This window comes from Salvelinus namaycush, chromosome 27 (genome assembly GCF_016432855.1).
Source record: "Salvelinus namaycush isolate Seneca chromosome 27, SaNama_1.0, whole genome shotgun sequence".
Taxonomy (NCBI): domain Eukaryota; kingdom Metazoa; phylum Chordata; class Actinopteri; order Salmoniformes; family Salmonidae; genus Salvelinus; species Salvelinus namaycush.
The window spans coordinates 34,615,430-34,687,518 of record NC_052333.1 but is presented as its reverse complement, the minus strand read 5'-3'; the positions used below and the strand labels follow the sequence as shown (position 1 = coordinate 34,687,518).

The window sequence follows — 72,089 nt, the reverse complement described above, 5'->3', positions numbered from 1 at the left end:
TGCTCCCAAATTACTTGTGTGAGAATGAAAAAGACACAGAAAAGCCTTGTCTAGAATAATCGCCTGATCTGTCAAGAGTTTCAAGTTCCATGGTGTCCACATCAACAAATGATCATGGTCCAAACACACCAAGACAGTCGTGAAGAGGGCACGACAACACCTTTCCCCCTCAGGAGACTGAAAAGATTTGTCATGGGTCCCCAGATCCTTAAAAAGTTCTATAGCTGCACCATCGAGAGCATCCTGACCGGTTGCATCACTGCCTGGTGAGGGTAGTGCGAATGGCCTAGTACAGTTCCTGCCATCCAGGACCTATATACTAAGCGATGTCAGAGGAAGACACAAAAAATTGTCAAAGACTCCAGTCACCCAAGTCATAGACTGTTCTCTCTGCTACCACACGGCAAGCGGTACCAGAGCGCCAAGTCTAGGTCCAAAAGGCTCCTTAACTGCTTCTACCCCCAAGCCATAAGACTGCTGAACAATTAATCAAATGGTCACCCAGACTATTTACATTGACCCCCACCCCCTTTTGTTTTTACACTGCTGCCACTCACTGTTTATTATCTATGCATAGACACTTTACCCCCACCTACATTTATAAATTACCTTGACTAACCTGTATCCCCGCACATTGACTCGGTACCGGTACCCCCCGTACCCCCGGTACTCCCTCGTTATTGTTATATTTTTACTTTACTTTTTATTTTATTTTTACTTTTGTTTATTTAGTAAATATTTTGACTCTATTTCACAGTAATGTCTACACCTGTTTACGCTAAGCCTATGCAATGCTGTTGTGTGTTATTTAATGGTAATATAATTTCATAATTCGTTTTTATATCCGCGTGGGCTATTGTGGTAATGTAATGTAATGTCATGTAACCTAATGAATCACACTTTTTCCAGTATTTGGGAGCACGGACTGTAGACCTTGTATTAGGCATTTTGACTAGTGAATTGTATTAGTGAATTCCACTCTGTATGTAGGCTTGTTATAGCCATTTGCGTTGCACACCGTTATCACGCAGAGGCTATATCCATTTCAATAAATGAGACAAAAAAAATATTGATTGAGTCTTGGCTATAACCTGTCCTGGGTGAAATAGCCAAGGGGTCCCATATGGTCTAGACTATCTATAGCCTATTCTTATTGCCAGATCTGTTTTCCCTATCAGCCATTGCACATGCTTCTTCAACTATTTTGTTGAATACTTATTTAGAGGCTATATTTAGAGGCTTGTGACATAGTCTCTGTTTAAGGGGAGCCCTATAATAAAAATAGTTATAAAACACAAATATAATTCTAAAATGATTCTGCAAGACACCAGTACCCAAAATTATAGCCTAAATTACAATGACTACAAGTTGAAGGCCTATTTTTTTTATTTGGATAGGCCTACATAAAACATTGAATTATTAAAGTGATAAGATAAAGAACTTTGGGGAATTTAGATAATTTTGAATACACATGAATTTCAATAAACAAATGGCTGTTCTATTCTCATTGATTTAGTTCCTACTACAACTGACTGAACTGAACTGAATGAAGGATGAATTAAATGTTCTATTATGTTGGAATGACGAGTTGCACGCATCATGCATGCTCTGCACTTTATTTAGCTAGTAGGCAAATAGGCCTACATTAGGGTATAATGACTCTATGACTGCATGCCTCCAGAAGGAGTGCTTTTCCGAAGGCGCATGTGTAACAGTATAACTTTAGACCGTCCCCTTGCCCTGACACGGGCGCGAACCAGGGACCCTCTGCACACATCAACAACAGTCACCCACGAAGCGACGTTACCCATCGCTCCACAAAAGCCGCGGCCCTTGCAGAGCAAGGGGAAACCCTACTTCAAGTCTCAGAGCAAGTGACGTAACTGATTGAAACGCTATTAGCGCGTACCCGCTAACTAGCTAGCCATTTCACATCCGTTACACATGGTGCTGTGGTGCTGCATGGAGATCACAAACTCTTCAACTGGGCAGCAGTGTCGCGATGGAGGGAATAGCCTATAAGGAGACCTAAGACCACTGCAACATCATTATTGTAAAGTGTGGGAATAAGCTCATGCCAGAATTAGTCTATGTTTAACCTCTCCCTTGTTCATTTCAAAGTCCAAATGTTCATGACCCGATTCATATAAATCATGTCAAATTATTTTAAATTCATATTAACCCCTCCTACAGAATATGATTTGGCAAGAGTGATGAAAGAAATATCAAAATATTTTGAGTGGCAAACTGAATTCCTAGATTCACCAAACATCTATTATTCTATTATTCCTGGTATATAATACAGGTTATGATTGCAGACAGAGCCCAGAGAATGGGATGGTGCAATATTGAATTAGTCGTGCATGCATGGGGATATCCACGTCACCCAGAGATATGTCCATGCTGTAGAGATACACCTAGCGGACTGAAATTTCACTGTTGTAGGCATAATACAGCTAGTGCTATCTAGACTTGCGCTGGCAAACACATCCATTATATTAGCTACCTAAATGTGAGGTAAACTCAACAGGAGTAATATAGAATGGAGACTTTTAACTTGAAAATGTGAAGGATACCGCTTTCCGGTTTTCCTGACTTCCGTTTGTTTTATACTGCGTTATATTTATAATGCGTTATGTTTGTTTGAGTAGCACTCCTCACAAACCGTTTGGTGTATGTTTTTTTTGTTGGTGAGATGAAACTGCCAAAACTCTGAAAGGTATTATTGTACATCAGAATTGCAACACAAAATTTGCTCAAGTCTAAAATGTTGTCTGTAATCGTAACATGGTGTTTGTATGTTCACAGATGAAATTTAACGTTTACGTTCATGTTTCACGAATGGCTTTTCTTACAATCCAAACAATTTAGGTATGGCTTTTCGTACGTTCAACCTTTTGGCAGGTATCTGTTTCCATACTTTCCCAGTACGCATCCCTTTTACGAGTTTGGCAAACTGACTTGGAACTAGTTCAGTCAGCTCTGCCAATCAATGAACAAAGGGGCGGAGAATGGACGTTTACGCACACCACGTAAAATACGTCAAATTTTATTGGAAACATGTCGGTATCTGAGAAAACGTCCAAGGTAAAGAAATATTAGCTTTATTTAGCCAACTAGCTAGTTTAAAATGGCTATGGACATTGCATATTTGCCAGTTATTCAATACCTTGATGATGCATACCTGAAATGCAATCTTTACAAGCAATTTGTTGTTTTGATTGCAAAGTCTTGTTTCTTGCATTCTGCTAGCATAAAGGCAGCCCTCTTTGAACAATTAGCTAGCTAGCTAGCCACATAGCTAGAAAAGGGCTCTGAAAGATTAGGTAAAGGGTCACAATAAAACATTCATAGCAAATATTCCTACATTTTGCAATGCGTTTTGTGGAGATTGAGTGTCCAACATTTTCAGTGGTCCTAAAATGTTTCACATTCAACTTCAGTAGCCAGCTATTAGGCTCGTGAATACAATAGGAATAGTTTAATTTCTACGCGTGCGTGCATTTTCCAGTGTCACTCACTACAATGTCAACACAACCTCTGGAGGATATGGACAACACTTCTAACTATTATGGATATTAAAATCTGTCTTGTTACGGTTGCATTTATTCATTAATTCAGTATATGATTTGGAATGTGATCTGCAACTTTTGCACATCAAATAAATTCAAAATGCTCCTTCATCTGCTTGATATATGTGGTTCTGCTCTGGTATTTGGTTTTCCAAATGTTAGGAGTTGTCTGAAAGTGATGTATTGGAACCCGATCCTGAAGTGAGACTCTCAAGCCAGTCGGATGAAGGTATGGAAGTACATTGAGAATGTATAGATTTAGACATATCTGTCTATATTCATACATACAGACATATACACAGCTTTTATGGAAACCCTGTTTGTGTATATGCTGTGCATATTGATGCAGAGGCTTTGAATGTTTCCTAGGTGATGCAAGTACCAACACAGCAGTGGTTACCAAGGAGACCGAGCCCATGGGTGGGAGGCTGTCACAGTTGCTATTTCAGGAGATTCAGGGAGATGGTTCGAAAAACGGGGAGGAGAGCGAACGACTATCAACAACATCCTCTTCTGTGTCAGTCAGAACCCTCGCAGGTAAAGATTGATCTATCTATTATCCATGGTTACAAAAACATTGATTTCATGTTTATCTCTTTGTCAGTTCTCTCTCTTTCTCTCTCTTCCTTAGTTTTCATCATTTGGTTTAATCTATGATTCCTTCGTTTATCCCCCCCACAGGACATGCAGCGAAGAGCCTTCCATCCACATCTTCCTCTTCAATCTCCTCCTCCACTTCCTCTCCTTCTGACAGAGCAAAGATGAGTGTTTTTGGTCCTGGAAGTAAAGCTCTCCTGCCACCTCCCTCATCCTCCTCTCCGCCTCCTGTCCCTGGCCAGACAGTAAAGATACACCGTGCTCGCAAGACTATGAACAGACCTCCCCCAACACAGGTGAGTCTTCTAAGACGATGGCTGGTAGTAGCGCTATATTTTTTTAGAATAGCCACTTATACAGTGATGTCAATCAAAAAGGGCATATCTTATGTTTGAGTTAGTGTGTTGCAAATCAGAGTATTTTACCATTCGGAAGTAATTTTATTCCTGTCACATTGTCCCCTTCATGACCATCTGATCCATTGAGTTGTTGCCTTTCAGATGAGGTGCATCGAGTCACCAATCGTGCCAGTCAACCCCACAGACCCCACGACCAGCTTCGCGACAGACAGTGATACTGGTCAATGTTGAAATATTGCATACATTTAGATTGACTTGAATGAAAGATTTACCCATTTGAATGTTATATTGTATTTGAGCGATGTTCTATTGATTCCCAGGGTCATTTCATGTGTATCTGAGCTATTCACCGTTTAAGCAGGCAGAAATATAGCCGGAACGATGTGTTTTTCCCCGAGAATCAGAGATGCACAAATATAATAGAACATTTTAAAATGGGTGAATCTTTTTTTAAATGTTTGTATGTAAGATTACTTACTGTTGAGTTTGAATCCTGTCACTTTATTTTTGTCTCTTACTCGGCAGCAGCAAAAAGGAGAAGGTTGGTCCAGGCAGAGAGCGCTATAGTCACAGAACAGAAGGTAAAGACTGGGCAAGGGTGTGTCAGTGCTTTATTAGAGAATGAAGATAATAGTTGCTTATAATAGGTCTCATGCTGAGATATTAAGTAGTGACCCTGACCTAACGCTTTGTTTTTGTTACTTGAATTTCAGGCAGATCATGTACTCCGAGAGGCGGCGAGACGGCGTGACAGTTGGCTGGAAGATGCAGATGAGAACGAGTTTCTTCTCTATAACCCCTATGCAAGAGATGACACGGACCCAGCCTACTCCGACTGCAAGGTCAGAGGCTAATTAACCCTTTAACAGGCAGCTCAACCAGGCGAGGTCCTTTTGACAACCAATTTTAAACTAAGTGAAACATATTTATGTTGTTAGGCATATTTTATCATCTCAACCAATGCCATTTAGTAAAATCGTGTGGTTTTCATTATCGGACTGCCATGTTTTTTGAAACACGCTTTCAAAGATGGTTGAAAACCAGGATGTGAATGTGAGCAAAACTGAACCTCATTTACCATACTTTTTTGTTGTTGTACTAATTGTGTATAAAATGGGAAATTACAACATAAAATGTTACTGACCTCTAAAACATAAGTTAAGGATGAGTTAAGTCACTATGTTTTTTAGTTTTTTTAAACAATTTTAGGAACTCTTGAAAAATATGCTCTATTAGGCAGTTGAGTTGCCCATTTTAAAGGAATGATATTAAGTCAAAGCTTGTGACAATGGAAAGTGGAGAAATATTGTTATGGGATTTTTAGGCTGTGCAAATACAAAAACCCTTTCAAATCCATATCAGTATTCACTGTCTGCCTGTTATCTTCAATATGTTTCAGAATATCATTCAGTACATTTAATTTTACTGGTATTCTAAGCATATAAACTGTATATGCATACATTTACATGCATTCTAATATTCATATTTTGACACACAAATGTATTATTTTAATATTTGATATCAAGTCGTCATTTAACTAGGCCAATCTTCCATTTATAAGTAAATGAAGCAGACATAAATACATGTATCATTTTTGAGATTATTTAAAATTCTCTGCAAATTCCAATACAAAATTAGTATTGGGCAACCGGCTGGTTGAGATGTTTGCGATGCATTAATTATCGAAGAGTAAGTCATTCAAACACATTTTTCATATGGTCTATACTGAGGCTAAATACAGATACAGTATTTAGTAGAAAAAATGTTTTTCTGATATTTTTCTCTTGGTGTACCAGTTAAAGCGTTAATGCTGAATAGCCACCGTTTTGAATAGATACAAGGAAACGGTATGTTGCTCTTTTTCCATATGTGTACCTTCCATTTTCCTTTTGCAGTCTGAAGATGGTGGACTAGAGGAAAGGCTACATGAAAGAGATGCAGATGCATCTGGTAACATGTCAGATCATGTGAGTAGTTTTACTGGTCCTGTGTCAGAGTCGGAAGCTACAATCATTTACCAGGCAGTTTTAGGCAACATGTGTTTCATAAGATTCACTTGCTGGAACATAATTTTTATTTGGTCAAAGCATTGTTCTTCTGCCGGTCAACCAAACCCTCTGTCCTCAGAGCTCAGAATTGGACCCACAGAGGCAGGGCCAGAGGAACGAAGGGAGCAGTGATTCGCCATGGACTCGCCCCGGGCGAGGCAAAGGGAGAGAGAGAGCCGAAGGAGTAGAGGCAGGAAGAGGTGAGTGACAGGGAGATCTATTCGTTTGTATAAATAGTCTTATCGTCGCCACCATCGTTATCACCACAGTGGCTATTTGATTGTAAATGATTAATGTCTGTTGTAACTTCCAGCAGTGTTGGCAGCAGCTACTTTTGGTGGGTCCTGCGAGTACACAGAGGTTGCCTTGGGCTCCCTGGACATCGCGGCAACAGACAACCTAACACTCTCACCTCACCACGGTGGGTAGACTGTATTCACACACAATACACAATAAATACACACACAGTCTTTATCCGTGGTCTCTCAGGGTCAAATCCTAGCTTGACGTATGCGTCCTGTAACTTTGACACAAATCTCCTATTAATGTCTTGTGAACACATGATTTGCGTACATAACTAAAGCCACAATTTGGTTTTCAGTGAATAGCACTGATTATCTGCTACAGTGAATAGTACCATATGACACCGATGAGGGAATGTCATATCTGCATGTCTGTGTAGAAGGCAGTGACACTGGGGAGACGGAGCGTCTGGAGGAGCTGCCTCTGTGTAGCTGCAGGATGGAGGCACCACGCGTAGACAGCGCCAGCAGAAGGCCCAACAGACTCTGCATGGCCACAGAGAGCGTGAACGGAGAGGTTTGTGTGTGGCTGTGCACATGTAGTCTCTGTGAAGCTGTGTTTTCCCGAGGATTTTTATCAGCAGTGGTGGCAAAGTTAGTGTGGGGGGGGGGGGGGGGGGGGGCTCCGACTGCACATACAAAATGCTGCTGTTTTAAAGTTATTTTCCTACAATTCTGAACCTTTTACCATGGCTTATGCAGTGTTCTTATGCTATCTAAGTGACTGAAACGTTATAACAAAATCAATGTCATTACATTTTTTGGAATTTTAGATTCTCCCTGACTGTCTAGTTTTTATTCTGGTGATTGTTAGTTCTCAAATATGATATTATTGAAAAAAGATATAGCTCCATTATCTATTGTACTTATTTTAAAGATTTTTTTTGCATCATATCTTTGGGTGTGGCGGCCATTTTTTGCGAGTCGCTGCTAAATGAATATAGGGGCAACACGGTAAGCTTTTCCATCTCACATAGCTCATTTGGAATCAACATATGACTCACTATTTACTTCCCCTTTCAATTGTTCACTTTCCTCTCCCTCTTGTCTTTCGCAGCTGGTGGGCTGTACCAATATCATTCAGAAGGGGGAGACCATGCGGCCGTCCAGTCGGGTTTCCCTCATTGTGCTGTGCGAAAGCCATCGGTCACATATGGTCAAACATCACTGCTGCCCTGGATGTGGATACTTCTGTATCACAGTAAGGTTTTGTGCCACCCCCACAATCAAACATACTATCTGATGTCAAAGAACTTGATAGGTGAAAAGAAATTCCAAGTAGGCGTAGGGCTGTGGCAGTCATGAAATTTCTTCAGCTGGTGATTGTCAAGCAAATAACTGCCGGTTTCACGGTAATTGACTGTTAATTAACATAAACACATTTAGCATCTCCTGGCTTCCACACACAGCCTACAAAGCCATTTTTAAAAGTATAATAAATCCATGTAGTATGGCCTACACCTTCACAATGAATCCATAATTTATTTCAGACCCGTTTTAAAGAAGCATGATATGGAGAAAATGTAGTCTATTTCAGAAGAACAGAATAGCATTGTCCTTATGTTAGGTCCTGATGTGGCTATGCCATATGGCTGTGGGCTACACTAGTTAATTTAGCAGACAAGATTATCTTATAATTCCCAGGAATTATACACTGCTCAAAAAAATAAAGGGAACACTTAAACAACACAATGTAACTCCAAGTCAATCACACTTCTGTGAAATCAAACTGTCCACTTAGGAAGCAACACTGATTGACAATAAATTTCACATGCTGTTGTGCAAATGGAATAGACAAAAGGTGGAAATTATAGGTAATTAGCAAGACACCCCCAAAAAAGGAGTGATTCTGCAGGTGGTGACCACAGACCACTTCTCAGTTCCTATGCTTCCTGGCTGATGTTTTGGTCACTTTTGAATGCTGGCGGTGCTCTCACTCTAGTGGTAGCATGAGACGGAGTCTACAACCCACACAAGTGGCTCAGGTAGTGCAGTTCATCCAGGATGGCACATCAATGCGAGCTGTGGCAAAAAGGTTTGCTGTGTCTGTCAGCGTAGTGTCCAGAGTAATGGAGGCGCTACCAGGAGACAGGCCAGTACATCAGGAGACGTGGAGGAGGCCGTAGGAGGGCAACAACCCAGCAGCAGGACCGCTACCTCCGCCTTTGTGCAAGGAGGTGCACTGCCAGAACCCTGCAAAATGACCTCCAGCAGGCCACAAATGTGCATGCCATTTGTGGCCCGGCATGCTGCGTTGTGCCCTTTTCCCTGAGGGTGCTGTGCAATCCGAAGTGCCTCTCACTCACATGGCTCTCAGTCACTGATTGGGTCTTTCTCACAGGCTACAAGTAAAGACTGACACATCGGGGACGCAACAGCGTGCGTCCTTATCCAATTCCAAAGTGCAAATTGAAGATATTAACCTTTCGTCAGCCAACAAGATGAGTAGGCCTAACGAACAGCAAAAGCACTAGCCTATGTCAATCTACTATCCCCCATAGTACAAAAGTCAACCTATTCTGTGCGAGAAATAAATATTCCAAACATAGTCTGGGACAGTTGTGGGATGCGATAGATCCCAAATGAATACAACCACTAGCATCAAAAAACCTTTATGCAATGTGGCTTATGCAACAGATCAGAATGTTTAGCTTAAAATGTTGATAAACTATTATATAAGCGAGAATATTCCATTAGCGGAAAACGGCATAATCAAAAGTGACTGCAAATACAATTATGCATGTAATGCTTTTATTATAAGGGTGCATTTTTATGGTGAAAATTATCTTCCCCAAACTTGAAACTCACGCACTGCTTATGTATGCCAGTTAGGCTCTACACCCTTTGTAAAGCAGATTAATGTGCTTAATTTTATGAAGTTATTTGGCCATTTTAGTTGTGATACAAATCTTATTAAAACGAATAGGCATGTGGGCTAGGCTAAATGATGTGTGTGACAATGATTCGAAAAAGTCGCAAAAAAACGCATTGTTTCTTATACTAGGCATCATTCACAAGTGATAATATATCATTCACAAGTGATGGGCTATTACTGTCACCCATCAGACTGTTCTTGATTTAATCTTGGCTTTACATATACTAAATAATATATGTGATATTTTTTATTTATTTAGAATGGACCATTCTCATGCACCTGTATCGAAACAGGGGCAGCGGGAAAACATACATGTCATCTATGCACTTAAATGACCAATGGAGGATGCTTTTCCTCGTGGTTAATTTTTTTATGCCAGCCAGGTAGACTATACTTGTGCTTAATATGAGGAAAGTTGAGAACTAAACATAGTAGACCTAGCCTTTAGAAAACTGATGGGATCCTCCTCTTTTTAATAGAGGCCATCACTCTGTTTTCTCCCGCAGTTGCATAGCCTACAGAAATGTTGCGCAACATGAGCTCATGGCTGATGATTAGATTTTCGATTACATTTGCATCGATGTCAGAGTGATTAGAGGGACGATAGAGTGCGGAGTACCAGGCAGTCGGCAAGTTTGGTAGGCTACTAATGAACAGCAGCAGCATTAGAGCTTGGAGAAGCCTAATTACCATGACTAAGCGGTCATGTGGAATTTGACTGCCTTCATGACTCGTGACCGCCGGTGTGGCAGTCACCGCAACAGCCCTAAGTAGACAACCTCCATATTGTATTCACCTTAGACCTAGCTTGTGTTTTCTAATCTGTAAAGATGGAGAGGAGACACAGAGAGACCACTGCAGACACTTGAGATGCATTATAAGTTTGTGCGTGTACGGTATATGTTTGACGTGGCCTTACACCCCTCCCTCTCTCTGATTTCCCAGGGCACCTTCCTAGAGTGCTGTCCGGACCAGCGCATCGCCCACCGCTTCCACCGGGGCTGTGTGACAGTGCTGGGGGCTGGAAGGGGCAGGGGCATGGGCACAGGCATGCTCTTCTGCCCCCACTGTGGCGAGGATGCCTCGGAGGCCCAAGAGGTCACCATCCCCCCCTCAGCATCCGCGGCCACTGTGGTCACCACTTCCGCCTCGTCCACCACCACACTGTCCCTCCCACCCCCCATCCCCTCTGACCTCTCCCTGGCGGCCTCCACGTGGCCGCTGAAGAACGGGAAGGGGCCGGTGGGTCCTATCAGGTGAGGAGAAAGGGGGAGATAAAGATATGTGAAAAGACTAAGTGTAGGCTGGAGTGCAATAATTGGGTGATTTTGATCTGCTTGTTGTGTATTTGTGGATAATTGATTGATTTGAGCTTGTGCCTGTGAGTCTATTGTTTGATAACTCGTATGGAAATAATGGTTATTCACACCACCCTAGTCATCGCAGCCTTCTTTTACTCCCTCTTTGTCTTCTTGATCTGTCAGTGCGAGGATGCGTGGGGTGGTAAAGAGAGACCAGGATCAGCGGCCCCCCAAAGCCGCTCTGGCAGCAGGGACTGTCAACGCAGCCCCCCCAGGCGAGGGGGGAGTGGACAGTGTGGGACCCTCCCTCTGTCTTCCCAATGGGAAGCCAGTCTGTCCCAGTGCACTTCCCCCCGGGCCCAGTAGGGCGGCGCTGCAGAAAGCCATTCTCACCCAGGACACTGAGAAGTGAGACAAAATAATAAAATTGATTAATAATAGTCTAAGTCTTATAGAATAGAATTATCTGTTGCAAATCAATGATTGATGGGAATTGTTTACGGCTAGACTTGGGTCTTGTTTGAATGCTTTGAAAATACATCCATCTTTCCTCCCTTTGTTGAAATTCCAAATTTGCTGAACTGACTGAATTGTGCAAAGCTATGTAGGGGAAATGTATTTAATGGTGTTGGATCCAGTGATTAGTCCAAGGAATAGGAATGTGGGAGAGATGCATTTTACAGAGAGTTCTGATAGGAGCTGTTCTCACGTGGTGATTCTTGGTTGTGATTGGTCAGGAGGAAGAAGCTGAGGTTCCACCCCCGCCAGCTCTATCCAGCTGCCAAGCAGGGCGAGGTGCAGAGAGTTCTGCTCATGCTCAGTAAGTGTCATAAGGAGTCCTTTGTTTGTATTTTACTGTTAGATTAAATAGACATTCCTGATCTGATTGCATATTTTGTCTAAAGTGGCTTGCTCTCATCGCTCCTCCATCTGCTCTGGAAACTCTTGTTGTCCACTGTTCTTTCACATAAGTGAAGGAATGAGATGATATTGACCCCTACTGCTGCTAATAACCCCTCCACTCCACTTACTCTCTCTGTTTGGTTCAGTGGAGGGCATAGACCCAGCCTACCAGGCTGACTCCCAGAACAGACGCTGTGCTCTCCACGTTGCCGCCCAGAGAGGCCTGCTGGAGGTCTGCTACATGCTGGTGCAGGTGAACAACTTTTGCACTTCAATCATTACAACTGGGTAATATTCATTAGGCTCCAAACTGAAGAATACCGACTGAATCGGGAAGGGAATCGGGGAGGGACTACCTGAACTTGTCCAATAAGAAATGCTTGTTTACATTCTGTTGCGAATGTTTTGACATTCAACCCTACAACCCTGCTCTTTATTTTTATGTTCCTTTTACTCTTATTCCCCCCAAAATGGATCAGAGTGTCACTCATACAGTTATTATTCACCAGAGTGCTCAAATGCTTTTCTTGTCTATTTACAGGCAGGTGCTAAACTGGACATCCAAGACAAATCCATGAGGACCCCTCTCCTGGAGGCCATCGTCAACAACCATGTGGAGGTGACCAGGTACCTGGTCCAGAGTGGAGCCTGCGTCTATCACACTGTGAGTGCCTGGTAAACAGCCCCTATACCAAAGCTGGTCGGCTAACACTAGTAGCGGCTCTAGTAACATGAGCCGTAAAGGATTTAAACTTGAAAGAATTTGATCATCACCTTGAGTCACCTCAGAAGTCAACAGTAGGATATATTATAAAGTAACTGGAGCTAGGACCTGTAGGTGGCATGTTAATACAATCTTGATTGCAATCAAATTCTCACCTTCTGACAATATTAAAATGTGAAGATTATAATTTTTCTTCACCTCTCCTCCCTCTCTTCTCCCCCTTCTCTGCTCTCCAGGAAGAAGATGGCTACACTGGTCTCCACCACGCGGCCAAACTGGGCAGTCTGGACATTGTCACCCTTTTGTTGGAGACGGGACAGGTGGACATCAACGCACAGGTGGGGGAGAGCGAGAGAGGAACACTCTCGGGCTCTAGACAGGGTGGCAACAACCGACAAGTCGGTGTGTGTTTTATCAGTCTGCGACACTCTTTGTCGACTGCATACTTCACACTGCATCATGTCCGATGACCACATTGTCTGTTTTCTGAGAATTGCTTTAACGACTTTTTTTTTTGCTGCTAACTAAGCATCTTTATTTTGATTCAGACTATGCATGCACAGATGAAGATAATATAATTCTCTTTATTTGATGTTAAGTTGTAACCTTCTGTTTTTTTGTTTTTGTTTTACAAATCTATGCCTCTGTATATTATGTGGTTCTCTGCAGTGCGTAGCATGTGTAGCACTAACACCCTCCTTTGTAGGTATAGTAATCATTCAATGTACTCAATAACAGATACTGTATCATGTGTCACTTGGCAATGCTAGTTACCTGTAGTTCTTAATTAGTCAATAGACTGAGTTAACTATTACCACCAGAATAAACATGTATGTTTAATCTATCTTCCAGTCCCATGTACTGTATTGAACCATAGCACTTGTGTTAGGCTGTATTGGCTTGAGTACCACTGTATAGTCCAGTCCCCTAACCCTCTGAGTCAATGTGTTGTATTCCCCTCTCAGGATAGTGGAGGCTGGACTCCTATCATCTGGGCTGCAGAGCACAAGCACATCAAGGTCATCAGAGCACTGCTTAACAGGGGGGCTGACGTCACCCTCAAAGACAAGGTTAGGGCTTTCTGTCCTGGTTATAACAACGTATGGGCATACAATGGCCAAACTGCATTTTGAAGGAGGATGTGGAGGATTTATAGGCACGGCAAGTCACAAATCCTTGAAACGACAGCATTTGCTTCTTGATACTTGATTTATTGAAGGTCAATTTGGTTGTAGTACTCCAATCCATACCTTTTCTTTCTATCCATTAATTTATTGTGATGCAAGTCCCTCTGGGATGATAAAAATAATCTTCTCGCTCTCTCTATTAGGAGATGAACGCGTGTCTCCACTGGGCGTCCTTCGCAGGCTGTGTGACGATAGCAGAGATGGTGCTGAATGCCGGCTGCCCGCTGTCTTCTGTCAACATGCACGGGGACACTCCCCTGCACATCGCTTCCAGGGAGGGCTTCCTCGATTGTGTAACGTGAGTAGACCAATACCCTGTCAATCGCATCCATCGGTCACTCCTATGGCTGTTACGGTGACTGTATTACTGCCACACTGGCGGTCACGAGTCATGATGCCAGTCAAAATCCATGTGACCGTTTAGTCACGGTAATTAAGCTTCTCCAAGCTCTGATGCTGCTGATGGTCATTAGTAGCCTACCAAACTTGCTTAACTGCCGGGTACTCAGCACTCTATTGTCGCTCTAATCACTCTGACATCAATGCAAATGTGATCGGAAATCTAATCAAACACTTCATGAGAGCCCATGAGCTCATGTTGTGGAACATTTCTATAGGCTATGCAATTGCGTAAGAAAACAGTGATGGCCTCTACTAAAAAGAGGAGGATCCCATCAGCTTTCTATAGGCTAGACCTACTATATTTATTTATCAACCTTCCTAATAATAAGCACATTGCTTGACTTTAAAACATAAGTATAGCCTACGTGGCTGGCATGAAAATGAACCACATGAAAAGTGTCCTCCATTTGCTATTTAAGTGCATGGATGTATTTTTTTCCCTCTGCCCCTGTTTTTTTATAATGGTCCATTCTAAATAAAATAACGTCACATTATTTAGTATATGTAAAGACAAAATTAAATCAAGAATAGTGTGATGGGTGACAATATTAGCCTATCAGTTGTGAATGATATAGTGCATTCAAAAATTATTCAGACCCCTTGACTTTTTCCACATTTTATTACGTTACAGCCTGATTCTAAAATTGATTAAATCCTTTTTTAACACACAATAACCAATAATGACAAAGTATTAAAAATAAACACTGAAATATTACATTTACATAGGTATTCAGACTCTTTACTCAGTACTTTGTTGAAGCACCTTTGGCAGCAATTACAGCTTTGAGTCTTCTTGGCACACCTCTATTTAGGGAGATTCTCCCATTCTTCTCTGCAGATCCTCTCAAGCTCATTCAGGTTGGATGGGGAGTGTTGCTGCACAGCTATTTTCAGTTCTCTCCAGAGTTGTTCGATTGAGTTCAAGTCCGGGCTCTGGCTGGGCCACTCAAGGACATTCAGAGACTTGTACTGAAGCCACTCCTGCGTTGTCTTGGCTGTGTGCTTAGGGTCGTTGTCCTGTTGGAAGGTGAACCTTCGCCCCCAAGTCCTGAGCGCTCTGGAGCAGGTTTTCATCAAGGATCTCTCTGTACTTTGCTCTGTTCATCTTTCCCTCGATCCTGACTAGTCTCCCAGTCCCTGCTGCTGAAAACATCCCAACAGCATGATGCTGCCTCCAACATGCTTCACCGTAGGGATGGTGCCAGGTTTCTCTAGACGGGACACTTGGCATTCAGGCCAAAGAGTTCAATCTTGGTTTCATCAGATCAGAGAATCCTGTTTCTCATAGTTTGAGAGTCCTTGAGTTGCCTTTTGGCAAACTCCAAGCAGGCTGTCATGTGCCTTTTACTGAGGAGTGGCTTCTGTCTGGCCACTCTACTATAAAGGCCTGATTGGTGCTGCAGAGATGGTTGTCCTCCTGGAAGGTTCTCCCATCTCCACAGAGGAACTCTGGGGCTCTGGGTCATCTCCCTGACCAAGGCCCTTCTCCCCCGATTGCTCAGTTTGGCCGGGCGGCCAGCTCTAGGATGGGTCTTGGTGGTTCCTAACTACTTCCGTTTAAGAATGATGGAGGTAACCTTTACCAGATCTGTGCCTCGACACAATCCTGTCTCGGAGTTCTACGGACAATTCCTTCGACCTCATGACTTGGTTTTTTCTTTGACATGCACTGTCAACTGTGGGACCTTATATAGACAGGTGTGTGCCTTTCCAAATCATGTCCAATCAATTTAATTTAGCACAGGTGGACTCCAATCAAGTTGTAGAAACATCTCAAGGATGATCAATGGAAATAGGATGCACCTGAGCTCACCGAGTCTCATAGCAAAGGGTCAGAATACTTATATAAATAAGGTATTTCTGTTTTGTTTTTTTATAAAAATGTGTTTTTGCTTTTTCATTATGGGTTATTGTGTGTAGATTGATTATTTTTTTTTTTTGGATAAGGCTGTAATGTAACAAAATATGGAAAAAGTCAAGGGGTCTGAATACTTTCTGAATACACTATATATTATCCCTGGTGAATGATGCCCAGCTTCAAATCAAGAATAGGCTAATATTGCCACACATCACACTATCACTTGTGAATGAAGCCCAACTTAAGGCAAACAGCTCATGCTTTTTTGGTAACTTTTTCAAATCATAGTTGCATACCTCATGTAGCCTAGCCCATAGGCCTATATTTTTTTGTAAAGTTTATCACAACTAAAGGTTTACATGCTTAATTGCCTTTTGCAGTCACTTTTGATAATGGTGGTTTCCTGCTAATGGAACATTTGTGCTTATAGCCAACTTATAATGTGATAAACTATTAGGCTATCAATTTATTTATTTTTTGTGTGTATTTTTCACCCCAATTTCATGGTATCCAATTGGTAGTAGTTACAGTCTTGTCTCATCGCTGCAACTCCCGTACGGACTCGGGAGAGGCGACGGTCAAGAGCCATGCGTCCTCCGAAACACAACCCAACCAAGCCGCACTGCTTCTTGACACAATGCCCATCCAACCCGGAAGCCAGCCGCACCAATGTGTCGGAGGAAACGCCGTACACCTGGCGACCGTGTCAGCGTGCACTGCCGGCCAAACTCTCCCTAACCTGGACGATGCTGGGCCAATTGTGCGCTGCCCCATGGGCCTCCCGGTCGTGGCCGGCTGCGACAGAGCCTGGACTCGAACCCAGAATCTCTAGTGGCACAGATAGCACTGCGATTGCGCCACCCGGGAGGCTGCAATCAACATTTTAAGATAAACATTCTCATCTGTTGGGTCAGGCTCAATGCTTAAAACAGTTTTTTTTGATGCTAGTGGTTGTATTCATTTGGGATCTATCGCATCCCACAACTGACCCGGACTATGTTTAGAATATTATTTATTGCACTGAATAGAATAGGTCAACTTTTTGTACTATGGGTAATAGTAGGTTGACATAGACTAGTGCTTTTGCTGTTTGTTAGACCTACTCATCTTGATGGCTGACAAAAAGTAAATGTGGACAGTTCTAACATCTTCAATATGCGCCTCAGAATTGGATAAGGACTTGTGCAGTTACGTCCCTAATGTGTTTGTCTTCACTTGTAGCCTGTGAGAAAGACCCGATCATGTGACTAAGAGCCATGTGAGTGAGAGGCGCTTCGGCATGCTGCGGGGAGAAAATTCCATGGCAATATTTTATATTATTTAATAGTATGAAGAATTCATTTGAATATAGCTGAATAAAATAAAATGATATTTTCTCCAAACGATTTGAGGGAGTGCACAATAATGTGTGCACTCCCTCAAATCGTTTAGAGAAAATATATTTTCTATTTTATTCAGCTATATTGAAATGAATTCTTCATACTATTAAATAATACAAAATATTGCCATGGAATTCTACGCAAATCTTTTCTGCTCAATGAGCTAGTGTAGCCCGCAGCCATATGGTATAGCCAGATCAGGGCCTAACGTAAGGACAACACAGTGTATGCTATTCTGTTCTTCTGAAATAACTACATTTTCTTCATATCATGTTTCCTTAGACCTGTCTAAAATAAATTATCTTTTTATTTGACCTTTTAGGCCAGTCAGTTAAGAACAAATTCATATTTACAATGACGGCATAGGAACAGTGGGTTAACTGCCTTGTTCAGGGGCAGAACGACAGATTTTTACCTTGTCAGCTCGGGGATTCGAACTAGAAACTTTTTGGTTACTGGCCCAACGCTCTAACCACTAGGCTACCTTCCGATTTTAATTGTGAATGTGTAGGCTATATTACATGGATTTATTAGACCTTTTAATATATAATGTTCGAAAAATGTGTGCATCAGTGGCTTGTAGGCTGTGTGTGGAAGCCAGGAGATGCTAAATGTGTTTTGTTAATTAATGGTCAATTACTGAGACCAGCAGTTATTTGCTTGACAATCACTGGCTGACAATTTCATGACAGCTACAGCCCGAGTCACTCCTATAGTCTGGTACTTTTGAATAGAAGGAATTTGTCCATAGGTATTGATCTGAAGTCATTTGAGCATTTTGCGCCCATAATGTTTGTAAGGATATGGGAAGGGTAATCTGAGCCTAGATCTGTGCCTAACGGCAACTTTAACACCTTTGTTTGCTTTTTCCCTCTCTACAGGCTCTTCCTCTCTAGGGGGGCAGACATCGACATCATGAACAGGGAAGGGGACACCCCTCTTTCTCTGGCGCGTTCCGATTCGCCCGTCTGGGTGTCACTCCAGATAAACAGGAAGCTGCGGAGGGGGATAGCCAATCGTATGCTTCGTACAGAGAAGATCATCAGCAGTGACGTAGCCCAGGGGTATGAGAACGTGCCTATCCCCTGTGTGAACGCAGTGGATGATGAGGGATGTCCCTCAGACTACAAGTACGTTTCCGAGAACTGTGAGACTTCAGCCATGAACATCGACCGCAACATCACGCACTTACAGGTACATACAGTAACACCACACACCTTTAGATGAGACATATGATAATTATCATTGATCATACATGCATCTTGCCTTTCTATAAATCTGTGTCTGTCTCTGTCCCTCAGCACTGCAGCTGCACAGAGGACTGCTCCTCCAGCAACTGTCTGTGTGGACAGCTCAGTATTCGCTGCTGGTACGACAAGGTTAGTGACAAATAATTTATTTTATATCCCACTTAATTTGGATGTAAAAGTATTCAGCCATTCTAGCTGTGAACTTTGGTGTTGAAGTTTATATTTGATTAAGGAAACTGATAAGAACTAGAACCTTGTAAATATCCTGGGTTTTCAGAGAGAGTTTGCTCTCATTCTTCAAATTTGACATATTATTGAACTGTGGATCTGTCTCCGTCTGTACGCTCGTACATTAGTCACACGCGATATCCCAGACAGCACTGGCCTGATTTTGAGGAAACTTTGAATGATGTGTCTTGCCATAGAGATCTGGCATTTACAAAATTACACTGATTGGCCAGATGGTGGCGCTATAACAAGAGATTGAAAATGCTAACTTTTAAAGGTCACGCCCCTTATTCTGTTTGAACTAAAGTCATGAAATTCAGTACATAGGTCCCTCTCCTCACAAGGAGCAAATTTGCCTCAGGGACCAATAAGGTTCGCCATGATAGATCTTACGCCATGTTGAATTTTGTGAAAACTCTTAAAACGCTACTCTTCTGGCACTGAATGACCGATCTGCACGAAACTTGATACACTACACGACCAAAAGTATGTGGACACATGCTCGTCAAATCTCATTCCAAAATCATGGGCGTTTGTATAGAGTTGGTCCCCTTTGCTGCTATAACAGCCTCCAGTCTTCTCGGAAGGCTTTCCACTAGATGTTGGAACATTGCTACCGGAATTTCTTCCATTCAGCCACGAGCATTAGTGAGGTCAGGCACTGATGTTGGACGATTAGGCCTGGCTTGCAGTCGGCATTCCAATTCATCCCAAAAGTGTTCGATGGGGTTGAGGTCAGGGCTCTGTGCAGGCCAGTCAAGTTCTTCCACATCGATCGCGACAAACCATTTCTGTATGGACCTCGCTTCGTGCACTGGGGCATTGTCGTGCTGAAACAGGAAAAGGCCTTCCCCAAACTTTTGCCACAAAGTTGGAAGCACATATTCATCTGGAATGTCATTGTATGCTGTAGCGTTAAGATTTCCCTTCAATGGAACCAAGGGGCCTAGCTCGAACCATGAAAAACAGCCTCAGACCATTATTCTTCCTCCACCAAACTTTACAGTTGGCACTATGTATTGGAGCAGGTAGCGTTCTCCTGGCATCCGCCAAATCCAGATTCGTCCGTCAGACTTCCAAATGGTGAAGCGTGATTCATCACTCCAGAGATCATGTTTCCACTGCTTCAGAGTCCAATGGTGGCGAGCTTTACACCACTCCAGCCGACAATTGGCATTGTGCATGATCTTAGGCTTGTGTGCGGCTGCTCGGCCATGGAAACCCATTTCATGAAGCTCCCGACGAATAGTTATTGTGCAGACGTTGCTTCCAGAGGCAGCTTGGAACTTGCTAGTGAGTGTAGTAACCGAGGACAGATGACTTTTACACCCTACGCACTCGGCGGTCCCGTTCTGGCTTGTGTGGCCTAGCACTTTGCGGCTTAGCCATTGTTGATCCTAGACGTTTCCACTTCACAATAACAGCACTTACAGTTGACCAGGACAGCTCTAGCAGGGCAGAAATTTGACAAACTCACTTGTTGGAAAGGTGGCATCCTATGACAATGCCATGTTGAAAGTCACTGAGCTCTTCAGTAAGGCCGTTCTACTGCCAATGTTTGTCTATGGAGATTGCATGGCTGTGTGCTCGATTTTATACACCTGTCAGCAACGGGTGTGGCTGAAATAGCTGAATCGACTAATTGGAAGGGGTGTCCACATACACTATATATACAAAAGTATGTGGCCTCCATTGACAAAGGTCTCTCAATGCAATATTCTTTAGAGTACCTAAAACAACATGGCTGCTATGGACCAATAAACATTCACATGAGTGTGGCCTGGCACACAAATGCATATAAATCAGGCAAAGGATATTCGTATTGCAACACAATTTAGTACAAGTAGCGAACACTGTCAACACGTGCACGAGCATTCATATAGACCACACGGTGGCACTTTAACGGACACATGTTTATCTCTTGATCTGTTTGACTCAGAGTGCTGAAATGTGTCACACATGCTCAGGGTTATGAGTCCAGCTAACACACGTGATGTCTCAGACACCACTTTATTAAAAAAACTTTTTTTTTTACGGAACTTGGGTGAATGATGTGTCTTGCCGTAGACATCTGGCATTTACAAAACTACACTGATTGGCCCAAGGGGGGCACTGCATTATTTGTGAGGGACTACATGCTTACTGTTGCCTTTTTTGATCATGGTTAGTGATACACCCAGCAGTCATACGAGACAGAATTTACTTTCCAAGCGGTCACCAAGCCATCTCTCTCGAAAGACTGGCGAGGGAATTTGGAGGGCTCTGTCCTTTTTTTTTCTCTTTAGTTTATTTCTAATTTCACGGTGGAAGGCTAAAACATCGTTTTTGTCCCCTACAATGAAATCGTTGGAGAGACTATGGATCTGTCCGTACGTACGTTAGTCACACACCAATATCTGACACCACTGGCCTGATTTTGACAAACATGGGTGAATGATGTGTCTTGCCATAGAGATCTGGCATTTATAAAATTGCACTGAGATGCCCAAGTGGGGCGCTATAGTGAGCTTGTCCCGAGGGGGGACACTGTATCATTTGTGGGGGACATGTTTATAGTTGTTTTTAAGTATCGAGTTCGTCAGTATCTTATGTTTGTCTTTCACCCATGTGTTTTCTGTGTTTACCAGGACCACCGGTTGCTCCAGGAGTTCAATAAGATTGAACCGCCTCTCATATTTGAATGTAACTTGGCTTGCTCCTGCTACCGCACCTGCAAGAACAGAGTGGTGCAGGCGGGCATCAAGTAAGAGCTGTTACTACACCACTGTACACTTTGAAATTAAATTAGAACTATTTTAGATACAGTGCCTTATGAAATTATTCATACCTCATGACTTATTCCACATTTTGTTGTTACAGCCGGGATTCAAAATGGATTAAATACTTTTTTTTCCCTCTCACCAATGTACATACAATACCCCATCATTGAAAATGAAATACAGATATCTAATTGACATAAGTATTCACACCCTTGAGTGAATATTTTGTAGGAGGACCTTTGGCAGCGATTACAGCTGTGAGTCTTTCTTGGTAAGTAAGAGCTTTCCACACCTGGATTGCACATTTGCCCATTTATTATTTTCAATATTCTTCAAGTTCTGGTGATTTACAGCTTTGAATCGTCTTGGGTATGTCTCTGTCAGCTTGGCACATCTGGATTTGGAGATTTTCTCCCATTCTTCCTTGCAGAATTTCTCAAGCTCTGTTAAATTAGATGGGGAGTGGCCTCCCGAGTGGCGCAGCGGTCTAAGGCACTGCATTGCAGTGCCAGAGGCGTTACTACAGAACCAGGTTCATTACCGGGCTGTGCCACAACCGGCCGTGGCCGGGAGTCCCATAGGACGGTGCACAATTGGCCCAGCGTCATCCGGGTTAGGGGAGGGTTTGGCCGGTGGGGCTTTACTTGGCTCATCATGCTCTATCGACTGCTTGTGGCGGGCCGGGTGTCTGTGGGCTGACCCCGGTCGCCAGTTGAATGGTGTTTCCTTCCGACACATTGGTGCGGCTGGCTTCCGGGTTAAGCTGGCAGGTGTTAAGGAGCGCGGTTAGGCGGGTCATATTTTGGAGAATGCATGACTCCACCTTCACCTCTGCCGAGCCTGTTGGGGAGTTGCAGAGGTCAGACGAAATATAATAAATAAAATACAAAAAAAACATTTGACGGGGAGTGGCGGTGAACAGCAATCTTCAAGTCTTTCCACAGATTTTCAATGGGATTCAAGTCTGGGCTTTGGCAGGACAACTCAAGGACTTTCTTGTTCTGATGCAAATGCAGTGTTTCTTTGGCTTTATGTTTGGGGTCATTGTCCTGTTGGAACGTAGATCTTTGCTCAAATCGAATGTCATTTGCACTCTGAAGCAGGTTCTCATCAAGGATTTGGCTCCATTCATTGTCCCCTCTATCCTTACCAGTCTCCCAGTCCCTTCTGCTGAAAAGCATCACCATAGCATGATGATGCCACCACCATGCTTCACAGTAGGGATGGTGTTAGACCGGTGATGAGCTGTGCCTGGTTTTCTACAGACATAGCGCTTTGCACCAAAAGTTAGATTTGTCTCATCAGATCACAGAATCTTTTGCCTTATGAGTCTTTCACGTGCCTTTTTGCAAACTCCAGGAGTGGCTTCTGTTTGGACACTCTCCCATAAAGCCCAGATTGGTGAAGTGCTGTAGAGAACTCCGTAGTTCTGTCAGAGTGGTCATTGGGTTCTTGGTCACCTCTCTGACCAAGGTACTTCTTGCCCGGTTGCTCAGTTTGATCGGACGGCCAGCTCTAGGCAGAGCCTGGGTAGTTCCATATTTTTTATATTTCCCAATGATGGAGACCTCTGTGCTCTTGGAAACTTTTAACTCTCTAGAAATGGTTATATGTCTCATCACAATTCTATCTTGGAGATCTACGGACAGTTCCTTGGACTTCATGGTATAGTTTTTTTGTATAGACAGGTATGTTTCTAAATTGGGTCCAAAAAATTCAATTGGCAACAGGTGGACTCCAATCAAGTTGTAGTGACATCTCAAGGATGATCTAAGGAAATTGGATGCACCTGAGCTCAGTTTGGAGTGTCATGGCAAAGGGGTGTGTGAATACTTTTGTAAATGAGATATTTCTATAATTTCATTTTCAATACATTTGCAAAAAAACTCTAAACATGTTTTCACTTTGTCATTAAAGGGTATTGTGTGTAGATGGGTGAGGGGGAATAAAACATATTTTATCCATTTGAATTCAGGCTGTAACAACAAATGTGGAATAAGTCAAGGGGTCTGAATACGTTCTGAAGGCACTATCTATGACTACTCTCATCTCTTACTCAAACACACTTTTGTGGGGTTTATCTCTGCAGACCTTATGAAAGGGTTTCCCAAACGCTGCCCTGGGGACCCCAAGGGGGGGCAAGTTTCGTTTTTTTGCCCTAGCACTATACAGCTGATTTTTTTAAAATAACCAACTAATCATCAAGCTTTGATTTATTTGAATCAGCGGTGTAATGCTAGGGCAAACAGCTAAACCCTTCAAGTCCCCTGGACTGAGTTTGGGTAATGCTGCTTCATGACATTGTCTGCTGTTGTGTTCGACATTTACATTGTCCTGTGTGGCTCAGTTTGTAGGGCATGGCGCATTCAATGCCTGGGTTGTGAGTTCGATTCCCAAAGGGGTCCAGTGTGAAAATGTATGCACTGTCTCCTGTAAGTCACTCTGGTATGAAAAATGTAAGCACTTTCTACTGTAAGTCACTCTGGATAAGAGCGTCTGCTAAATGACTAAAATGTTAATCTTACTGTCTGGGTCCTGGTACAATCTCACTTGTCTACTTTATCTCGGTCTTAGGGTGCGTCTCCAGTTGTACCGAACAGAGAAGATGGGATGGGGAGTTCGGGCTCTACAGGACATTCCCCAAGGCAGCTTCATCTGCGAGTAAGTGTGTGTATGTTTATTTAAAGGAAATTAGTATGATTAGCCAATCTAATGTGTCTTGCCAGTTCTATCAATTAGTTAATTGTCTTGTTGGAAGTAACATTTCTCTCCACACAGATACGTAGGAGAACTGATCTCTGACGCAGAGGCAGATGTAAGGGAAGATGACTCCTACCTCTTTGACCTGGACAACAAGGTACCTCATCTGTTTTTCCTCTCATAGGGATTACACATGAAAAAATAAAATACATGAAGTTGTGTTTGTCACATGCACTGAATACAACAGGTTTTGATTTACTGTCATTTAGACAGAAGTTTAAAAACAGACCACTGATCTACCATTGCAACTAAGTACATCATCCCTCTCTCTCTCCTTCCCTCTAAAGGACGGGGAGGTGTACTGCATCGATGCCCGTTACTACGGTAACATCAGCCGCTTCATCAACCACCTGTGCGACCCCAACATCATCCCGGTGCGGGTGTTCATGCTGCACCAGGACCTACGCTTCCCCCGCATCGCCTTCTTCAGCTCCCGAGACATACTGACAGGACAGGAGCTTGGGTGAGAGGCTGCACCCCCACACACTTTGGATCTGAGCCACAGACACTAAATGGACGCCCAGTGGAGTGGTGTTGACGCTGCCTTAGGAAAGCAGAGTGGAACATGATTTGGCACCACTTTTTCAGTAACAGTAGCATCTATTCCATGTATCACTTCTCTTGCACCAGAAATAAAATGGCCTGAGTATATTGTTTATTCCACTGATTTATGATATTGACGTACACTGTAATTCTAGGCTGAGAATTTGATCAATGTTCTGTTTGCACAGGTTTGATTATGGAGACCGCTTCTGGGACATCAAGAGTAAATACTTCACCTGCCAGTGTGGTTCAGAGAAATGCAAACACTCAGCGGAGGCCATCGCCTTGGAGCAGAGCAGGCTCGCTCGACTGGAGACCTGCCCAGAATTGGATACTGACCCTGGGCTTGCCATGCTAGGAAACTTCTAGGCATCCCCTGCGGCCTGGTGCATGTATTTCTCCGTTTCTACACTCACTCTTACATTTCGTATGAATTTGTGCAGTTATTGTTTGTGTGGTAGACGAGCCTTAACTTTTTCCATGTATCTGATATAAATGACTGAAAAAGGTGTCTTCTGTGTAAGACCATACATACAGTACAGTATTTTTTTTACTATAATATTGCTATGCCTCTTTGCCATGAGACATCAGTGGCACTACAGCATGCTATGAAATGCCAGTTATGCTCACCACATGCTGTGCCAAATACATACTGAACAATTCATTTCACAGTACTCTACCATGATACTGTCTACTTGTTAAGTAATTGAAAAAGTTACCGACAGCTGACTTCCGAGTAGTATTGAAGTCATTGAAGTCTGTTTTTATACAAAATGTACTTTGTTTTGTCATTTAATACATTTGATTAAAATTTTACAAATGGATCCACTGTCATTTGTTTCAGCAGTGTTGCTATTCCTACAACTCAATGAATATCAAGCAGCCCAGACACACCAGAGAATTTGTGGTTCTAATTTTGGCATAGATTGCTAAAAAGTTTTAGCGATTTAATGTAACATTCCATCTGTGTCTTTATTTGAGTTTGAACCTTAATCTGGTCTTTGACATGGTTCTTGGGACGTGTTGAATATTCTACAACTCATGATGGGAAAGGGAGCATGAACTCTGCTTTTATAACATATTCAGAAAAATACTGACAGAAAAAGAAGGCTGTCTAATTGACTTATGTTAATCACTATCTGGTTGGGTTGTGCCAGGTTTCATGTTGTGGTGAACTGAACAACATGGGCGAGACATTAAACATTTCCAAAGCAATAAGGAAGGGCTCTTAGTGTGATGGTAGGAAAAGTCACTCCCTCAAATCTAAATAAAATGTTGTGTACAGTGGCAAGAAATGTGAACCCTTTGGAATCACTTGGACTTCCTCAAATTGTCTGTTGTGACTTAGATTAAGATCAGATCAAATGTTATGACCATTCAGTCTGCTTAAACTAATAACACAACCAATATGTTTTCAAGTCTTTATTGAACACACCTTGTAAACATTCACAGTGCAGGGTGGGAAAAGTATGTGATCCCTTTGTTTTAATAACTGGTTGACCCTACTTTGGCCAAATGTTTTCTGTAGTTGTGGATCAGACCTGCACAACGGTCAGGAGGAATTTTGGACCATTCCTCTTTGCAAAACTGTTTCAGTTTAGCAATATTCTTGGGATGTCTGGTGTGAACGGCTCTCTTGAGGTCATGCCACAGCATCTCAATCGGGTTGAGGTCAGTACTCTGACTGGGCCACTCCAGAAGAATGTATTTTCCATTCTGTTGATTTACTTCTGTGTTGTGAGTTGTCCTGTTGCATCACCCAACTTCTGTTGAGCTTCAATTGGTGGACAGATAGCCTTAAATTCTCCTGCAAAATGTCTTGATAATCTTGGGAATTCCTTTTTCCGTCAGAGCAAGCAGTCCAGTTCCTGAGGCAGCAAAGAAGCTCCAAACCATGATGTTTCCTTCACCATACTTTACAGTTGGGATGAGGTTTTGATGTTGGTGTGCTGTGCCTTTTTATTCTCCACACATGGTTTTGTGTGTTTCTTCCAAACAACTCAACTTAGTTTAATCTTTCCACAGAATATTTTGCCAGTAGCGCTGTGGAACATCCAGATGCTCTTTTGCGAACTTCAGACGTGTAGCAATGTTTTTTGGGGGACAGCAGTGGCTTCCATGGTGTCCTCCCATGAACACCATTCTTGTTAAGTATTTTACATATCGCAGACTCATCAGAGATGTTGGCATGTCTTTAGCTGACACTAAGATTCATCTTAACCTCATTGAGCATTCTGCGCTGTGCTCTTGCAGTCATCTTTGCAGGATGGCCACTCCTATGGAGAGTAGCAACAGTACTGAACTTTCTCCATGTATAGACAATTTGTCTTACCATGGACTGATGAACATCAAGGCTTTTAGAGATACCTTTGTAACCCTTTCCAGCTTTATGCATGTCAACAATTCTTAATCTTGGGTCTTCTGAGACCCAGGCAATGCTTCTTGTGAATAGCAAACTCAAACTTTGTGTGTTTTTTATAGGGCAGGGCAGCTCTAACCAACATCTCTAATCTTGTCTCATTGATTGTACTCCAGGTTAGCTGACTCCTGACTCCAATTAGCTTTTAGAGAAGTCATTAGCCTAGGGGTTCACATACTTTTTCCAACCTACACTGTGAATGTTTAAATTATGTATTCAATATAGACAAGAACAATACAATTAGTGTGTTATTAGTTTAAGCAGACTGTGTTTATTGTTGTGACTTAGATGAAGATCAGATCTAATTTTACGACCAATTTATAGCAAAATCCAATTAATTCCAAAGCGCTCACATACTTCTTCTTGCCACTGTATGTCTCAAACATTATCATACACAATTTTATCATTTTGAACTGAAATGCCATCAGATGTGTTTGTTCAGGTATTTTAAATATAAATATATTATATAGGAATACAGCCAAATAATCAGAAAAAAAGCAATTTAATTTACTACATGCAGGCCCATCAAACAGCAGGGGGCATTTAGTAAAGGGAGGTCAAGGGGCGGGAATGCTACACCGCGCGTGCAGGCAGGTGCGCGTCACACAACAGGTGCGTTCGTGATGTCACAACCTTAGTTACTGGAGCTCGAGGGAGAAAGATTTATTCAACGCAAGTTTGCTTTTTATGTGCATTAAGTATAGGTAACACCTCTCTAAAACGTTGTTTTATACTTGTGTTTTTATTATTTAACTTCGACTTGATTTACTTGGCCATTTAGACGTTTTACATGATTATAAACTAGTAGAGGTGGAGGGAAGGATAGAAAATGGGCAAAACCCTAAAGGAAGAGAACTCGGAGTCGTCAGAATATGGTGAGTTCATTTCACATCGACCGTTACATTACCTGGATTAGTATTTGTCTAACCTCACAGAATAGTGTCATATTCTCTCTCATATTTTTGTTCAATGAAAAATGTTTATTTATTTGTCACTAGCCTAGCCTATTTGCGTTTTTACAGTTCCTTATGAGTGGTGACCCCTAATAGGCTTACCTCCAGAGGTGTCACATTTTGGTCTTTAGCCGATGGCCGCATATCTGAGTAGCCTAATAACAATTTGTGACATTGTCAATTGCTTATTATTCAAGATGTACACTTACTCACATATATATATACTGTATGTAGTTATAGGCAACGTTAATAATTGTTTTCGTGACATTCAAAATGCAAATATATTATTTATTTATTTAGTTTACAAAAATACTTCATCAATCATATACATTTGGTTATTTAATTTTTTTAACGAAATATATTATTTATAAATGCAGCAAAAAATCATTTAGAAATTTACATTTCAATCTGTGATATAAAATCAATTTTCAGTAAGCATTACAGGCTACATCACATCAACTTTCTAACTCAGCTGAATACAACGGAAGGGCACTGATATTGTATGGCATGCCATTGCTTTCATGTAGGTTTTTGCAGTAAATGGGGAAATATAGAGGAGGAAGTTTGAATATTTATTTTATGAAAAATCTGTTTTGTTGTGAGGCATTCATTCTCTGTCAGTCTTCTGTGAGTTGTGGTGTTCCTACGGAACCATGTTTTACATATGTCCATCTCTGGGTGTGCCTGTGTATAAAGGCTCACTGCCTTAGTGTGTCTTATTACCTGTCCACCTTACTCAAGGACTGTATCCCAAATTGCACCCTTTTCCTTATATAGTGTACTGCTTTTGACCAGGACTCATAGGGCCGTTTGGGACATACTCCAAGTTTTTTGCACGAGATGAATGGAGTCTATTGACAGTCTGGGAGTTTTGAAACAGTACCGGGATGCTTGTGTAAACAAATTAAGTTTGCGTAGAGAGCAAGAGCAGAAGAGGAGACAGGAGAGTAAAAGTCATGGGTAAATGAGCAGCAGGTAAACCAAAGTAAAGGCTAGGGCCCATATCCACAAAATGTCTCAGAGGCAAAACTTATCCTAGACCATGGTATTCAAAAAGCCACTCCATGTAAATTCAGCTGCCTCTTGGATAAGTAAAGGTCCCAGTGTCCAGTCTGTCCATCCTGTTTGCTATGTTTGACACCCCTGCTCTAGACTGTGTGGTTAATACTGAAAAGCCTACAATAATGGCCTGCTAATCATTGACCAGTCATTAGTGTGAGGTGAGCTAGGCCTAAGCGCAAAGAACATTGGAGAACCAAGTTTGAAAGGCAATGATTCAACTACACAAAGACCACACTAGTTTGAACACTTCTGCTGCTTTTAGCAATATAGTTACAAATGCTGTCGCTAAGGTGCTGGCCCTAGTCTGGTTTTTGTTCATGTGAGATACTGTTAGAACAACATGTCTCTGAGGTCACCCGTGTCATCTATTTTTTAAGAGGCACCATCAGGTTATAATTATTTATTGGTAAGCTAATATTTAGCTACATCTCCACAAAATAGAGAAGGAATGGGTGATGGAAGATGAGGCTAGCTACTGTATATCCTTGTAGTGGGATACATATTTGATATGTATGCATATTATAATATTATATAGACCTCACATGCGATCTAAGCAATTAGCAATTAGCCCATTAAATGAATTATCTGACTCCAAAAGATAATACAGCAATATGCCAGATCCTATGGTTAATCAAATATTATGCGTTTAGCTGATCAGGGTCATGAGAATTTTCCATATCAAAGGCAGATATGTGAATTCATTCATTTTACAATGAAATTAAATAAGGCATAAAGCTTAATTTACAAGGCAATACTGACATTAAAAAAAGCATTATTTGACGCATATACAGTAAGTCAAAAGTTTGGACACACCTACTCATTCCTGGGTTTTTCTTTATTTTTACTATTTTCTACATTGTAGTATAATAGTGAGACATCAAAACTAAACTCAGCAAAAAAAGAATCGTCCTCGCACTGTCAACTGGGTTTATTTTCAGCAAACTTAACATGTGTAAATATTTGTATGAACATAACACGATTCAACAACTGAGACATAAACTGAACAAGGTCCACAGACATGTGACTAACATAAATGGAATAATGTGTCCCTGAACAAAGGGGGGGGTCAAAAGTAACAGTCAGTATCTGGTGTGGCCGCCAGCTGCATTAAGTACTGCGGTGCATCTCCTCCTCATGGACTACACCAGATTTGCGAGTTCTTGCTGTGAGATGTTACCCCACTCTTCCACCAAGGCACGTGCAAGTTCCCGGACATTTCTGGGGGGAATGGCCCTAGCCCTCACCCTCTGATCCAACATGTCCCAGATGTGCTCAATGGGATTGCGATCCTGGGCTCTTTAATGGCGATGGCAGAACACTGACATTCCTGTCTTGCAGGAAATAACGCACAGAATGAGCAGTATGGCTGGTGGCACTGTCATGCATCATGTCAGGATGAGCCTGAGGGAGGAGGATGTCGTCCCTGTAACGCACAGCGTTGAGATTGCCTGCAATGACAACAAGCTCAGTCCGATGATGTTGTGACACACCGCCCCAGACCATGACGGACCCTCCACCTCCAAATCGATCCCGCTCCAGAGTACAGGCCTCGGTGTAATGCTCATTCCTTCAACAATAAACGTGAATCCGACCATCACCCCTGGTGAGACAAAACTGCGGCTCGTCAGTGAAGAGCACTTTTTGCCAATCCTGTATGGTCCAGCGACGGTGGTTTTGTGCCCAAAAGCGACGTTGTTGCCGGTGATGTCTGGTGAAGACCTGCCTTACAACAGGCCTACAAGCCCTCAGTCCAGCATCTCTCATCCTATTGCAGACAGTCTGAGCACTGATGGAGGGATTGTGCGTTCCTGGTGTAACTCAGGCAGTTGTTGTTGCCATCCTGTACCTGTCCCGCAGGTGTGATGTTCGGATGTACCGATCCTGTGCAGGTGTTGTTACACATGGTCTGCCACTGCGAGGACGATCAGCTGTCCGTCCTGTCTCCCTGTAGCGCTGTCTTAGGCGTCTCACAGTACCGACATTGCAATTTATTGCCCTGGCCACATCTGCAGTCCTCATGCCTCCTTGCAGCATGCCTAAGGCACATTCACGCAAATGAGCAGGTACCCTGAGTATCTTTCTTTTGTTGTTTTTCAGAGCCCGTAGAAAGGCCTCTAGTGTCCTAAGTTTTCATAACTGTGACTTTAATTGCCTACCGTCTGTAAGCTGTTAGTGTCTTAATTCTTATGGCTGCAGTCCCGATATCGGGACCAATATGACAACAGCCAGTGAAAGTGCAGGGCGCCAAATTCAAAAACCAGAAATCTCATAATTAAAATTCCTCAAACATACATGTCTTAAATCATTTTAAAGGTAATCTTGTTGTTAATCCCACCAAAGTGTCCGATTTCAAATAGGCTTTTCAGCGAAAGCACTACAAACGATTATGTTAGGTCACCACAAAACCAAAAATAATCACAGCCATTTTTCCCAGCAAAATATAGCTTCACAAAGACCAGAATAGAGATAAAATGAATCACTAACCTTCGATTATTGTCATCAGATGACACTCATAGGACTTCATGTTTGATTAAATTCATATTTATATAAAAAAATCTGAGTTTACATTGAGGCTACAAGATTCAGTAAATGCAAAAACATCAAGTGACTTTGCATAGCCCATCGTTTCAACATGAATACTCGTCATAAATATAGATGATAATACAAGTTATACACATTGAATTATAGATATACCTCTCCTTAATGCAACCGCTATGTCAGATTTCAAAAAAAACTTTAAGGAAAAATAATTGCACGCTATAATCTGAGACGGCGCTCAAAGTAGCATATCACAGCTGCAAAGATAGCGTCACTATAAACAATGAAATACATGATAAATATTTCATTACCTTTGTTGGTCTCGATCAGAAAGCACAGCAGGAATCCCAGGTCCACAATAAATGTTTGTTTTGTTCGAAAAAATCCGTTATTTATGTCCAATTGTTAGCACGTGTCCAAACGCTAATTCTGGTCAGCTTCATATCGGACAAAAACTTCAATGTGATATTACCGATCGAAGAAACATTTCAAACTAAGTACTGAATCAATCATTAGGATGTTTTTGAACATATAGCTTCAATAAAGTTCCAACCGGAGTATTCCTTCTTGTCTGCGTGAGCCATGGAACGTCAGTGGTTTGCATGAGGAAAAGTCATGATAAGCGCATGCCTGCTTGATGGACACCTGACTGATTCTGCTCTCATTCTCTCCCACAACATCATAGAAGTCTCATTGGAATTTCTATTGATTGTTGACATCTAGTGTAACCCCTAGGCAGTGCAACCTCAGTCCTAAGCCAATTGGATTTCGTTAGGGACTCTGGTGAATACAGACAAGCTCAGATAACTGACTTCCTGTTTTGATTTCAACTCAGGATTTTGCCTGCCAATATGACTTCTGTTAATCTCACAGACATAATTCAAACAGTTTTAGAAACTTTGGAGTGTTTTCTATCCAATACTACTAATAATATGCAAATATTAGAAACTATGACTAAGGAGCAGGCCGTTTGAAATGGGCACCTTTCATCCAAGCTACTCAATACTGCCCCTGCAGCCATAAGAAGTTAACGATCGTTCCACAGGTGCATGTTCATTAATTGTTCATGGTTCATTTGAACAAGCATGGGAAACAGTGTTTAAACCCTTTACAATGAAGATCTGTGAAGTTATTTGGATTTTTATGACTCATCTTTGAAAGACAGGGTCTTGAAAAGGGACATTTCTTTTTTTGCTGAGTTTATATTAGGGCTGTCCCCGACCCCAAAAAATCTTGGTCCACGAAGAATCCTCAGTTCTTTCGACCAATTCTGCCTATAGGACGGGAGGAGCAAAATGGAGTCGTGGTCAGATTTGCCGAAGGGAGGGCAGGGGAGGGCCTTGTATGCATTGCGGAAGTTAGCGTAGCAGTGATCCAGTGTATTGCCTGCACGAGTGCTACAATCAATATGCTGATAGAATTTAGGTAGCCTTGTTCTCAAATTTGCTTTGTTAAAATCCCTAGCTACAATAAATGCAGCCTCAGGATATATGGTTTCGAGTTTGCATAGAGTCCAGTGAAGTTCCTTGAGGGCCGTCATGGTATCGGCTTGAGGGGGGATATACATGGCTGTGACAATAACTGACGAGAATTCTCTTGGGAAATAATATGGTCGGCATTTGATTGTGAGGAATTCTAGATCAGGTGAACAAAAGTACTTGAGTTCCTGTATGTTGTTACGATCACACCATGAGTCTATAATCATGAAGCATACACCCCCGCCCTTCTTCTTCCCAGAGTAATGTTTATTTCTGTAGGCACGACGCAAAGAATCCAGGTGGCTGTACTGACTCCGACAACATATCCCGAGAGAGCCATGTTTCCATAAAACAGAGTATGTTACAGTCCCTGATGTCTCTCTGGAAAGCAATCCTTGCCCTAGTTTCGTCTACCTTGTTTTCTAGAGACTGGACATTGACGAGTAATGTACTTGGAAGCGGTGGGTAGTGTGCACGCCTCCAAAGTCTGACCAGGAGGCCGCTCCGTCTACCTCTTCTGCGGCGACGTTGTTTTGGGTCAGCCTATACGATCAGATCAAATGCCCTGGGTGGTGGTGCGAACAAAGTATCTGCTTCGGTAAAGTCATATTCCTGGTCGTAATGTTGATAAGTTGACGTCGCTCTGATATCCAATAGTTCTTCCCGGCTGTATGTAATAACACTTAAGATTTTCTGGGCAAGCAATGTAAGAAATGATACATAAACTAAATACTGCATAGTTAACTAAGGACTAGATACGAGGCGACCCTCTCTGTCGGCGTCATCTTGCCGAACGGTAGGCTTATGTGGTAAGCCTACCATTCGAAAATCACCAAAAAATTACGTCCAAAAGAAGTCTGCTCGTACTTACTAGGGTGTAGCCTACCATGTTGGCCCGCAATAGAATTTTATGAATGCCCATCCATGTGGTAGGCCCACCGTCTGTAAAACAGGCTATTGCATTGGCTTTATTAGTCCTGATTCTTATTTATTTTTATTTATTTTTATTTAACCTTTATTTAACCAGGAAGGGCTCATTGAGATTTAAAATCTCTTTTTCAAGAGCGTCCTGGCCAAGATAGGCAGCACCAAGTCATTACAAAAAATTACAGACAGACAACATGAAAAACTACAAGTAATCTAGTAAAAACCACTTATGACTAATCAATTTGGCTATTTAAGCCTTGAATATCAGCTATCCAACTTTATCAGGAGTTATCGCGAGCCTATTTGAAATGTTTAAACAGCAGGAAATGCTGAAGTATTTTATTTTTCACTATGATCAGCTTGTCAAATGTACAGATACAAATGTGAAACCACTGATCATGACAATGGGGTGAAACTCCTGGACAGCAGTTGTGATTGTCCATTTTACTTTGACATGTCCTGTTTTTAGGATATGTTGCTTTGCTAACATGACAGCTCATTTTTTTTATTTGATTGAGCGCCATTTAGGTTAGGCTATTTGATCGGAGAAACCTGCATGATGTAAAAATCTGTCATACATTTTATCTCCAGCCTGTAGGCTTCAGAAAAGGCTACATACTCTACCATATCCTATATCTGCTACATGATTTATGTTCATTTTTTGACTGAACGTTGGTGGAGCGCTGCAGAGATTCGTCTCTCCAACAGCACCCTGGAGAGGTGTGCTGGGAATGGACAAGCAAAATATTTTGTGGGCCTGCCTTTGACAAAGTGGGAAATGCTCATCAAAGGCCAGCATCAGTGCCCATAAGCCACTGATTGAAATAATTCTACTCAAAAACAATTACAATTTATGTGAGGTTTTATGTGTTGTTGTTGGAGGTGCGTCTGGGTCAGTTTAGCTCAGAAAATGCCGCCCTGGTCAATCTGCCGCAATAGGCGGCCGCCTAATCGTGCCTAATGAGTGGGCAGGCTGTGCCTATAGCATATCATAATCGCATCAATAAATTGGTTATAACAAACGCAACGCATACGCAAGCAGTGTGGGTGCAATGATTGAATAACATGTATGTGTACATTTATTTTGCAATGCTCGCGCATGCAACGTGTCCGGTTTGGGCATGGTGTTAGGCATACAGCTCGATGGTGGTTTTGCAAGGCTGCTATACTAAGCCTACTAAGGAAAATGGCATTATTATTATTATTATTATTAACAATAAGGAGATCAAGAAAAAGGAGCATTATTGTAAATATAATTTTTCCGACAATTTGTAACAGTGTAAACACTAAATAAATAATAATAAATCTGGTTGTTATAATGAAAAAAAGTGTAAACCTTTAAAGCAAAGATTAAATTCAGCCGGATTTGTTGAAATTGTTTACTTGAAATGTGTGAGGCTTGGTGCTCATGGAATCAGTTGGCTATTAAACAAACCCTCAAACAGGCAACAGAAGCAGAACCTGTCTTATTTCTGTAGCTGTATTGATGATTTATAAAGCCAGGCACATTTAAGTTAGGCTATTGATTTATAGACCTAATTAAGTTCGGGTTTCCTCTCTCCTCACTTTTCTTAGACAATAAGGCAAGGGCTGTTTTCTCATCTCCTCATTCTCTGCTGCTGCCTCCACGCATTGTTCTCAACACCAATATGCTAGTTAACGTTGCTATTATGCACATAGCAACATGGTCTAGGAAAAGGCGCCAATTCAACAGCACACTGATTTATTTCAGAACCATGGACAGCGACCGCTATCCAACGCGGGAGAAAACGCATTTGTTATAAAATAATATTATTTTTCTTATTGTTGCACTATTGTTTATGTAATCTAACCATATACAATTTCAGTAGCACATGTCTTAAACTAATGGACTGTGCCATCCCCATGGCCTCCACAATGGATCAGTCCACTCAGCACAAATCAGACAGGTGTCTTGTACACCATGAGATGTGTGTGTGTATATACAGAAAAATAAAGGGAACACAATGTAACTCCAAGTCAATCACACTTCTGTGAAATCAAACTGTCCACTTAGGAAGCAACACTGATTGACAATAAATTTCACATGCTGTTGTGCAAATGGAATAGACAACAGGTGGAAATTATAGGCAATTAGCAAGACACCCCCAATAAAGGAGTGGTTCTGCAGGTGGTGACCACAGACCACTTCTCAGTTCCTATGCTTCCTGGCTGATGTTTTGGTCACTTTTGAATGCTGGCGCTGCTTTCACTCTAGTGGTAGCATGAGACGGAGTCTACAACCCACACAAGTGGCTCAGGTAGTGCAGCTCATCCAGGATGGCACATCAATGCGAGCTGTGGCAAGAAGGTTTGCTGTGTCTGTCAGCGTAGTGTCCAGAGCATGGAGGCGCTACCAGGAGACAGGCCAGTACATCAGGAGACGTGGAGGAGGCCGTAGGAGGGCAACAACCCAGCAGCAGGACCGCTACCTCCGCCTTTGTGCAAGGAGTAGCAGGAGGAGCACTGCCAGAGCCCTGCAAAATGACCTCCAGCAGGCCACAAATGTGCATGTGTCTGCTCAAACGGTCAGAAACAGACTCCATGAGGGTGGTATGAGGGCCCGACGTCCACAGGTGGGGGTTGTGCTTACAGCCCAACACCGTGCAGGACGTTTGGCATTTGCCAGAGAACACCAAGATTGGCAAATTCGCCACTGGCGCCCTGTGCTCTTCACAGATGAAAGCAGGTTCACACTGAGCACGTGACAGACGTGACAGAGTCTGGAGACGCCGTGGAGAACGTTCTGCAACATCCTCCAGCATGACCGGTTTGGCGGTGGGTCAGTCATGGTGTGGGGTGGCATTTCTTTGGGGGGCCGCACAGCCCTCCATGTGCTCGCCAGAGGTAGCCTGACTGCCATTAGGTACCGAGATGAGATCCTCAGACCCCTTGTGAGACCATATGCTGGTGCGGTTGGCCCTGGGTTCCTCCTAATGCAAGACAATGCTAGACCTCATGTGGCTGGAGTGTGTCAGCAGTTCCTGCAAGAGGAAGGCATTGATGCTATGGACTGGCCCGCCCGTTCCCCAGACCTGAATCCAATTGAGCACATCTGGGACATCATGTCTCGCTCCATCCACCAACGCCACGTTGCACCACAGACTGTCCAGGAGTTGGCGGATGCTTTAGTCCAGGTCTGGGAGGAGATCCCTCAGGAGACCATCCGCCACCTCATCAGGAGCATGCCCAGGCGTTGTAGGGAGGTCATACAGGCACGTGGAGGCCACACACACTACTGAGCCTCATTTTGACTTGTTTTAAGGACATTACATCAAAGTTGGATCAGCCTGTAGTGTGGTTTTCCACTTTAATTTTGAGTGTGACTCCAAATCCAGACCTCCATGGGTTGATAAATTTGATTTCCATTGATAATTTTTGTTTGATTTTGTTGTCAGCACATTCAACTATGTAAAGAAAAAAGTATTTAATAAGAATATTTCATTCATTCAGATCTAGGATGTGTTATTTCAGTGTTCCCTTTATTTTTTTTAGCAGTGTATATATATATAATTTTTTTTTGCAACTGCTCGACTAAATAAATCTCGGTCGACCAACAGCCTATTGACCCAGTCAACTAAATGGGGTTAGCCCTAATATGTATGCATATTTTATATGCCTCGCATGTGATTAAGATTAAGCAATTAGCCATCTTAGAATTATCTGACTCCATCAAATAATACAGCAATATGCCAGAGACTACGGTTCAACCCCGTGCAATCAAGTATTATGCGTTTAGCTGACAGATCAAGGAATGGTCATGAATTGTCTATATTAAAGGCAGATATTTAATTACATTGTAAAATGAATGAACCCAGAGGTGTGACAATGGGGGTTGGTGAGATCAACACAGAGAATGTTGAATTCCTAAGACAACACAGAGGAATCCTTGCAAACAGTTGATAAGAGTCACTTCGGGGGCCGGGCCGCCCTACATCCTTTCCTCAAGCCTCCATTTCTGCATTAAAAGAGGGTGGTGTGTGTAGGCCTACCTTAAGTCTCACAGTAAAAGTTCATCACTTAATTGGTTGACTTATGCTGGCCTTGAGAGCCCAATGCACTGTTTCCTCATAGGCACTGGTATGCATGCGCGTGCACACACACATACACGCACATACATGCACACAACTAACTATGCGGTCTAATATACCCTCCCAAAAAGTAATCACAATGCTACATCATAACCCATACATCAGTATCTCTAATTGGACTAGAGCCAGACCAATATGTTTTTTGGGGGTCCGACACTGTTTCCGTTTTTTGGGGGGACAAAACGTACTTTTGGTCATATCGTGTTTATCGATATGTGGATACCTGCCAGAATTATGGGCATTAATATGGAGTTGGTCCTCCCTTTGCTGCTATAACAGCCTTCACTCTTCTGTGAAGGCTTTTCACTAGATGTTGGAACATTGCTGCAGGGACTTGCTTCCAGTCAGCCACGAACATTAGTTAGGTCGAGCACTGATGTTGGGCGATTAGGCCTGGCTCGCAGTCGGCGTTCCAATTCATCCCAAAGGTGTTCGATGGGGTTGAGGTCAGGGACCTGTGTAGGCCAGTCAAGTTCTTCCACACCGATCTCGACAAACCATTTCTGTATGGACCTCGCTTTGTGCGCAGGGGCATTGTCATGCTGAGACAGGAAAATGTTTGGAAGTTTGAAGCCCAGAATCGTCTAGAATGTCATTGTATGCTGTAGTGTTAAGATTTCCCGTAACTCGAACGAAGGGGCCTATCCCGAACCATGAATAACAGCCCCGGCACTATGCATTGGGGCAGGTAGCGTTCTCCTGGCAATCCTCCAAACCCAGATTCGTCCGTCATACTTCCAAATGGTGAAGCGTGATTTATCACTCCAGAGAACACGTTTCCACTGCTTCAGAGTCCGATGGTGGCGAGCTTTACACCACTCCAGCCGACGATTGGCTTTGTGCATGATCTTAGGGTTGTGTGCGGCTGCTCCTCCATGGAAACCCATTTCATGAAGCTCCAGATGAACAGTTCTTGTGCTGACGTTGCTTCCAGAGGTCGTTAGGAACTCGGTAGTGAGTGTTGCAACCGAGGACAGACGATTTTGCGCTATGCGCTTCAGCACTAGGCGGTCCCAGCCGCTAAGTGGACTACCACTTAGCGGCTGAGCCATTGTTGCTCCTAGACATTTCCACTTCGCAATAACAGCACTTACATTTGACCAGGGCAGCTCTAGCAGGGCAGACATTTTACTTGTTGGAAAGATGGCATCCTATGACGCTGCCACGTTGAAAGTCACTGAGCTCTTCAGAAAGGCTATTCTACTGCCAATGTTTGTCTATGGCGATTGCATGGCTGTGTGCTCGATTTTATACACCTGTCAGCAACGGGAGTGGCTTAAATAGCTGAATCCACTAATGTGAAGGAATGTCCACATACACTATATATACAAAAGTATCTGCCGATATACTGTTTTACAGAGGGGAAATTAGTGTCATTTTTCCACAAAGAGTTCTCATAAATTGTCATCTCAAAGAGCAACTGTCCAAGAAATATGCTTCAGATGTTGATTTCTTACATTGTGACAATAATGGCATCATGAAAATGCCCGCAAATGTTCAGATAAGCATGAGATTCCCTTTTTTCATCCTATTTATTGCATATCAGGTTATCTGGAATTATCTGCAGGTACCGATTTATAATGATGAAAGGCTAATATTTGACGATAATATTGGTGAACCGATATACCTGTCAGGCTCTAAATTGGACAAAAAATGTGGTGATTCTTTTACGTCACCACACTATCCAAAGCAAAGCCAAATGAATTGAAATCACCTACAGACATTCACATTGTTTGGGCCTTTAGTATTAGTAAAAATGCCCTTACGACTGAGGTCCAAGTTTTGTAGGGTCCAAACATTTCTATTCTTTATGGGATCAGACGGTGGTAAAAAGCAGGGAGTATAAACACATCAGGAAAGGGTCACTGCCAGTCAGTTTCCAGGTTGTGTTTTGCCCTAAACAGACAGCCTTGTATTCTACTGTAATCTGATATTCATTTACAGCCGGCAATGAGGCAGAGGAACAGGTTTCTTTGTTTGGGGGCAAGCAAATCGAGTCTCTCTGACTTTCACTGTGTACAAGGCTTAGCTGAAAATGCAGTGGATGCTATATTGAATATTCTATTAGATGTGTATGGTTATGTGTATTCTGTCAGTTGGAAGCCAACTGCATGCCTCAGTCTAAAGCTTTCATACAGTAGGCCTTGTACTTAGTAGCCGCAAAACAAACAGTATGATTGTCAATATCCTATACCTTTTATTGTGTACTCACTACAAAGCTTCAGTTTTCACTAATCTCCGGGAAGTTGTTACTAAAACATTGAGCTCCCATAAAACAGGATTAGTAGGTATATAGGATGTAAAGGTTTCGTCCGATAATAGTTAATATATTCTGTCAATTAAGCATGATTCATTTATTTGATATTTAGGTATTTTTAGATTATACCGCAGTGTGAGACATTGTAGGCCATGGACCTAATGAACAGGCCTACATTGTAATGTAAATTCACTAACTCTAAGCCATAGATGCTGACTTCATTGTAGACATGAGCGCTTTGCTTGCTTCCAATCAGTGAATGGTGTAATGTCCAACTAGACTTGGCCTGATACTTTATCCTATAGTAGCCTAAATGAAAAAAATAAACAGCACGCTCAACTGCATATTCCTTGGACAGAACTGCAAGGTTCAACAGGTGCTGTATCTTTAATTTGTCATTTTATGAAGGCATTTTATTCTGGGATTTTGATTGGTTTATTGTGAGGAGTCCATGAGACCAAGAACAACATCTCTTAGAAATGTTTGGCTTGCTAAGTAGAATATAAACCAAACAAAGGTAATTGCTTACTGTGATAAGGGGAATGTTGTCCATTTTGAGTAGGGCTTTGACGATATCAGTATCGTAATATATATATATATATTTTTTTTTAAATGAAAACACAAAGCAGATCCAACTCTGTGGTCCTTTTTAAATACCTGCTGTATGTAAAATATTGTGTGCTATAGCTTGGAAAATAAATAAATACATTAAAATAAAACATTTAACAAGGCAAATCAGTTAAGAACAAATTCTTATTTACAATGACGGCCAACCCCGGCCAAACCCTAACCCGGACGACGCTGGGCCGATTGTGCACCGCCCTATGGGACTCCCAATCGTGGCCGGTTGTGATACAGCCTGGATTCGAACCAGGGTCTGTAGTGACACCTCTAGCACTGAGATGCAGTGCTTTAGACCGCTGCGCCACTCGGGAGCCCTATAAATAAATGTGACTCTGGATGACAACATAATGATCTTTGTTTCCAACATTAGGGCTGTTTCGTGTTTTGGTTCCTTGCCACGATACTAACGTGCAAAGCGACTGATGGAATATTTTTGGGAGATCGCTTTCAAAAGTCACTGCTCTGCTTTGAGCCTAGTCCCTCAATCTTTGAATTCAAATTCAATTCAAATCTCCCTTATCACATACAGCCCCTTTTTAGTTTAAGGCTACCTTACTTTTAAGGGTGCGTAAACCGTCAAATTTGCCATAACATTGACTTATGCAATGTAGAGATTAAAAGAGAGGAATGATGAAAAATGTATATCTTAATAGTTCTCTTTCACCATATCTTGCTCTCTATTTTTCTTAATTGGCCAACTCTTAAGAGTTGCCCTAGTGTTCCAGAAAGTGACTCTAAGCAATGTAATTCCCGTAACCCAATCATCATCATCAACCCAGTCATCACCACCAAAACTCTCCAGTGTATGTACAGATTGTTTGACCTATAAAGATGTGTCAAGGTCTTATTGTTTTTGCTACATTTCCTCCTTCTCAAGCTGAAGACTGTCGCTCATCAACTCAATGAGTTGCATACTAACAAAGGCCACTCTCGCTGCATAGCAACACCCCCCCCTCCCTCAACGAACCCTCAAACTCACAGGCACGCAATTCTCTCCATAGACTCTCACGTACAGTGGAGCTCTTTTGAATATCAATGCAAATTGCCATTGCCGAGATGTTTTCCCTATGTATTCGATCTGATCTGTGTAAACAAGGAACAATTACACACTGCTATCAGGTGTTTGTGTTAAGTCATTGTAAATACCTTCAGAAAAGATATTTCAATTATGTTATTGACCCATTATCTCACTGCCTTTTCTTTTCAGGGGAACCTGCTCAGTATGACCCCACCTTCAATGGACCCATTCGGAAAAGGTAGCCTTTTCCACTAAGTATCTCTTTCAATTCAATTTCAATTTAAGGGGCTTTATTGGCATGGGAAACATATGTTTACATTGCCAAAGCAATTAATACATTTTGATTTGATTTATTTCAGTCACAAATGCTTACTTACGAGCCCCTAACCAACAATGCAGTTTAAAAAAATATGGATAAGAATAAGAAATAAAAGTAACAGGTAATTAAAGAGTAGCAGAAAAATAACAATAGCGAGACTATATACAGGGGGGTACCGGTACAGAGTCAATGTGGGGGGGCACCGGTTAGTTGAGGTAATATGTACATGTAGGTAGAGTTATTAAAGGGAGATGATAACAACAGAGAGTAGTAGTGGTGTAAAAGGGAGGGCGGGGTCAATGCAAATAGTCTAGGTAGCCATTTGAGTAGGTGTTCAGGAGTCTTATGGCTTGGGGGTAGAAGCTATTTAGAAGCCTCTTGGACCTAGACTTGGCGCTCTGGTACCGCTTGCTGTACGGTAGCAGAGAGAACTGTCTATGACTTGGGTGGCTGGAGTCTTTGACAATTTGTAGGTCCTTCCTCTCACACCGCCTGGTATAGCGGTCCTGGATGGCAGGAAGCTTGGCCCCAGTGATGTACTGGGCTGTTCACACTACCTTCTGTAGTGCCTTGTGGTCGGAGGCAGAGCAGTTGCCATACCAGGCAGTGATGCAACCAGACAGGATGCTCTCGATGGTGCAGCTGTAGAACCTTTTGAGGATCCATGCCAAATCTTTTCAGTCTCTTGAGGGGGAATAGGTTTTGTTGTGCCCTCTTCACAACTGTCTTGGTGTGCTTGACCATGTTAGTTTGTTGATGATGTGGACACCAAGGAACTTGACGCTCTCAACCTGCTCCACTACACCCCCGTCGATGAGAATGGGGGCGTGCTCGGTCCTCTTTTTTCCTGTAGTCCACAATCATCTCCTTTGTCTTGATGACGTTGAGGGAGAGGTTTTTGTCCTGGCACCACATGGCTCCCTACAGGCTGTCTCATCGTTGTCGGTGATCAGGCCTACCATTGTTGTGTCATCGGAAAACTTAATGATGGTGTTGGAGCTGTGCCTGGCCGTGCAGTCATGAGTGAACAGGGAGTACAGGAGGGGACTGAGCACGCACCCCTGAGGGGCCCCCGTGTTGAGGATCAGCGTGGCAGATGTGTTGTTTCCTACCCTTACCACCTGGGGGCAGCCTGTCAGGAAGTCCAGGATCTAGTTGCAGAGGGAGGTGTTTAATCTCAGGGTCTTTAGCTTATTGATGTTCTTTGAGGGCACTATGGTATTGAAGGCTAAGCTGTAGTCAATGAATAGCATTCTCACATAAGTGTTCCCTTTGTCCAGTTGGGAAAGGGTGCAATAGTGCAATAGAGATGGCATCATCTGCGGATCTGTTGGGGCGGTATGCAAATTGAAGTGGGTCTAGGGTTTCTGGGATAATGGCATTGATATGAGCCATGACCAGCCTTTCAAAGCACTTCATGGCTACAGATGTGAGTACTATGTGTCAGTAGTCATTTTGGCAGGTTACCTTAGGGCACAGGCACTATGGTGGTCTGCTTAAAACATGTTGGTATTACAGACTCGGAGAGGTTGAAAATGTCAGTGAAGACACTTGCCAGTTGGTCAGCGCGTGCTCACAGTACACGTCCTGGTAATCCGTCTGGCCCTACGGCCTTGTGAATGTTGACGTGTTTAAAGGTCTTAATCACATCGGCTACGGAAAGTGTGATCACAGTCATCCGGAACAGCTGGTGCTCTCATGCATGTTTCAGTGTTATTTGCCTCGAGCAAAAATAGACGAGCTAAAATATAAGTATTTTAGCTCATCTGGTAGGCTTGTGTCACTGGGAGGCTCTCGGCTGTGCTTCTCTTTGTAGTCTGTAATGGTTTGCAAGCCCTGCCACATCCGATGAGCGTCAGAGCCGGTGTAGTACGATTCGATCTTGGTCCTGTATTGACACTTTGCCTGTTTGATGGTTCGTCGGAGGGCATAGAAGGATTTCTTATAAGCTTCTGGGTTAGAGTCCCGCTACTTGAAAGCGGCAGCTCTTGAATTTTTGCTCAGTGCAGATGTTGCCTGTAATTCATGGCTTCTGGTTGGGGTATGTACTTATGATCACTGTGGGGACGACGTCATTGATGCACTTATTGATGAAGCCAATGACTGATGTGGTGTACTCTTCAATGCCATTGGAGGAATCCCAGAACATATTCCAGTCTGTGCTAGCAAAAGTCCTGTAGCTTAGCAGCCGCTTCATCTGACCACTTTTTTTTATTGATATAGTCAATGGTGCTTCCTTTAATTTTTGCTTGTAAGCAGGAGGATAGAATTATGGTCAGATTTTCCAAATGGAGGGTGAGGGAGAGCTTTGTATGCATCTCTGTGTGTGGAGTATAGGTGGTCCAGAGTTGTTTTTCCCCTCTGGTTGCACATTTTAACATGCTGGCAGAAATTTGATAAAATGGATTTAAGTTTCCCTGCATTAAAGTCCCCGGCTACTAGGAGCACCGACTCTGGGTGAGCGTTTTCTTGTTTGCCTATGGCGGAATACAGCTCATTCAATGCTGTCTTAGTGCCACCCTCTGAATGTGGTAGTATGTGAACAGTTACGAAAAATAGGTAGGTAGATAGTGTGGTCTACAGTTTATCATGAGATACTCTACATCAGACGAGCATTAGCTCGAGACTTCCTTTGATATCGTGTACCGGCTGTTATTTACAAAAATACATAGTGCGCCGCCCTGTCTTACCAGAGGCTGCTGTTCTATCCTACCGGTACAGCGTATAACCAGCCAGCTGTATGTTGATAATGCCGTCATTCAGCCACAACTCCGTGAAGCATAGGATATTAGTTTTGAATGTCCCGTTGGTAGTTTAATCTTCTGCGTAGTTCATCGATTTATTCTCCAAAGATTGCACGTTTGCTAGCAGTATGGAAGGAAGTGGGAGTTTATTCGATCGCCTTCGAATTCTCAGAAAGCAGCCCACCGTCTGGCCCCTTTTTCTCCGACTTCTCTTCACGCAAATCACAGGGATCTGGGCCTGTTCCCGAGAAAGCAGTATATCGTTCGCGTTGGGGTGGTCAGACTCGTTAAAGGAAAAAAAGGATTCTGCCAGTCGGTGGTGAGTAATCGCAGTCCTGATGTCCAGAAGTTATTTTCGGTCATAAGAGACGGTAGCAGCAGCATTTTGTACAAAATAATAAAAAAAATTGTTACAAACAAAGCAAATAAACAAACAAAAAACACAGTCGTTTGGGGACACGTATAACGTCTGCCTTCTTCTCCGGCGCCATTTTATTATTTATAAACAAAAGTGAAATAAACAATAGAAATAACATTAACTTCTCTGCGCTACGGATCCCTTTAGCGGGATCATTTTCCTAAACAACCGCTGAATTGCAGGGCGCAAAATATTACTAAAAATATTTATAATCATGCAATCACAAGTGAAATATACCAAAACACAGCTTAGCTTGTTGTTAATCCACCTATCGTGTCAGATTTTGAAAATATGCTTTACAGCGAAAGAAATCCAAGCTTTTGTGAGTGTATCAATCAATGCTAGAACAGTTAGCCCCAAATTAGCATGGTCACGAAAGTCAGAAAAGCAATAAAATGAATCGCTTACCTTTGATAATCTTCTGATGTTTGCACTCACGAGACTCCCAGTTACACAATAAATGTTCTTCTTGTTCGATAAATATTACTTTTATAACAAAAAAACACCATTTGGGTTGCGCGTTATGTTCAGAAAACCAAAGCCTCGTTCCGTTCGACGTAAATTCCAAAAAAGTCAATCAATCAAGTTTATTTTATATAGCCCTTCGTACATCAGCTAATATCTCGAAGTGCTGTACAGAAACCCAGCCTAAAACCCCAAACAGCAAGCAATGCAGGTGTAGAAGCACGGTGGCTAGGAAAAACTCCCTAGAAAGGCCAAAACCTAGAGAGGAACCAGGCTATGAGGGGTGGCCAGTCCTCTTCTGGCTGTGCCGGGTGGAGATTATAACAGAACATGGCCAAGATGTTCAAAATGTTCATCAATCAATCAAGTTTATTTTATATAGCCCTTCGTACATCAGCTAATATCTCGAAGTACTGTACAGAAACCCAGCCTAAAACCCCAAACAGCAAGCAATGCAGGTGTAGAAGCACGGTGGCTAGGAAAAACTCCCTAGAAAGGCCAAAACCTAGGAAGAAACCTAGAGAGGAACCAGGCTATGAGGGGTGGCCAGTCCTCTTCTGGCTGTGCCGGGTGGAGATTATAACAGAACATGGCCAAGATGTTCAAAATGTTCATAAATGACAAGCATGGTCAAATAATAATCAGGAATAAATGTCAGTTGGCTTTTCATAGCCGATAATTAAGAGTTGAAAACAGCAGGTCTGGGACAGGTAGGTGTTCCATAACCGCAGGCAGAACAGTTGAAACTGGGACAGCAGCAAGGCCAGGTGGACTGGGGACAGCAAGGAGTCATCATGCCCGGTAGTCCTGACGTATGGTCCTAGGGCTCAGTTCCTCCGAGAGAGAGAAAGAAAGAGAGAAGGAGAGAATTAGAGAGAGCCAAGATGTTCAAAATGTTCATAAATGACAAGCATGGTCAAATAATAATCAGGAATAAATGTCAGTTGGCTTTTCATAGCCGATCATTAAGAGTTGAAAACAGCAGGTCTGGGACAGGTAGGGGTTCCATAACCGCAGGCAGAACAGTTGAAACTGGAACAGCAGCAAGGCCAGGTGGACTGGGTACAGCAAGGAGTCATCATGCCCGGTAGTCCTGACGTATGGTCCTAGGGCTCAGGTCCTCCGAGAGAGAGAAAGAAAGAGAGAAGGAGAGAATTAGAGAGAGCATACTTAAATTCACACAGGACACTGGATAAGACAGGAGAAGTACTCCAGATATAACCAACTGACCCTAGCCCCCCGACACAAACTACTGCAGCATAAATACTGGAGAGTGAGACAGGAGGGGTCAGGAGACACTGTGGCCCCATCCGATGATACCCCTGGACAGGGCCAAACAGGAAGGATATAACCCCACCCACTTTGCCAAAGCACAGCCCCCGCACCACTAGAGGGATATCTTCAACCACCAACTTACAATCCTGAGACAAGGCCGAGTATAGCCCACAAAGATCTCCACCACAGCACAAACCAAGGGGGGGCGCCAACCCAGACAGGAAGATAACGTCAGTACCTCAACCCACTCAAGTGACGCACCCCTCCTAGTCCATGTCAAATGACTCAGCCCCTGTAATAGGGTTAGAGGTAGAGAATCCCAGTGGAGAGAGGGGAACCGGCCAGGCAGAGACAGCAAGGGCGGTTCGTTGCTCCAGAGCCTTTCGTTGCTCCAAAGTATCCGTAATGTTCGTAGAAACATGTCAAATGTTTTTTATAATCAATCCTCAGGTTGTTTTTAACAAACATAATTGATAATATTTCACCCGGACCGTAACCTATTCAATAAAAGAGAGAAAGAAAATGGAGAGCTACCCCTCACAAAAGTTCCAAAATAATAAAAACATTTCAAATGTCATTATGTGCAAATAGTTAAAAGTACAAAAGGGAAAATAAATAAACATAAATCTAGGTTGTATTTACAATGGTGTTTGTTCTTCATTGGTTGCCCTTTTCTTGTGGCAACAGGTCACACATATTGTTGCTGTGATTGCACACTGTGGTATTTCACCCAATAGATATGGGAATTGGATTTGTTTTCAAATTCTTTGTGGGTCTGTGTAATCTGATGGAAATATGTGACTCTATGGTCATACATTTGGCAGGCGGTCAGGAAGTGCAGCTCAGTTTCCACCTAATTTTGTGGGCAGTGTGCACAAAGCCTGTCTTCTCTTGAGAGCCAGGTCTGCCTTCGGCTGCCATTCTCAATAGCAAGGCTATGCTCACTGAGTCTATACATAGTCAAAGATTTCCTTAATTTTGGGTCAGTCACAGTGGTCAGGTATTCTGCCACTGTGCACTCTCTGTTCAGGGCCAAATATTCTTCTAGTTTGCTCTGTTTTTTTTGTAAAATCTTTCCAATGTGTCAAGTAATTATCTTTTTTTTCTCATGAGCAAATAAAATGTTATTTGTCACATACACATGGTTAGCAGATGTTAATGCGAGCGTAGCGAAATGCTTGTGCTTCTAGTTCCGACAATGCAGTAATAACCATAGAGTAATCTAACCTAACAATTTCACAACAGCTACCTTATACACACAAGTGTAAAGGGATGATTTGGTTGGGTCTAATTGTGTTGCTGTCCTGGGGCTCTGTGGGGTGTTTGTGAACAAAGCCCCAGGACCAGCTTGCTCAGGGGTTCTTCACCAGATTAATTTCTCTTTAGGTGATGGCTTTGTTATGGAATGTTTGGAAATCGCTTCCTTTTAGCTGGTTGTAGAATTTAACGGCGCTTTTCTGGATTTTGATCGTTAGCGGGTGATCGGCCTAATTCTTCTCTGAATGCATTATTTTTTGTTTTTTGTTGTACACAGAGGATATTTTTGCAGAATTCTGCATGCAGTCTCAATTTGGTGTTTGTCCCATTTTGTGAATTCTTGGTTGGTGATAGGACCCCAGACCTCACAACAATAATGGGCAATGGTTTCTATAACTTGAATTTAATTTAAGTATTTTTAGCAAGATTGGTATATTGAATTTTATGTTCCTTTTGATGACATAGAAGGCACCTCTTGCCTTGTCTCTCAGATTGTTCACAGCTTTGTGGAAGTTCCCTGTGGCGCTGATGTTTAGGCTGAGCGACGTATCGTTTCTTGTGTGCTCTAGGGCAACGGTGTCAAGATGGAATTTGTATTCATGGTCCTGGCAACTGGACCTTTTTTGGAACACCATTATTTTTTATCTTACTGTGATTTACTGTCAGGGCCCATGTCTGACAGAATCTGTGCAGAAGATCTAGGTGCTTCTGTAGGCCCTCCTTGGTTGGGGACAGAAGCACCAGATCATCAGCAAACAGTAGACATCAGATTCTATCTAGTAAGGTGAGGCTGGGTGCTGCACTGTTCTTGTGCTCTCGCCAATTCATTGATATATATATATATATATATATATATATATATATATATATATATATATATATATATATATATATATATATATATATGCTGAAGAGGGTGGGGCTTAAGCTGCATCCCTGTCTCACCCCCCGGCGATGTGGAAAGAAATGTGTGTGTTTGCCAATTTTAACCTCACACTTGTTGTTTGTGTACATTACTTTTATAATGTTGTATGTTTTTCACCCAACACCACTTTCCATCAATTTGTATAGCAGACCCTTATGACAAATTTAAATCAACAAAGCATGAGACTTTGCCTTTGTATTGGTTTGTTTGTTTGTCAATTAGGGTGTGCAGGGTGAATACGTGGTCTGTTGAACGGGAATTTGGTAAAAAGCCAATTTGACATTTGCTCAGTACATTGTTTTCGCTGAGGAACTGTATGAGTCTTCTGTTAATGATAATGCAGAGGATTTTCCCAGGGTTACTGTTGACGCATATCCCACGGTAGTTATTGGGGTCAAATTTGTCTCCACTTTTGTGGATTGGGATGATCAGTCCTTGGTTCCAAATATTGGGGGAGATGCCAGAGCTGAGGATGATGTTAAAGAGTTTAAGTATAGCCAATTGGAATTTGTAGTCTGTATATTTTATCATTTCATTTAGGATGCCATCAACCCCACAGGCCTTTTTGGATTGGAGGGTTTGTATTTTGTCCTATAGTTCATTCAATGTCATTGGAGAATCCAGTGGGTTCTGGTAGTCTTTAATAGTTGATCCTAAGATTTGTATTTGATCATGTATATGTTTTTGCTGTTTGTTCTTTGTTAAAGAGACAAAATGATCGGAGAAGTGGTTTATCCATACATCTCAGTTTTGGATAGATAACTCTTCGTGTTTGTTTAGAGTTTTCCATTTTTCCCAGAAGTGGTTCAATTCTATGTATTCTTAAATTACATTGAGCTGATTTCTGACGTGCTGTTCCTTCTTTTTCCGTAGTGTATTTGTGTATTGTTTTAGTGATTCACCATAGTGAAGGCGTAGGCTCAGGTTTTCTTGGTCTGTATGTTTTTGGTTGGATAGGTTTCTCAATTTCTTTCTTAGGTTTTTATATTCTTCATCAAACCATTTGTTATTATGTTCATTTTCTTAGGTTGTCTACTTGACATTTTTAGATTTGATAGAGAAGCTGAGAGGTCAAAACCTGTTTAGGTTTTCTACTGCCAAATGTATACCTTCACTATTACAGTGAAACATTTTGTCTAGGAAATTGTCTAGAAGGGATTGAATTTGTTGTTGCCTAATAGTTTATTGGTAGATTTCCACACTACTTTCCATCCATCTATAGCATTTCTTAATATGATTAATTTCCATTTGCTTTGTTGCCTCATGATTCAGCATAGCTTTGTTCAAGGAGTGTGATTTTTCTGTGATCTGAGACTCTGGGTTGAGGTCAGTGATAAAGTAGTCTACGGTACTACTGCGAAGAGATGAGCTATAGGTGTACCTACCATAGAAGTCCCCTCGAAGCCTACCATTGACTATGTAGATACCCAGCGTCCGACAGAGCTGCAGGAGTTGTGACCCGTTTTTGCTGTTTATGTTGTCGTAGTTGTGTCGAGGGAGGTATATGGGGGAGGGAATGCTGTCACCTCCAGGTAGGTCTTTGTCCCCCTGTGTGCTAAGGGTGTCAGGTTCTTGTCCAGTTCTGGCATTTAGGTCGCCACAGACTAGTACATGTCCCTGGGCCTGGAAATGGTTGATCTCCCCCTCTAGGATAGAGAAGCTGTCATCGTTAAAGTATGGGGATTCTATTAGGGGGATATAGGTAGAACACGAGGACATTTTTCTCTGTTGAGATCATTTCTAGCCAGATGTAAAATGTTCCTGTTTTGACTATTTTAAATTGAGTGGGTTAGGTCTGCTCTATACAAAATGACCATACCCCATGAGTCTCTTCCCTGTTTCACACCTGGTAGTTTGGTGGATGGGATGCTGTGGTCTGGGTGTAGGTCCTCTTGGCGTCGGCTCTCTCGGTGCAGGTCCTTCGGGAGGGAGTCTTGCAGGTCTGGGAGGGTGTCTCGCTGGTCTGGACAGGGTGTCCGTTGCTCCTGTGTGTGGTGCTGGGGCTACGGTTTGAGGGTGACGTCCTTCAGGGTACTGGAAAAAGTTGGGATTGCTGCCTTGTAGAGGTGGACCTGGTTGTAAAGGCTGGGGTGGAGTGGTGGGCCAGGTAGACATTAGCTTGAGGCACAGTCTCGCAAAATGCTTGCATTCACTCGCTGTATGGTGGAAGGGTGAACGTTTTTTCATGGTAGCAGGGTGGAGATCACCACTTGTGTGTTGGGGAAAGTGGAAGAAGCTTTTTCAACCCTAGTCTGTCCTCTGACAACAGCTCCAGGGCATGCCTAGTGTTTGGGCACCAGAGTTTAGCCACTTTGTGTTTGGGGAAAAAGTTTATCCTCTTGAATGTATTTGCCATTTGAGTCAATGAGGAACACAATCTCTAGCTTTGTGTTCTTAGTGGATGTGTGGGGGTTGTCAAGAGGGCTATCAGGGGGGCTGTTAGGAGGGGGTGGGGTGTCCGTTGGGTTGGTGGGTCCCGTGTTGTCTGTCCCGTTGTGGTTTGTGTCTGAGGTGGGCTGTTCTGCTGGCTTCTCTGGGGGAGTGTCCTGGGCTGTGAAACTGCCATTGTTGGGCTCAAGAGTTTTCACACATCTGACTTCACACTTCAGTGCTAATTGAAGTTGCAGCCAGGTCTATTCTGTCCTAGCAGCTTGGTAGCTTAGTATACTTATTTACTTAGTTTTATAAAACAAAATTACCTATAGATTATTGTCATTTTACTTTTTGGCTTCAGAAGTAGCTTTAGACTGAATATTACTCACTCTGTTTTGTGTTGGATGGTATTTTCCAGGTTCCGCTGTGTTTCTTCTGCAGGTTTTGGTTTGTTAGAAGTTCTTTTTCTTGATAGTCCTTGGTAGTAATAGTCCATTCAGGTAATTTTGTCCAAATTCAAGGTTTTATGTATGGAATTTTTATTTGGATTGAAGGTTTTGATGTTGAGGTTAGTCCTTGCGGGAAAAAATGCAAGTTTATCTATATTTATCCAACTATAATTCTATCTTTTTGCAGAAGAACTCAGGAGCCCATGAGCTCACTACCTCTCTCTCTCAATAATTTTGTCTCTTGCTCTCTACAAGGCTTACAGAGCCTACCAAGCTACAAAGCCCTAACTACCACTATCTCTGTGTGCAAATTGCCCATTGTATGTCTCAAGTGCCTTTCGTGGGCACACTTTCTGTCACATATTTTTCAGCCTGGGGGCATTTATGCCACAGCAATGCTCAAAATCACTATGTGTGTCATTGTATTTCCATTCTCCCTCAGAGGTTGCACTGACATCATCTGCTGTGTTCTCTTCATTGTCGTCATCCTTGGCTACATGGCGGTGGGGATTTTGGGTAAGATGGGCCTTCTACGCACCTCCCACCTCTCTCAGCCCCTCTCACATTTTCTCTCACACACTCATCATACTCATTCTGTATGTGTTGCTGTATTTTGTTTTCTCTCTTTAGCTCAGCCTCTTTCGCTCTTTCTCTCTCTTTTTCTCTCACTATTAGATGACGTCTGATTCCTGGCTTCTCTCTCTGGCTGTCAATCTCTCTTTATGACTCTTACATCCCTTTTGAAACTCAGGTGTCCTCGCCATAATGCCTTATGTAAATGTAGTATTTGCAGGCAGAACGCACAGTCCGGCCATGCTGGCTAAACAAAACAACAGTGATGTAATCACCCTGGTCCCTTCCTCAATTCCAACAGTTCGTCAAATCGCCACTCACAAGTGAGAACAGCACCTCCATTGTCGAGAGTGCACTGGAAACATAAGCTTGTCATTGGTTCTATGATTTTCTGACTTTTCCCTTCAAAGTCTATACCCTCACCTTTCTCTATAATTATAAGGTATCTCTATGGCCTTGATATTCTCCTCCTTTTTGTCTTTCGGTCGAAAGGCCTCCCTCCTCTGACTCACACCCAAGGTGTTTCCAAAGAGAAGTTCCAAAGCAGAAGCTCACCCTCACCCACAACATCCTGTTATCAAACACATTCCAGCAGGCACTCACTCTGCTTTTTTTGAGTCAATAGAGCTGCCTGATAAGGAGGTCATATGAATATATTGCCAATGTCAATAGCTTAGTATCTGATTAATGGGAAAGGATATTGTGCATTGATCGGATATACAGTAGGCCTTTTATTGAAAGGAGGGGAGTAGTGGTTTAGTATATAAAACCAAATTAAGTTGTTGATGTCAATGAGCTTTGTACTCTACCTTTCAAAAGTTTGGGGTCACTTATAAATGTCCTTGTTTTCCATGAAAATATACATGAAATGAGTTGCAAAATGGATAGGAAATATATGTTGACAAGGTTATAAATAATTCTTTTTAATTGAAATAATAATTGTGTCCTTCAAACTTTGCTTTCGTCAAAGAATCTTCCATTTTCTTTTGAATGGTAGTGTATGTTAATTTGCTCTTGTATTATTTGACTGTGGTAAATGTATTGGGGTCCCCACCTCCCTGTTTAGATATTGATGTGTTTTGTTTTTATATTTCCACCAGCCTGGCTTTATGGTGATCCCCGACATGTCCTCTACCCACGGAACTCTACCGGAATGTTCTGTGGCATCGGGCTCAATAAGTAAGGACCTCTCTGGGGTCCGTGATGTGTTTGAACTTGAAATCCTTTATGAACCAAGTATAATTTTATTCAGAAGTTTAGAAGACTTGAGGCTATGTAATGTGAATTTACTATGCATTTTTGCCATAAATGCAACAGATAAAAGTGGAAAATCTGGCAAATCCAGTCAGACATGTCATCTGGGTTAATAATTCAATCTTGGCATTCCTCACTATACAGTATATTGAACTGTCATATTATATATTTCATTCACAATGCATAGTTAGGATTCTGTGAGTACAATACAAACTGTTACATTTTCCTTTCCCAGAGCTCAACCCAGTGTGTTCTACTTTGACATACTGAAATGTGTCACATCAATCAACATCATGGCCGCCACCCTTAATGGGTTACAGTGCCCCACCACACAGGTACAGTAACATCACACCATAATGTTCTAGTTTCTAAGGCTAATGTCAGGAGTAATAAGGAACTCTGTGCACATCTACAATGTCCCATTGAGTGCGAGTGTGTGTTTCTGGGTCAAATTGTATTTTATATGTAATGTCTTCACCAACCCGTTCATACAAGTTCTCTTCTATTTAATTTTTATTTGTGTGAGGCATTTTTCTTATGGTCTCTACATCCCAAAATGTCATGTGTATCTGCATATCGTTGCTACAATAATGATCCCCGTTACACATTCTGTATACTTCTGGCCCTTCTTTGGACACTGTGTTAACAACCCTACAGACGAGCTTCAATGCCATACAACTCTCCTTCCGTGGCCTCCAATTGCTCTTAAATACAAGTAAAACTAAATGCATGCTCTTCAACCGATCGCTACCTGCACCTGCCCGCCCGTCCAACATCACTACTCTGGATGGTTCTGACTTAGAATATGTGGACAACTACAAATACCTAGGTGTCTGGTTAGACTGTAAACTCTCTTTCCAGACTCACATCAAACATCTCCAATCCAAAATTAAATCTAGAATTGGCTTCCTATTTCGCAACAAAGCATCCTTCACTCATGCTGCCAAACATACCCTTGTAAAACTGACCATCCTACCGATCCTCGACTTCGGCGATGTCATTTACAAAATAGCCTCCAATACCCTACTCAATAAATTGGATGCAGTCTATCACAGTGCCATCCGTTTTGTCACCAAAGCCCCATATACTACCCACCACTGCGACCTGTACGCTCTGGTTGGCTGGCCCTCGCTTCATACTCGCCGCCAAACCCACTGGCTCCAGGTCATCTACAAGACCCTGCTAGGTAAAGTCCCTCCTTATCTCAGCTCGCTGGTCACCATAGCAGCACCCACCTGAAGCACGCGCTCCAGCAGGTATATCTCGCTGGTCACCCCCAAAACCAATTCTTCCTTTGGCCGCCTCTCCTTCCAGTTCTCTGCTGCCAATGACTGGAATGAACTACAAAAATCCCTGAAACTGGAAACACTTATCTCCCTCACTAGCTTTAAGCACCAGCTGTCAGAGCAGCTCACAGATTACTGCACCTGTACATAGCCCATCTATAAATTAGCCCAAACAACTACCTCTCCCCCTACTGTATTTATTTATTTTGCTCCTTTGCACCCCATTATTTATATCTCTACTTTGCACATTCTTCCACTGCAAATCTACCATTCCAGTGTTTTACTTGCTATATTGTATTTACTTCGCCACCATGGCCTTTTTTTTGCCTTTACCTCCCTTATCTCACCTCATTTGCTCACATTGTATATATACTTATTTTTCTACTGTATTATTGACTGTATGTTTGTTTACTCCATGTGTAACTCTGTGTTGTTGTATGTGTTGAACTGCTTTGCTTTATCTTGGCCAGGTCGCAATTGTAAATGAGAACTTGTTCTCAACTTGCCTACCTGGTTAAATAAAAACATCTGGGACAGGCATCAGGTTTCAGTCACAATGTGAATACCTCTTCATTCCTCACCCTGCAGGTGTGTGTGGAAAAGTGCCCAGATGTGTTCTGGGCTCTCAATCCTATTGCCTACTTACCGAATGCCAAGCCACAAGACTACTTCAACCAATCACTCTGCGTGTCATCCTTTGATCTAGCAAGAACTACACTGGTAAGTCCCATCCATTTGCTTGGAGCCAACTCTGCTAATTACACTGCTGGGTGATTTTAAAAAGTCATAGTCAATTGATTAATAATACTCTTAGCAAAAAAAAATCTTGAATTTACAATATGTAGAATCTATGAGATTAGAAAGATTCAGAACTTTTCTGAAACATCACAGCACAGTTGAAAAATATATTTCAAATATAAATCAGGGTTAGGGGAAAATATTCAAGTTTGGACACACCTACTCATTCAAGGGTTTTTCTTTATTTTGACTATTTTCTACATTGTAGAATAATAGTGAAGAAATCAAAACTGAGATAACATATATGGTATCATGTAGTAACCAAAACAGATTTAAACAAATCAAAATATATTTAACATTTGAGATTCTTCAAAGTAGCCACCCTTTGCCTTGATGACAGCTTTGCACACTCTTGGCATTCTCTCAACCAGCCTCATGAGGTAGTCACCTGGAATGCATTTCAATTGTTAATTTGTGGAATTTCTTTCCTTCTTAATGCTTTGGAGCCAATCAGTTGTGTTGTGACAAGGTAGGGGTGGTATACAGAAGATAGCCCTATTTGGTAGAAGACCAAGTCCATATTATGGCAAGAACAGCTCAAATGAGTGAAGAGAAACAAAAGTCCATCATTACTTTAAGACATGAAGGTCAGTCAATCTGGAAAATTTCAAGAACTTTGAAAGTTTCTTCAAGTGCAGTCACAAAAACCATCAAGCGGTATGATGAAACTGGCTCTCATGAGCACTGCCACTGGAAAGGAAGACCCAGAGTTACCTCTGCTGCAGAGGATAAGTGCATTAGAGTAAACTGCACCTCAGATTGCAGCACTAATAAATTCTTCAGAGTTCAAGTAAGACACATCTCAACATCAACTGTTCAGAGGAGACTGTGTGAGGCCTTCATGGTTGAATTGCTGCAAAGAAACCACTACTAAAGGACACTAATAATAAGAAGAGACTTGCTTGGGCCAAGAAACATGAGCAATGGACATTAGACTGGTGGAAATCTGTCCTTTTGGTCTGATGAGTCCAAATTTGAGAATTTTGGTTCCAACCGCTGTCTTTGTGAGACGCAGAGTAGGTGAACGGATGATCTCTGCATGCGTGGTTCCCACCGTCAAGCATGGAGGAGGAGGTGTGGGTGTGCTTTGCTGGTGACACTGTCAGTGATTTATTTAGAATTCAAGGCACACTAAACCAGCATGGCTACCACAGCATTTTGCAGTAATACACCATCCCATCTGGTTTGCGCTTAGTGGGACTATAATTTGTTTTTCAACAGGACAATGACCCAAAACACACCTCAAGACTGGTTAAGGGCTATTTGACCAAGAAGGAGAGTGATGGTGCTACATCAGATGGCCTGGCCTCCACAATCACCCGACCTCAACCCAATTGAGTTGGTTTGGGATGAGTTGGACCGCAGAGTGAAGGAAAAGCAGCCAACAAGTGCTCAGCATACGTGGGAACTCCTTCAAGACTGTTGGTAAAGCATTCCTCATGAAGCTGGTTGACTGAATGCAATGCTGAGAATGCAATGCTGAGAGTGTGCAATGCTATCATCAAGGCAAAGGGTGGCTACTTTGAACAACATAAATTATAAAATATATTTGATTTGTTTAACACTTTTTTGGTTACTACATGATTCCATATGTGTTATTTCATTGTTTTGATGTCTATACTATTATTCTACAATGTCAAATAGTTTTTTAAAAAATAAGAAAAAACCCTTGAATGAGTAGGTGTCCAAACTTTTGACTGGTACTGTGTGTGTGTGTGTGTGTGTGTGTGTGTGTATATATGTGTGTGTATATCGAAGATTGGAAATTATGCGGACAATTACATTGATGGAAACAACAATCTTATCTGCAATATTAAAGCTGATCTGCCTCATTAATTTGTTTTATTAATACATTTTAAAAAGTTCCGTCCTATAACTACGGAGGATTTGTAAATTCACATTTTCTTCAAATAGGCTTTCATTGATCATGGTTTTCAGTGACTCCTCAAAGCCTTTGGACTGTCTTTTGGAAATCGATTTAACTGGAGGGTTTTCCTAGTTGTTTTTTTACTCTGAATATCCAAAATTAGTAGTTTAACCTTTTTTTCTTTACCTCAGAAAGTTAAGGAAATTGTGGATCAAGAGCTGTGTCCGTTCTTCTACACTCCTACAATCTCTGGTGAGTGATCCTTGTTTTTTTCATATTCACTTTCATAATTACATACAGTGCATTCAGTCCCATTTTCAGTCCCATTGACTTTTTCCACATTTTGTTACGTTACAGCCTTGGATAAAAAAAAAAAAATCCTCATCAATCTACACACAATAACCCATGATGATAAAGCAAAAACAGGTTTTTAGAAATGTTTGCAAATGTATTAAAAATATAAACCAGATACCTTATTTATATAAGTAGTCAGACTCTTTGCTGCATCCTGTTCCCAATGATCATCCTTGAGATGTTTCTACAACTTGATTAGAGTACACCTGTGGTAAATTCAATTGATTGGACATGATTTGGAAAGGTACACACCTGTCTATATAAGGTCCCACAGTTGACTCTGCATGTCGGAGCATATATCAAGCCATGAGGTCGAAGGAATTGTCCGTAGAGCTCCGAGACAGGATTGTGTCAAGGCAATGATCTGGGGAAGGGTACCAAAACATTTCTGCAGCATTGTAGGTCCCCAAGGACACAGTGGCCTCCATCATTCTTAAATGGAAGAAGTTTGAAACCACCAAGACTCTTCCTAGAGCTTGCTGCCCGGCCAAACTGAGCAGTTGGGGGAGAAGGGCCTTGGTAGTCACTCTGAAAGAGCTCCAGAGTCCCTCTGTGGAGATGGGAGAACCTTCCAGAAGGACAACCATCTGCAGCCCTCCACCAATAAGGCCTTTATAGTAGAGTGGCCAGATGGAATCCACTCCTCAGTAAAAGGCACATGACACCCCGCTTGGAGTTTGACAAAAGCCACCTAAAGGACTGACTATTAGAAACAAGATTTTCTGATCTGATGAAACCAAGATTGAACTCTTTGGCCTGAATGCCAAGTTACATGTGGAGGAAACCTGGAACCATCCCTACGGTGAAGCATGGTGGTGGCAGCATCATGCTGTGGGGATGTTTTTCAGGGACAGGGAGACTAGTCAGGATCGAGGGAAAGATGAACGGAGCAAAGTACAGAGATCCTTGATGAAAACCTGCTCCAGAGTGCTCAGGCCTAAGCCTGTGGCGAAGGTTCACCTTCCAACAGGACAACGACCCTGAGCACACAGCCAAGAGAACGCAGGAGTGGCATCGGGACAAGTCTCTGAATGTCCTTGAGTGGCCAGCTAGAGCCCGGACTTAAACCCTGATCAAACATCTCTGGAGAGACGTGAAAATAGCTGTGCAGCGACGCTCCCCATCTGACCTGACAGAGCTTGAGAGGATCTGCAGAGAAGAATGGGAGAAACTCCCCAAATACAGGTGTGCCAAGCGTGTAGCATTATACCCAAGAAGACTCGAGGCTGTAATCGCTGCCAAAGGCACTTTAAAAAAGTACTGAGTAAAGGGTCTGAATACTTTTGTAAATGTGATGTTTTAGATTCTTTTATGAATTTGCTAACATTTTTAAAAACCTGTTTTTGCTTTTTCATTATCAAATCAAATGTATTTATATAGCCCTTCTTACATCAGCTGATATCTCAAAGTGCTGTACAGAAACCCAGCCTAAAACCCCAAACAGCAAGCAATGTAGGTGTAGAAGCACGGTGGCTAGGAAAAACTCCCTAGAAAGGCCAAAACCTAGGAAGAAACCTAGAGAGGAACCAGGCTGAGGGGTGGCCATTCCTCTTCTGGCTGTGCCGGCTGGAGATTATAACAGAACATGGCCAAGATGTTCTACCGCTCCTGCTGTCTCTAGAGAGTTGAAAACAGCAGGTCTGGGACAGGTAGCACGTCCGGTGAACAGGTCAGGGTTCCATAGCCGCAGGCAGAACAGTTGAAACTGGAGCAGCAGCACGGCCAGGTGGACTGGGGACAGCAAGGAGTCATCATGCCAGGTAGTCCTGAGGCATGGTCCTAGGGCTCAGGTCCTCCGAGAGAAAGATAGAATTAGAGAGAGCATACTTAAATTCACACAGGACACCGGATAAGACAGGAGAAGTACTCCAGATATAACAAACTGACCCTAGCCCCCCGACACATAAAATACTGCAGCATAAATACTGGAGGCTGAGACAGGAGGGGTCAGGAGACACTGTGGCCCCATCCGATGATACCCCCGGACAGGGCCAAACAGGCAGGATATAACCCCACCCACCCATTATGGGGTATTTTGTGTAGATTGAGGGGGGGGAAACGATTTAATACATTTTAGAATAAGGCTGTAACAGAATGTGGAAAAAGTCAACGTGTCTGAATATTTTCCGAATGCACTGTATCTAGAAGTCGTTTTAAATATAAACATTTCAAATGAATTATGTTTTCTTTTTATATTTTCCTTTAGTGCTGGGAAGATGCGTACCTGATGTTACAGCTCTGAAAAATATTCCTAATGACTTTGCCAATACGTGGGGCTTGCCATCAAGCATCAATGATACAGTCAATGGCATCGGGAACGCAAAAGGGTAGGGGGTGTTGTGTGTGTGTGTGTGTCAAAAGTTTAGATGCACCTACTCATTCAAGGATTTTTTATTTTTTTATTTTTTTTAAACATCACAGCACAGTTGAAAAATATAAATCAGGGTTAGGGGAAAATAATAAAGGAAAATATATTTTATTTATATTTACAGTACCAGTCAAGTTTGGACATACTGTAGCTACTCATTCAATGGTTTTTCTTTATTTTAAAAATGATTTTCTACATTGTAGAATAATAGTGAAGACATCAAAACTATGAAATAACACATATGGAATCATGTAGTAACCAAACAAATGTTAAACAAATCAAATATATTTAACATTCTTCAACAGCCACCCTATATCTAAGATTCTTCAACAGCCACCCTTTGCCTTGATGACAGCATCTTCAACCGTTATAAATTCTGTTAACAAAATCGTCCCTGCTTTTGTCTTAATTTATCCTGTAGTACTCTTCATCGTGCTGTTTTCTGTCGAAGACATTGTCAGTAATTACTAGCATTAACATGTCTTTTCCCTGTGTGTCTTGTAGTGACATGGTAAACAGCTTCAAAGCCAAGGAGATTGGAGTGAGAATCTTTGAGGACTTTGCGTCGTCATGGCAGTGGATCATCGCGTGAGTCTCTCTCGGGTTCATTTTCACTTCTCATCAGACCACCCCCTACACCAGTTACTTGTCAATGCACAATTTCCAGTGTGCTGTGGTATTAGAACAGGAGAAACCAGAGAAGTTTGCATGGTCGCTCTATCGTTCACGTTACACTTAATACATTTAACTTATTAAATATGAGATTGCTGCAGATAGAAGCTAACATTGATAAGAGATGGCATGCTTATTAGGGCCGGGACGATACCAGTATTACTGCAAGGAAACAAAACACGAAGCGGATTTCACTTTAGGAAAACGGCCCTAATGTTGGAAACAAACATCATTATGTTGTCATCTAGTCACATTTTTATATATTTTTCAAGCTACAGCACACAATATTTGACATACAGACAGTTTTTAAAGGACCGACGAGCTTGGTCTGCTTCGTGTTTTCATTTTTGCCAAGAAAAAATTATTGCCATACTGGTATCGTCACAGCCCTAATGCTTATGACGCTAAGTGCTTATAAAACTGGACAAACCTGTAGGTGTCAAAGTGTGTTCTACCTGTATCAGACCTATATCTTTAGATACATGGCTTTGACATGTATATCCGGTGGCTTGATACATATTTACAAATCACTTAAGTCAATTATGTAATAATCCTTAATCTGTGACACCGGCCTTATATTTTAATAATGACCAGAAATGTCTCTTTCGAATTTTTGTTTTCCTCCACCTCCTTTTAACTTTATCCTCTCTCCGCTCTTCCAATCCACTCTCTTACCCAGCTATGTTCCTCTCTCCTCTCCTCCCTCAGTGCACTGGTCATAGCCATGGTGGTCAGTTTTCTGTTCCTCCTTCTGTTGCGGTTTATCGCCCCTGTTATGGTCTGGGTTCTTATATTTGGAGTGTTGGCAGTAGGTGCCTATGGTAAGTCATTGATAATAACAGGTGTGGTAACAATATGTCTACTAGCATGTATGTAGTGTACTCTCTCTAGTAGGTCTAAACACACATGACCAAAAGTATGTGGACACCTGCTCGTTGAACATCTCATTCCAAAATCATGGGCATTAATGTGGAGTTGGTCCCCCCTTTGCTGCCAAAACAGCCTCCATTCTTCTGGGAAGGCTTTTCACTAGAAGTTGGAACATTAATGCAGGGACTTGCTTCCATTCAGCCACAACAGCATTAGTGAGGTCGGGCACTGATGTTGGGCAATTAGGCCTGGCTCGCAGTCGGCGTTCCGATTCATCCCTAAGGTGTTTGATGGGGTTGAGGTCGTGGCTCTGTTCAGGCCTTTCAAGTTCTTCCACACTGATCTGGACAAACCATTTCTGTATGGACCTCGCTTTGTGCACGGGGGCATTGTCATGCAGAAATAGGAAAAGACCTTCCCCAAACTGTTGCCACAAAGTTGGAAGAACAGAATTGACTAGAATGTCATTGTATGCTGTAGCGTTAAGATTTCCCTTCACTGTAACTAAGGGGCCTAGCCCGAACCATGAATAACAGCCCCAGACCATTATTCCTCCTCCACTAAACTTTACAATTGGCACTATGTATTGGGGCAGGTAGCGTTCTCCAGGCATCTGCCAAACCCAGATTCGTCCGTCGGACTGCCAGATGGTATAGTGTGATCCATCACTCCAGAGTCCAATGGCGGCGAGCTTTACACCACTCCAGCCTACGCTTGGCATTTCACATGGTGATCTTTGGCTTGTGTGCGGCTGCTCGGCTGTGGAAACCCATTTCATAAATCTCCCGACAAACAGTTCTTGTGCTGACGTTGCTTCCAGAGGCAGTTTGGAACTCGGTAGTGAGTGTTACAACCGAGGACAGACGATTTTTGCATGCTACGCGCTTCAGCACTCGGCGGTCTCGTTTTGGGAGCTTGTGTGGACTACCACTTCGCGGCTGAGCCGTTGTTGGCCCTAGAAATTTCCACTTCACAATAACAGCACTTACAGTTGACCGGGGCAGCTATAGCAGGGCAGACATTTGACGAACTGACTTGTTGGAAATGTGGCATCCTATGACAGTGCCACATTGAAAGTCACTGAGCTCTTCAGTAAGGCCATTCTATTGCCAATGTTTGTCTATGGAGACTGCATGGCTGTGTGCTCAATTTTATACACCTGTCAGCAATGAGTGGGGCTGAAAAACCGAATCCACTAATTTGAAGCTGTGTCCACATACTTTTGTAATATATAGTGTATGTAGTTCACATTGGTTTAAGAACATGGACTTTTCAGGTTGGTTAAAGCGTTTTTTTTTTCTGTCGCGCTCTGCTTGCCTGCCTGCAAATCTGTCTGTCTGTAGGCATATATCACTGCTGGTGGGAGTATGACAACTACAGAAAGTCGACTGTCTCCATCACTGACATAGGCTTCACCACCGACTTCAAGGTCTACCTTCAGGTCAAGGAGACCTGGCTGGCCTTCTGTGAGTCTGATATTACACATGCTCATTTTATGTCTGTTTTCTTCTGTACACAGACTGACAGACATTCCTTTCTGATGACAACTTTGTACCATTGTGTTGACCTATCTACTTCCTCCCTACATCTCTTTCTTTCTATCTATCTTTCTTTTTTTCTTTTCTTTTCTTTCTTTCTCGCTCAGTGATAATCCTGTCTGTGGTAGAGGGCATTCTTCTCCTGACCTTGATCTTTTTGCGGACCAGAATCCTCATCGCAATCGCTCTCATCCAGGAGTCCAGCAAGTGAGTCATGTTAGATATATGAGCCAGGATTACACATACTGGCCCATACACACACACACACACACACACACACACACACACACACACACACACACACACACACACACACACACACACACACACACACAACCATGTATTGTGACAAATATTCTACCAATATTGCGATACAACCTAACTTTTCAGCACACGTCCTGTAACTATGTCGCTCTCTTTCACAGGGCTGTCAGTCACATAATGTCTACGCTGTTCTATCCTCTCATCACCTTTGTTCTCCTGGTGGTGTGTGTGGCCTATTGGGGCATCACTGCTCTGTATCCTCTCAGTCATTTAAATATTTGTGGGTATTTACACTGCCTATTATAGTTTTATGACAAAAGGTCTGTTTTGTATCTGTGTTCCAGTCTACAAACTCCACGGTATCATTAACCCACTTAACAGAGGTTGTTTAGGTATCTGGCTACTTCAGGTACTCCAGTGTACAAAGTGGTGGCTCTCAACTCTACTCAGGATAACTGTGGCCAAATCAGCGGCAATGAGACCTGTGACCCACAGGTAAGTGTCCCTGATTTAACTTTGACCCCATAGAGATACATGCAGAAAGCCCAACTCAGAAATACAGAAAATGTGTCTACTTAGTTCAGTCATCTACTTAAAAAAAAAAAAAAAAACTGTTTGACCCCTTTCCATCTCTCCATTCATCTCATCCCTTCCTCTTTCATCTCTCCCCCTTATCTTTCCCTCAGACATTCTACAACTCTACAGACTACTCGTGGTGCCGATCGGCACGCTGCATCTTCATCAAGTACAACAACGAGGGCCTGCTGCAGAGGAACCTGTTCTACCTGCAGATCTACAACGTGGTGGCCTTCCTGTGGTGCATCAACTTTGTCATCGCCATGGGCCAGTGCAGCCTGGCTGGGGCCTTCGCCTCCTACTACTGGGCCTTAAACAAGCCCTCGGACATCCCCACCTTCCCCCTTTCCCAGGCCTTCATCCGCACAATACGGTAAGGGAGTAGACAAACACTTCAACAGTAGGGGTGTGGTGGTGCCTTTCCTTGCCTGGCCACTAGAGGGTCCACAGACCATATACTGAGTGTACAAACATTAGAAACACCTTCATAATACTGAGTTGCACCCCCTTTTGCCCTCAGAACAGCCTCACTTTGTCAGTGCATGGACTCTACAACTTGTCAAAGTGTTCCACAGGGATGCTGGCCCATGTTAACTCCAATGCTCCAAGTTGGCTGGATGTCCTTTGGGTGGTGGACCATTTTTGATACACACGGGAAACTGTTGATCGTTGCAGTTCTTTTGATTTTTTATTTAACCTTTATTTAACTAGGAAAGTCAGTTTAGAACAAATTCTTATTTACAATGATGTCCTACCGGGGAACAATGGGTTAACTGCCTTGTTCAGGGGCAGAACGACAGATTTTTACCTTGTCAGCTCGGGGATTCGATCCAGCAACCTTTCGATTACTGGCCCAACGCTCTAACCACTTTTTGACACTCAAACCGGTGTACCTGGCATTTAAATATTTTGTCTTCCACATTCACACTTTGAACGGCAGACATACACAATTCCATGTCTCAAGGCTTACAAATGCTTTAACCTGTCTCCTCCCCTTCATCTACACTGATTTGAAGTGGATTTAACAAGTGACAGCAATAAGGGATCATAGCTTTTACCTGGATTCACCTGGTCAGTCTGTCATGGAAAGAGCAGGTGTTCCTTATATTTTGTACACTCTGTAATCTGAGCCAGAATCAAATGTTGTATTTTGTTAGCTTTCCATTCAATTAACTCCCTCTCTCCCCCTATGTCTGTTTCTTTCTTGTTTCTCTTAGATACCATGTTGGCTCCCTGGCATTTGGTGCTCTGATCCTCACCCTCATCCAGATAATCCGGATCATCCTGGAGTACCTGGACCACAAGACCAGAGGTAAGGCTGGAGGCCGCCTTGGACTTCCCTTAAACTGTTGGTATTATTATCCGATTCAAACATGTAATCGCTCTATTATATATGTGTATGTATATGTCTCTTTCTCTCTAGCGGCTCAAAACCCCTGTTCTCGGTTCCTCATGTGCTGTCTGAAGTGTTGCTTCTGGTGTCTGGAGAAGTTCATCAAGTTCCTCAATAGAAACGCCTACATCATGGTCAGTCTCCACAACATCATCACGTATACCTGTTAACTCCAAGTCCCTGTCAGTCAATCTCGCTCAGTTCCCCCAGTATAGAATATTTCTGGTAGGCTAAGGCTAGGTGTCTAATACACACCTCTTTTTTCCACAGATTGCCGTATATGGAAAAAACTTCTGTGTCTCCGCTAAAAACGCATTCATGCTTCTAATGAGGAACATTGTCAGGTACAGTATGTGCTCTAGTAATGGTTGGTATGCCTGTGGGAAGGTTGTTGTTGTTTTTCCCTCTTACATAAGAACATTTTGCATGGATTTGATTGACTGCTGTGGAACCAAAGCTGAGTGGTGGGGACGTGTTTTCCTGACTGTGCCTCTCCACTCAGGGTGGTGGTGCTAGATAAAGTGACGGACCTGCTGCTGTTCTTTGGGAAGATGCTAGTGGTGGGAGGAGTAGGTAAGAGGACAACATAATTATTATGGTGTTATCATTGGTGGTAGTTCTGAATGGGAGCTCCTTTTGTGCATTTTACAGGCCAGAAGTGTGATTGGATAACCGGTCTAAATGAATCTTTAACCAATCCTCCTCTACTCTTCTCTTCTCAGGTGTCCTGGCCTTCTTTTTCTTCTCTGGCAGAATAAGACTACCAGGCAGCAATTTCCGTACTGAAATGCTCAACTATTACTGGATGCCCATTATTGTAAGTGAGTCATATATACAGGTAATTAAATGTGTGTTAGAGAAAGAAATTGACAGTGTTGTATGTCTTGGTGGTAACAGGTGGTTGTGGTGGGAGCATACCTCATTGCTCATGGATTCTTCAGTGTGTACAGCATGTGTGTGGACACACTTTTCCTCTGCTTCTGTGAGTAGAGCACCTCCAGCAACAAATATTACTGTATCAAATACTGAACACTCATGCATTACATTGTTACATATCTTACTTCATTGCACAACATTTTTTTTTTCAACATGCCTGTCGATTTTTCTCTCCCTTTCTCACAGTGGAGGACTTGGAGCGACATGACGGAACGATGCAGAAGCCATATTACATGTCCAAGAACCTGATGAAAATCCTCAATAAAAAGAACAGGGGACCTAAAAATGGCAAAGGAAAGGATTGATGAAATAGTGCCTTTAGACGAATTAGAGCCACAGTTACTTTCAATATCCTAGAAACATCACAACATCTGAGAAATGTGACCTTTTTTCTTTCAGCCTTATCACTCCTTCTGTTTTCCCCCTTCTGACATGTCAAAGTTGACCCATAATGGATCACTTTTTTGCACTTTCAATTTGAGATTACATGTATGTGTCCACGCTTATGAGTGTGATTAGATATTTTCTTAAATTCCAGCTACTCCTTCTAACTTACCAAAACTCTAACCAAAACCAAATGTTTATTCTCTCCCAGTGCTTATTTGTTTTCAGAAAATATACTTTTTTCTCAAGTGAGCAAATTATTTATTAGATATAGAAATCGTCGCCATAACTGTTTTAAATACTTTTTATGATCCTCAGTACTCTGTATATTGTTTCAGTTTAAGGTCTCTGTTAGTTTATTTGTTAAAGTAACACTCAGTTTTATGATTCTATATTTTTTTTTAGATGTTATGTAATATTGTAGATATTTTTTAAACATTTTATTGTAATTATGATTATATCTAACACTTTATTAAAATGTTTTCCCATGCTGACATCACTCCTGTATATTGCCTTGCACAGTGATGGATTGCTCTACAGGAATTCTTATTTGTCATAAGAAACTAGCTCCCTGGTATACAGAAAATACCCGAGCTTTGAAGCAAGCTTCCAGAAAATTGGAACGGAAATGGCGCCACACCAAACTGGAAGTCTTCCGACTAGCTTGGAAAGACAGTACCGTGCAGTACCGAAGAGCCCTCACTGCTGCTCGATCATCCTACTTTTCCAACTTAATCGAGGAAAATAAGAACAATCCAAAATTTCTTTTTGATACTGTTGCAAAGCTAACTAAAAAGCAGCATTCCCCAAGAGAGGATGGCTTTCACTTCAGCAGTAATAAATTCATGAACTTCTTTGAGGAAAAGATCATGACCATTAGAAAGCAAATTACGGACTCCTCTTTGAATCTGCGTATCCCTCCAGGGCTTAGCTGTCCTGGATCTGCACAGCTCTGCCAGGGCCTGGGATCGGGAGAGACACTTAAGTGTTTTAGTACTATATCTCTTGACACAATGATGAAAATAATCATGGCCTCTAAACCTTCAAGCTGCATACTGGATCCTATATCCTACTAAACTACTGAAAGAGCTGCTTCCTGTGCTTGGCCCTCCTATGTTGAACATAATAAACAGCTCTCTATCCACCGGATGTATACCAAACTCACTAAAAGTGGCAGTAATAAAGCCTCTCTTGAAAAAGCCAAACCTTGACCCGGAAAATATAAAAAACTATCGGCCTATATCGAATCTTCCATTCCTCTCAAAAATTTTAGAAAAAGCTGTTGCGCAGCAACTCACTGCCTTCCTGAAGACAAACAATGTATACGAAATGCTTCAGTCTGGTTTTAGACCCCATCATAGCACTGAGACTGCACTTGTGAAGGTGGTAAATGACCTTTTAATGGCGTCAGACCGAGGCTCTGCATCTGTCCTCGTGCTACTAGACCTTAGTGCTGCCTTTGACACCATCGATCACCACATTCTTTTGGAGAGACTGGAAACCCAAATTGGTCTACACGGACAAGTTCTGGCCTGGTTTAGATCTTACCTGTCGGAAAGATATCAGTTTGTCTCTGTGAATGGTTTGTCCTCTGACAAATCAACTGTACATTTCGGTGTTCCTCAAGGTTCCGTTTTAGGACCACTATTGTTTTCACTATATATTTTACCTCTTGGGGATGTTATTCGAAAACATAATGTTAACTTTCACTGCTATGCGGATGACACACAGCTGTACATTTCAATGAAACATGGTGAAGCCCCAAAATTGCCCTCGCTAGAAGCCTGTGTTTCAGACATAAGGAAGTGGATGGCTGAAAACTTTCTACTTTTAAACTCGGACAAAACAGAGATGCTTGTTCTAGGTCCCAAGAAACAAAGAGATCTTCTGTTAAATCTGACAATTCATCTTGATGGTTGTAAAGTCGTCTCAAATAAAACTGTGAAGGACCTCGGCGTTACTCTTGACCCTGATCTCTCTTTTGACGAACATATCAAGACTGTTTCAAGGACAGCTTTTTTCCATCTACGTAACATTGCAAAAATCAGAAATTTTCTGTCCAAAAATGATGCAGAAAAATGTATCCATGCATTTGTTACTTCTAGGTTAGACTACTGCAATGCTCTACTTTCCGGCTACCCGGATAAAGCACTAAATAAACTTCAGTTAGTGCTAAATACGGCTGCTAGAATCCTGACTAGAACCAAGAAATTTGATCATATTACTCCAGTGCTAGCTTCCCTACACTGGCTTCCTGTTAAGGCAAGGGCTGATTTCAAGGTTTTACTGTTAACCTATAAAGCGTTACATGGGCTTGCTCCTACCTATCTTTCCGAGTTGGTCCTGCCGTACATACCTATACGTACGCTACGGTCACAAGACGCAGGCCTCCTAATTGTCCCTAGAATTTTTAAGCAAACAGTGGGAGGCAGGGCTTTCTCCTATAGATCTCCATTTTTATGGAACAGTCTGCCTACCCATGTGAGAGACGCAGACTCGGTCTCAACCTTTAAGTCTTTACTGAAGACTTATCTCTTCAGTAGGTCATATGATTGAGTGTAGTCTGGCCCAGGAGTGTGAAGGTGAACGGAAAGGCTCTGGAGCAACGAACCGCCCTTGCTGTCTCTGCCTAGCCGGTTCCCCTCTCTCCACTGGGATTCTCTGCCTCTAACCCTATTACAGGAGCTGAGTCACTGGCTTACTGGTGCTCTTTCATGCCGTCCCTAGGTGGGGTGCGTCACTTGAGTGGGTTGAGTTACTAACGTGATCTTCCTGTCTGGGTTGGCGCCCCCCCTTGGTTTGTGCTGTGGTGGAGATCTTTGTGGGCTATACTCGGCCTTGTCTCAGGATTGTAAGTTGGTGGTTGAAGATATCCCTCTAGTGGTCCGGGGGCTGTGCTTTGGCAAAGTGGGTGGGGTTATATCCTTCCTGTTTGGCCCTGTCCGGGGGTATCTTCGGATGGGGCCACAGTGTCTCCTGACCGCTCCTGTCTCAGCCTCCAGTATTTATGCTGCAGTAGTTTATGTGTCGGGGGGCTAGGGTCAGTTGGTTATACCTGGAGTACTTCTCCTGTCTTATCCAGTGTCCTGTGTGAATTTAAGTATGCTCTCTCTAATTCTCTCGTTCTCTCTTTCTTTCTCTCTCTCTGAGAACCTGAGCCCTAGGACCATACGTCAGGACTACCGGGCATGATGACTCCTTGCTGTCCCCAGTCCGCCTGGCCTTGCTGCTATTCCAGTTTCAACTGTTCTGCCTGCGGTTACGGAACCCCTACCTGTCCCAGACCTGCTGTTTTCAACTCTTAATGATCGGCTATGAAAAGCCAACTGACATTTATTCCTGATTATTATTTGACCATGCTTGTCATTTATGAACATTTTGAAAATCTTGGCTCTCTCTAATTTTCTCCTTCTCTCTTTCTTTCTCTCGGAGGACCTGAGCCCTAGGACCATACGTCAGGACTACCGGGCATGATGACTCCTTGCTGTCCCCAGTCCGCCTGGCCTTGCTGCTATTCCAGTTTCAACTGTTCTGCCTGCAGTTATGGAACCGCCACCTGTCCCAGACCTGTTGTTTTTCAACTCTTAATGATCGGCTATGAAAAGCCAACTGAAAATTATTCATGATTATTATTTGACCATGCTTGTCACTTATGAACATTTTTGAACATCTTGGCATAGTTCTGTTATAATCTCCACCCGGCACAGCCAGAAGAGGACTGGCCACCCCTCATAGCCTGGTTCCTCTCTAGGTTTCTTCCTAGGTTTTGGCCTTTCTAGGGAGTTTTTCCTAGCCACCGTGCTTCTACACCTGCATTGCTTGCTGTTTGGGGTTTTAGGCTGGGTTTCTGTACAGCACTTCGAGATATTAGCTGATGTACGAAGGGCTATATAAAATAAACTTGATTGATTGATTGAATATACCTCTGGTTTATTTCACACATCAGCTTGAATCAGTGGTGCATGTGTGACCTTCTGAAATGTTCTGAAAATCTTGAGACACTTGCAGGCTGCAGCCCCTTGTACATGGGAGCTGAAGACAAAGCTCTCTTTAGCAGAACTAATAGCAAGTCAGGTATGAGGTGTCTCAACGTGATCTGAGCATTTCCTATTATTCTGTACGTAAATCCGAGACACTCCATTTAGTATGATATGTAACATTTCGAATGGTATGTGTTTATTTGTGGCTCGCTTACATCCAATTAGTATATTTTGCAAAATGTACAATATGTTACGAATTCCAATTTGTTCTTGCTAATGTTTAGGTGGCTAACGTTAACGTCAGCTATCTCTAGTGTAT

General features: G+C 42.5%; 2 protein-coding genes across 9 annotated transcripts; both read left to right on the top strand.

The window, feature by feature from the left end:
- Positions 1-2,452: 2,452 nt before the first annotated feature.
- LOC120022460 (histone-lysine N-methyltransferase EHMT2-like) lies at positions 2,453-25,881 on the top strand. Of its 8 annotated transcripts, none has more exons than XM_038966375.1 (27): positions 2,453-2,719; positions 3,735-3,801; positions 3,942-4,109; positions 4,254-4,465; positions 4,670-4,748; positions 5,054-5,109; positions 5,242-5,370; positions 6,424-6,495; positions 6,656-6,776; positions 6,890-6,997; positions 7,259-7,395; positions 7,936-8,079; positions 10,699-11,009; positions 11,238-11,462; positions 11,792-11,874; positions 12,104-12,210; positions 12,499-12,621; positions 12,918-13,019; positions 13,647-13,751; positions 14,012-14,166; positions 18,389-18,701; positions 18,809-18,886; positions 21,613-21,728; positions 24,319-24,405; positions 24,523-24,601; positions 24,792-24,967; positions 25,236-25,881. In XM_038966375.1, the coding sequence occupies exons 3-27, from the start codon at positions 3,989-3,991 to the stop codon at positions 25,414-25,416; spliced, it is 3,420 nt and encodes a 1,139-aa protein (XP_038822303.1). In that variant the 5' UTR covers positions 2,453-2,719; positions 3,735-3,801; positions 3,942-3,988; the 3' UTR covers positions 25,417-25,881. The 8 variants fall into 8 exon arrangements, 7 of the variants coding, with proteins under 7 accessions (XP_038822303.1, XP_038822304.1, XP_038822301.1 ...); XM_038966373.1 differs by lacking the exon at positions 2,453-2,719 and adding an exon at positions 2,738-3,087 and having other exon boundaries at positions 7,262-7,395; XM_038966371.1 differs by lacking the exon at positions 2,453-2,719 and adding an exon at positions 2,739-3,087 and having other exon boundaries at positions 5,057-5,109.
- Positions 25,882-52,768: 26,887 nt separating this feature from the next.
- Positions 52,769-67,711, top strand: LOC120022380 (choline transporter-like protein 4). Its single transcript, XM_038966270.1, has 21 exons — positions 52,769-52,776; positions 53,100-53,173; positions 54,331-54,409; positions 54,720-54,819; positions 56,359-56,490; positions 58,627-58,687; positions 60,996-61,116; positions 61,662-61,745; positions 62,538-62,650; positions 64,043-64,165; positions 64,345-64,444; positions 64,663-64,755; positions 64,894-64,996; positions 65,188-65,450; positions 66,295-66,389; positions 66,501-66,604; positions 66,741-66,814; positions 66,973-67,043; positions 67,193-67,287; positions 67,368-67,452; positions 67,593-67,711. The coding sequence occupies exons 1-21, from the start codon at positions 52,769-52,771 to the stop codon at positions 67,709-67,711; spliced, it is 2,097 nt and encodes a 698-aa protein (XP_038822198.1).
- The last annotated feature ends 4,378 nt before the right edge of the window (positions 67,712-72,089 follow it).

Coding starts and splice junctions, on each gene's coding strand:
- LOC120022460 (XM_038966370.1), top strand. CDS start 3,061: ATGTCGGTATCTGAGAAAACGTCCAAG. Junction 21,729..24,318: donor GTGGTGCAGGCGGGCATCAA/GTAAGAGCTGTT, acceptor TCTCGGTCTTAG/GGTGCGTCTCCAGTTGTACC. Junction 24,406..24,522: donor CAAGGCAGCTTCATCTGCGA/GTAAGTGTGTGT, acceptor CTCTCCACACAG/ATACGTAGGAGAACTGATCT.
- LOC120022380 (XM_038966270.1), top strand. Junction 61,746..62,537: donor TCATGGCAGTGGATCATCGC/GTGAGTCTCTCT, acceptor CTCCTCCCTCAG/TGCACTGGTCATAGCCATGG. Junction 64,756..64,893: donor TATTGGGGCATCACTGCTCT/GTATCCTCTCAG, acceptor GAGGTTGTTTAG/GTATCTGGCTACTTCAGGTA.